This window comes from Gobio gobio (assembly GCF_949357685.1).
Source record: "Gobio gobio genome assembly, chromosome: 14".
In the NCBI taxonomy this organism is placed as follows: domain Eukaryota; kingdom Metazoa; phylum Chordata; class Actinopteri; order Cypriniformes; family Gobionidae; genus Gobio; species Gobio gobio.
The window spans coordinates 46863994-46928734 of record NC_137107.1 but is presented as its reverse complement, the minus strand read 5'-3'; the positions used below and the strand labels follow the sequence as shown (position 1 = coordinate 46928734).

The 64741-nt window shown below is 40.7% G+C and overlaps 1 protein-coding gene across 1 annotated transcript; it reads left to right on the top strand.

The window, feature by feature from the left end:
* The first annotated feature begins 6558 nt into the window (after positions 1 to 6558).
* On the top strand, positions 6559 to 22421 carry LOC307136818 (uncharacterized protein). The gene is made up of 3 exons (XM_079834117.1): positions 6559 to 6830; positions 16558 to 16677; positions 19769 to 22421. The coding sequence occupies exons 2-3, from the start codon at positions 16620 to 16622 to the stop codon at positions 21091 to 21093; spliced, it is 1383 nt and encodes a 460-aa protein (XP_079690243.1). The 5' UTR covers positions 6559 to 6830; positions 16558 to 16619; the 3' UTR covers positions 21094 to 22421.
* The last annotated feature ends 42320 nt before the right edge of the window (positions 22422 to 64741 follow it).

The window sequence follows — 64741 nt, the reverse complement described above, 5'->3', positions numbered from 1 at the left end:
TGTCTCAGACTGCCAAACGTGGACAGACAAAAAAAAAAAAAAATCATCATACAGTATGAACTTGGCTCAGGTTATCAAACGATGACTCTCACATTGATTAATGTTTTTCATTGGTTCGGTTGCTTTGCAGGGTTCTATAGCCAGCTATGGTTTATTAGCTAGTAAAGCGTCTTCTAAAACATTCTTATCCTTCCGTAAGGGCATTTGTTTGGTTTTCAATTGTCAGTTATGTATTTGTCATGCTGTTCTGGTTTATTTTCTTCTGCGGGTTCTCTCAACAGGTTCTGATGGTTAGATGGTGTTCTATCTAGCTGTGAGCTGGAGTCACGCCCAATGGCTTTCGAATCCTCCAACTGCAGATGCTAAGAACTGCAGTTCCCCAACTCCTCTATGCCTAGGTCATTGTTTGGATTGGGGCTGCTACGAACGCAGCTCAATGCGTGGAGTCCGCATACTCTATCAAGGTGCCGTGTACATGGTCATCCTCCGCATTATAGTACAAGCAAGATCTGACTCAAACACTCAGCAACTTCAAGTAATAATTTTCATGCAAATACTGGCGGTGGCATGTTTTCTCCTTCATTACTACTCATCAATCCTGTTTTCGTCAGTCTCTATGCCTTTCATGAATTTCTCTGTGGCCTAACGTGGTCTCTGTCCAGGTGGCCTATTGTAGCCTTCATCTCTGTGGCCTACTGCGGCTTCATCAGCGTGGCCTTCGTCTCGGTAAAAGAGGATATTTCTAAGCACATCCCTGCACCCCTAATCATTCTGCAATTTTTATATTCCCCAACGCTCTCCCATATCAAGGTGGTTAACTCACCTAGAGACAGACCTACAGACCATCTCCTCAGTATACCGGACATTCATTCAGGGTTATGTGCTGCTACAACAGCAACTGAACGCAGGATTGTCTGGTGGTCAAGATGGTCGTCAGCATTCTAATATTATAGAATGAGCAAACCTTCAGGTAATCTAAGATTGCCTACGTGTCTTGACAAGCATCAGGTAAGTTACAGTTTATCATTTAACTCCTAATACTTTTTCATGGGGTCTATCGAGACCAACTCATGCACCCACGCTGTCTTCTCCTCACTATGGGCTATCGCAGCCTTCTCTGCGCACCGGCTTATCATTCTCAGTCGCCGCGTCTTTCTTGTACCCTCTCCTATCAAGGCTGTACACGGCCTAACTTGGCAGTCATACAGCCTATGTGGGTTTTTTTTTTTCGCACCCCGGCCTATCGAGGCAGTATATACGACCTAACGTGGCAGTCATACAGCCTACGTGGCTTTTCGTACCCCGGCCTATTGAGGCAGTATACACGGCTAACGTGGCAGTCATACAGCCTACGCAGCTCTCTGTACCATGGCCTATTGAGGCAGTGAATATATGGCCAACGCGGCAGAACATACAGCCTACGCGGCTTTTCATACCCCGGCCTATTGAGGCAGTGAATACATGGCCAACGTGGCAGAACATGCAGCCTACGCAGCTTTTCGTACCCCGGCCTATTGAGGCAGTGAATATATGGCCAACGTGGCAGTTCATACAGCCTACGCAGCTCTCTGTACCATGGCCTATGGAGGCATTGAATATTTGGCCAACGTGGCAGTCCATACAGCCTACGCGGCTTTTGCAGTAGCATAACAATTCCCTCTGTTTATTGGTTAACACCTATGTCAATATCCATATCTATTGCATGTTCAATGTCCATATTCTAAGTAATTCTTATGCAAATACTGGTGGTGGTGTCACAGCGTCACATTCTCAGATTATTACTCATGCCGTTTGTCAGTCTCTATAGCTCTTATTCTTCGTCAATTGCCTAACGTGGCCTTTGTCTCCAGGTGGCCTTCGTCTCCAGGTGGCCTAACGTGGCCTTCGTCTCCAGGTGGCCTAACGTGGACTTCGTCTCCAGGTGGCCTAACGTGGCCTTCGTCTCCAGGTGGCCTAACGTGGCCTTCGTTTACATGCGGCCTAACGTGGCCTTCGTCTCCAGGTGGCCTAATGTGGCCTTCGTCTCCAGGTGGCCTTCGTCTCCAGATGGCCTTCGTCTCCAGGTTGCCTTCGTCTACATGCAGCCTAACGTGGCCTTCGTCTCCAGGTGGCCTAACGTTGCCTTCATTTCCATGCGGCCGATCAAGGCTCTGTCTTGTGGCTGTTCAAGGCTTTCGTCTCTACCTGGCTGATCAAGACCCGTCTGTAGCCGTTCAAGGCTTTCGTCTCTACCTGGCTGATCAAGGCCCGCCTGCGGCCGTTCAAGGCTTTTGTCTCTACCTGGCTGATCAAGACCCGTCTGCGGCCGCTCAAGGCTTTCGTCTCTACCTGGCTGATCAAGGCCCATCTGTGGCCGTTCAAGGAATCGCAGCATTTACGACGGGCGAGTATACAATTCTTTTACAATTTTTGGGGGTGAGTAGGTCCCGTCCTGGAGGAACTAATTTCCTCCACCAATTTTTGGGGGTCGGCTGCTCCCCTGCCTTCATCTTCAGGCAGGAAATGCAGAGTCCGTTACCCTCGTGACGAGCGCTACGGACGGGGCCTACGCCAAAGAACCTCTAATTTAATACTTGCTGGTCTGCTAATAAACTTGTGGTGTTATCATACTTTATCTGGTCTCCCGAGTCTTCATGGTAGAAATGAAGCTTATGCGCAAGTTCTGGCAGGAAGATTCAATGTTACGTCACTTATCACATTCAGACCTATCCAATCAAGTCATAATTCTCAGAGTATAAAAGATCGGTAATTAACACATGTCTGAGTTCACAGATGCTGACGCCAGCATTGCCTCCATCCTCCCCACCACCACCAGGTCGGTCCCTGTCTATACCTCCCGGGGGTCGGCTGCTCCCCTGCCTTCATCTTCAGGCAGGAAATGCAGAGTCCGTTACCCTCGTGACGAGCGCTACGGACGGGGCCTACGCCAAAGAACCTCTAATTTAATACTTGCTGGTCTGCTAATAAACTTGTGGTGTTATCATACTTTATCTGGTCTCCCGAGTCTTCATGGTAGAAATGTGTTCTTCTGTTTCAGCTGTTAATTAAAATTTCTGTTGTTTCTGATGTTTATTGTAGGCCTATGAATAGTTGTAAAAAATACTTTAAGTAATGTATAGACCAATTTATTTTCATTTACACATTTTAATTTACATGACAAGAAAATATATGCATGCACATATGAATTTGTTTAATGTAGGGGAGCGCGGGGCTCAACCTAACGCGGGTTTAGTTGTAACACGCATGTTTTAAACCTTTCCACATATGCCAGAATGACGAAACTTAGTGTATTTACTAGTTGCCATATCAACATTATTTAGAAAGAAAATAACGCCAAAATTCTAAAATCTCTGGAAGATGTTACTGAACATTTATTTAACCATAGCAAAAGTAAATTTCTTACTTGAGTTTAGTTTTCTTCTCTGAGAAGTGCCAACTACACAAAAAATTTATACATTAAATAAATAAATAAATAAACCCATTTCGCCATTGGCCTACACGCTGATGAAGGGCGCACAGACCGAAACTTTCATAGAATATTAACACAAATCTGAGCACTGTCCTTGACCTCTGAGCACTGTCCTTGACCACTTATTATACACAAGTAGCTTACTATCACCAAGTATGAAAGACACATATACATAATACTATTTAGCAATATTTATTGACTACATGTCTTATTACGTGAAATAAAATGCATCACACTTTACATCTTCATTTACCTCTTATTTTGTGTTAAGATATAGAAACAACAAACAATATAATGTAGCTTTACATGGCTATATAATAAATAATCCATCAGTTTTATATAGCGCTTTTCTAGACTGCCAAAAAGACTTTACATTGCTGATGCACTATTCATATTTATTTGTGTGTGTTTGTATATATATATATATATATATATATATATATATATATATATCAGATCTGAGCTCCCTCCAAGGCTCAAATGCGAAGCCAATGTTCACTCTAGTCCTTGCTCGGCACCGGTCGCTCTCAATCTTCGATCTTTTTTGGCCACTTGTCAGGGGTTTAACTTTTTTAGTCTTCTGTGGAGTTACTGTTGGTGTCCGAGTTGTCCTGGGTCTCTTCTGTGTATTCGCTAAATCCATTGCACTGCTTGCGAGTGTAAGCTACTTGCTGACTAGCGGTGGTGGCAGAGTGATCTGAAACGTTTAACATGAACGCGCTTGACGTCACATCCGCAGACAGCGCGGGAAATATCCGTTTGAGTCATAAATGGTAAAATAAAAAGGCTATTGTTACGTTTATTTTGGGGAAAAAGTTGCATATAGCCCCTTTAAGATTCCCACCCCTAACAGGTGCATTACAACAAGGACTAACAGATTTAAGAACAGTTTTTTTTTTCTCCAAAAGCCATAATCACTTTGAACACTGACTTCACAGTCTAACTCCCCAACCCTCGGACTTACTGTGCAATATTTAAATATTTAATATTTTTGATAATAGTGATAATAATTACCTCTCCTTTTGCACTACTATTTAATTCTATGTTGTTTATTCTATATTTATTGCTGGTACTGGAAAGGAGTTGCTTTTAAACTCATTGCACATGTGTATAGTGACAATAAATGGCATTTCATAATGTACACAAACATTTTTACAGTTAAAAACAAAACATAAAAACTCCTTATGGAAAATTGGGTGTTTGAACACATAGAAAAGTGTCTGTTTATATGAATTGGACTAAAAGGGCAATACATAAAGAAATGGAAAGGGAATTTACCATGTGATATGCATTTTAGACACTACAATGATTCATATTTTAAATGAATATACGGTCACACCGAGGTTTTCTGGGTGGTAAAATAAGAAATCTTAATCAAGTTTAATAATGAATGAATGTTGCCTTAAAAGCTGTAAAACCAATGTGAATCAACACCATACATTTGTTTTGGACAAAAATGTTTTGCTTAAAATTATAATTTTTTTTAATATGGAAAACTTTATTTTTTCTTTTACCCTTGTCACTCTTCATTGACTCATCAGCATCTTCACATGTGACTAACTTTAGCCCACGTGCAAATGTTATATCATAATGTTATGCCTGATCGGTGTATAGTTTTTTAAATTGACTGATTATTTTTACTTGAGAATATTCTACATACATTTCAGCAGATAACACTTTGTTTTCCAACAACTTTTTTTTGTACTCATTTTAACTTGATTGAGGGCTTTAACACTGTATTCAATATTGCTAATAAACTTTATAGTAATACAGCATTTTTTCCAGCACTCCAGTCCAGTCAGTGGCGGTAATGCACCAATAAGTTAGGTTACCTACTGCCAAAAAAGTAAATAGCAACAATAAACTACAGAAAATAACTAAACTGAGGGATTACTATACACCCAACTAAGTCTGTGTTTAATGAGAGTTGGGAACATACCCAAGGGAACATTAATAGCATAGGATAGACAGGAAATAGAATGGCCCAAAAATGGGTATAGATCAGCTGAAATACACTCAAAGTGTGCCATTACCTGAAATGCCTTCATGGTTGTTTTCTATGCCTTGTATAGATACACGAGTACAAGAACTAACTAAAGGAAATAACGACACGGCAGTTGAACATTTAGTGAATCAATATATAAAACAAAAATACAGTAACATTTTAGATATTTTTATGGATGGATCAGACCCAGAATCTGGAAAAGTAGGAACAGCAGTTGATGGTCCAGAATACCAGTTCTTTCAGATCATTTAATGGTGTTTATATCTGAGCTTGTGCCAATATATTTGGCTTTACAGGGGGTGGAAGAAACGAGGCTAGACAAGGTAATCACATGCTCATATATGGTCATTCTTACTGTAGACAGGATTTAATATATGATATACAGCAACTAGTGTATGTAATGCATAGTCAAGGAATTAAGGTTAACTTTCTTTGGACTCCATGTAGGAAAAAAAGGAAATGAGATAGTGGATAAACTAAAAAAAAAGCTCATTAAAATGCAATATGTAGAAATCACAATTCTCACGAGAAAATCTGAAGCCAGGGCAATTATTAGAAACGCTATAATAGTATATGGCAGGAAATGTGGGATAGGAGAAAAAAGGGAACACATTTATACAGTATTCAAGAAAATGGGAAGAGGATTCACAACAATATTAACAAGATTACGTGTAGGTCATACTGGACCTAATGGGAACCTATATAAAATACAAAAACATCATAATGGGTTATGCAGTCATTGTAATGTAGAAGACAGTTGAACATGTCATATTATATTGTACACTATATGAAAATGAAAGACGAATTGCAGGAAAAGGGTATCAAAGACATATCATTAAAAAAAATCTGTTGGCAAGAATCCAAAGTGAAAGATTAGGTGCTGCAATACACAAAAGCAACAATATTACATTTGAGAATATAATTATTAAGTATTTACTTTTCTACTTTAGTAAGAGTAGTCCTTCGCTGTTCCACACCCTAGTTCAGTAGGTGGCGCTAATGCACCTAAAGCTGGTTTGCCAATAAACACGAAGAAGAACTGGGGGAACCACTGGATATATATAGGGCCGTAATACGATCATGTATTGACTCTGGGTGTATAGTATATGGAGCAGCAGCTAAGAGTGTCCTGGAAAAACTAGATAGAATACAGTTTAGAGCTCTTAGACTTAGTATTGGTGCTATTAAAAACAACTCCTACTAATGCATTACTTGTAGAAACTGAAGAACTACCATTATATTTGAGACGATTAAAGCCGTCGCTGACATATTGGGTTAAGCTAAAAGGATCTGGGAAAGAACAACCTGCTTTAGAGGTCTTCGGTGATTGCTGGGAGTATTTGAAACAACATAAAGGTAAAGGATTCGGTTGGAATATTACTACAGTAGCGGAAGAATACGGTTTAAATAGACTCGAGTATGCTCCAAATATAGTATGGGGTAATGTTCCTCCATGGGTATTCCCAGTTCCCAATGTAGACTTGAAACTTTTAGAGCTAAAGAAAGAATGGACTGAAAGGAATGCTGATAATATTGGATATTTGGTTCATGAATATGTTAAGCTACCATTATATACCAATATTTACTGATGGATCTAAAGATTTAAGGAATGATCATGTAGGAGTAGGAGTGTACATACCAGAGTTTGATGTAACCATATGTAAAAGAATTAATTATAAATTATCTGTATTTACAGCTGAAGTAGTAGCCATAATTTTAGGGTTGCAATGGGTAGAAGAAGTAAGACCTCAAAGAATAATCATCTGTTCTGACTCTGTTGCAGCACTTTATAGTTTGAATTCAACTGAAACAATAAGAGATGATTTATTTAAAGAAATATCCATGATAATGCTAAGAATCGAGAGAATGGGAATTGATATACAATTTTGTTGGGTTCCAGCTCATATTGGGGTGGTGGGTAATGAGAAGGCAGATTTGACTGCAAAGAATGCACTAAAATTAAAGGATGAAGAAATAATGAAAGTTCCCTTTGGGAAAGGTGACGCTAAATCATTGATTAAAACAGCAGTGAGAGAATCATGGCAATAACGTAGATAATAAAGGCAGACACTATTATAATATTCAGAAATCGATTCATGTAAAGGCTTTTCAAGGGAAACATAGAAGAGAAGAAGTGATTACATCAAGATTAAGACTTGGTCTTACTGGTTTAAAATCAACCCTGTTTTAAATGGGGAAAAGCAGTTCAGATAAATGTGATGCATGTAATGTTCCAGAAAATATGGAGCATGTCATAATGAGGTGTAAAAATATAATTTAGAAAGGAGTATCTTGCAAGATACTATATATGAGTTGGAACAAGAATGGAGTTTGAAGGGGATCCTTACTTTTCTTAAAGATACAGGGTTAGAACGTTAGAACACAGAATATACTGCTGTTAATCAAAAGTACATGTATTATGAATCATAACTTGAATTTTTACCTTATTAATCCGATTGCAGAGTTTGAAAACTAAATAGTTATTTCTTCATGTCCGATTTGAAATGAACCGTTGTAGATTACGCACGTAAAACTCAAACTCGGACTGACTGGTTGTTCACGTGACGATTTGTGAAGTTTATGAATTATTTTTGAGCAATTTTTTTTTGTAATGAATGAATGAAACCTGATTCACACGAGGTGTAACACAATATGAGCAACTGAAGAACACATTATTTCAGACGTACCATATAACAAAGACATTTTTGGTAACTTTATTTTAGGGTTCAACTCTGTTAGGATATTGGCTGTTTAAAGCACAATGCCTTATTCTGCATGACCATGTCCCTTAATCCTACCCAATACCTAAACATAAACTCTACAAAAACTACCTTACTAACTATTAATAAGCAGTAAATTAGGTTGAGGCAAAAGTCGTAGTTAATAGTGTTTAACATAATAAAGTGTTACCGACATGCTCAAGAGTGTTTTTTTTATTTAGCATAAAACTCCCAAATTATTTATCATGACCACTTTAATCATGTCTATACTATGTTATGATTGTACTGTACAATTAAATACAATCGTTGCTTAAGTCAGCAGCCTGAACATTTACCTCAGTCGTAACTTACATTAGCTGAGAATCTCACCTGAAAATCTGAAAACATCAGCAATCTTCATCCACGCCGCTGATTTCTGTATTTTGTCCCTCAGAATCAGTGGTTTGTCGCATATAATTGAAGGTATTTCCCAATTTCATTGAGTTTTCCGTCGTCTTTATGTTACTATAATTGCAAAGATATTTTGCAGCACACGGTGAAGTCAGTACATTACGACTTGAGACAGTTATAATTTAAATTTAATATAAAACTAGTGATGGGAATAAAATATTTGTTTGTGCATTATTGCTAACAATGCTTGTAGAGATGAATCACTAACATAGATCATTGAAGATAATGGGAATTGAAAGCTTATGAATCTTTATTGTGCAAGTGAGATAAATAAATGCTCACATTTAGTCTAGAACTACAATAACCATCATTGTTAGATAGGTTTAAGGACTGTATTGACTGGTTCTGGCTTAATTGGGATCATCACAGGGCATCGGTAAGAATGCACAAAGTCCAAAAGTCCAATCACTGTTGTTTAATAAGGTTCAAGCCAGCTGACATTCTCAATACGATGCATTGACAGTTGTATGTGACTTTGAATGTGTGTATGTGTGTGGTTTCTACAATAGAACAGAAATATAAATAATCAGTTTACAGTAATAAATGATAAACATTTAAATCAAATTAATAAACCTGACATGTGACTATATGAAATGTAATCAATAGACTATTAATATACACGTGACGATCATCTTATCACTACTCAAAACAATATAATCTTCACAATCCACATAAATATGGCTTACTGGCATTTGTACAGTGTAAACACTAAAGTAAACATGGGAAATGAGTTATTGTCATTTTAATTATACCACGTGTGTCGGACCACACGTGCAAAGATAGTGAACACTGTCATATCGCTAGCATTAGCTTCACAGAAATATGTATATTGAACATCAGAACGTTTCCACACATAATACACCAATATCAAGATAAACTCAACACAAATATCAATAAATACCAAGGTTAACGACTGTATTAGGTGAAAATTAACTTACTTTTAAAGTTACGCACACTCATCTATGGCTTGAATACACGCGAGCCCTCCACAGCTTTCAAGCGGAACATAATGTGCGTCAAACTCTGGGGGGCGGGACTAAGCTACGACTGTCAATAATTCCCAACTCACCAATCACGATCAACTTACTGAGCCTTTTCGACAGCTGCCCCAATTTACGTAGTAAATTCTACTTTAGAAAAGGCTTATCAGTCCTTGTCATCATCAGGTAGAGGTGAGGTATATAAGACCCCCTCTCGCAAGGTTAGTCAGGTTAATCGACTGAAGCGACTCCTGAGCAAGTAAGCAAGCACGGCAAGCAAAACGCAATACTCGTTCCCTCATCTTAGGGAACCGAGGTTACGTTAGTAACCGAAGCGTTCCCTTATGAGAGTACTCTCGTATTGCGTTTTGCTAAAAACGCTTATGGGGGACCAATGCAAAACGCCGTGCTTGCTTAACGGCTCTAAAGCCGACGACACCAAACCCAGGCCAACCTAGGTGGGCCCGTAATATGATATCAATAAGTTCCAAATGAGCCAGACCTGAGTCGGGCCCTAAATGAGAATGAACACGAAATACGTGTAATAATATAAAGTATAGACCAGACATAGTCGGGCCAGGAATAATGAGTGGCCAGATAATTTGAGCCGTATATAAGGAATGTGCTTATGACTTATACAATATTTAACCCAGACCGGACTTTTCGAGCCTTAAGGGGTTAAATCTGTTTACACAGCAAGAAGCCCAGCTTGTAAGGCCAGAACATCTAAATTATAGAATCTGATAAAAGTGGACGGGGAGGCCCAGCTTGCCGCCGCACAGATATCATTCAGAGAAATGCCAGTAGACCAGTGGTTCCCAACCACGTTCCTGGAGGACCCCCAACAGTGCACATTTTGGATGTGTCCTTTGTCTGACACACCCACATCAGGTCTTGGAGTAGCTACTAATGAGCTGATAACCTGAATCAGGTGTGTTTGATTGAGGAGACATGCAAAATGTGCACTGGGAACCACTGCAGTAGACCAAGCCCACGAAGAGGCCATGCCTCTAGTAGAATGGGCTTTAATGCCTAAAGGGCAGCTGAGATCCTTAGACTCATAGGCCAGTGAGATAGCATCCACTATCCAACGTGACAAGGTCTGCTTTGTAACCGCGCACCCTCGGGTGCGGCCACCAAAGCATACAAAGAGCTGTTCAGTTGCCTAAGCAGCGGAACGCTCTATGTATATCCTCAGCGCTCTGACAGGACAGAGCAAATTAGCATCTTCTTCATCTAACGGTGATGAAAGTGCTGAGAGTGAAATGACCTGTGCTCTGAACGGAGTTGAAAGCACTTTAGGTACATATCCATGTCTTGGTTTGAGGACGACTCTGGAGTCGTTTGGCCCAAATTCCAGACACGAGGCGCTCACAGAGAGCGCGTGCAGATCACCCACTCGCTTAACTGACGCGATCGCCAACAGAAAAGCTGTCTTTAGTGACAGGAGCTTTAAGCTCACCGAATGCAGAGGCTCGAATGCAGAGCTCTTCATGGCATCCAGGACCGTGGACAGGTCCCATATAGGGACTGAAGGGGGGCGAGGTGGGTGAAGCCTTCTAGCCCCTTTAAGGAAGCGAACAATGAGATTGTTCTTTCCCAGTGACAGTCCGTTCACTTGAATGTGATGCGCTGCTATAGCGGCCACATAAACTTTGAGCGTGGAGGGGGAACGACCCGCGTCCAGAAGCTCTTGTAAAAATGTAAGCACTTCTGACACTTCACAATCATGTGGGGTCAGACTTCGCGCTTTACACCAGTCCGAAAAGACTGACCATTTGCCTGAATAGAGCCGCCTGGTCGCGGGGGCTCTAGCTTCAGTAATAGTATTCAATACATTTTCAGAGAGGTTCTCATGTACCCGTTGATGGGCCAGACATGAAGCGCCCATAGATCGGGACGGGGATGCCAGATCTGCCGTTCCGCCTGCATGAGGAGGTCTCTCCTCAGCGGGATCGGCCACGGAGCTGCATCTGACATCCGACTCAGCAGTGAGAACCATGGTTGATTTCTCCAAAGCGGGGCTATTAAAAGCACAGCGCATTCGCTCTCCCTGATCCTCTCTATGACCTGAGGTAACATTGAGATTGGGGGAAAAGCATAAAGAGGAAGGTTGGGCCATTCATGGGCCAACGCATCCTTGTGCTTGGAGAAATATATTCGGCATTGAGCATTGTCTTGTGAGGCGAAAAGATCCACTTTTGCCTCTCCAAACCTGCCCCAAATTGTCTGAATTGTATGTGGGTGAAGAGACCACTCTGCAGGGGACACTTTGCCCCTGGACAGCATGTCCGGACCCAAATTCAGAATGCCTGGCACGTGAGTCGCTCTCAGCGAGCTCAGATTGTGCTCTGCCCATATTAGGACTTCTTCCGCCATTGTGTGCAGATCGATAGATTTCGGACCGCCTTGGCGATTTATATAGGCTACCACCGACCTGCTGTCCGTTCGGACCAGGACATGGTGGTGCTTTATGTACGGAAGGAAAGCTCTTAGCGCTAGCGTGACCGCTTTCATCTCTAGACAGTTTATGTGAAGGCTCTTCTCCGAGTCTGAACAGAGACCGGAGATTGGCCTGCCCTCGTGAAGGGCTCCCCAACCTAGGTTGGATGCATCTGTCGAGATAACTTTCCGCTTCGTAACAGTGCCCAAACTTACGCCCGTCTTGTACCAGACAGGATTTTTCCAAGGAGCCAGAGCCAACACACAGCTGTGGTCTACCTTGATTTGCAAACTGTAGCGAGTAACCTTGTTCTATTATGTTCAACACCCATCTCGAAATGCCGGGAATGGCCTGCCAGGCCTCGGCCTTCAAAGCCAGGGGCTGAATTAATCTGTGGGGCGAGTCCCTGAGTAACAGGGACTTGGTGGCCCGATAATTTTGTGCCAAGTTGGCGCTTATGAGGGAAAAGTTTCCCGACGCCTGAGTGCAGGGGGCCGGGGGGCATAGAATATTGGTGCTTGTGTACAGGCGAGCGCATTTGAGTACGGGCTCGTTGACTGTGAGAATAATGTTTCCAGCCACTTGAGTGTAGGGGTACATGCTTTAATGCTGGCACACTGCCTACCGAGAAAAAGCTCTTTTTGTGACTCATATGGAAAATCAAGAAAAAGAGCCTCAAAGAAAGCTGACTCAGTTGCAGATCGAACAGTTAATAAACAGTCATAAGAAAAAGACTCAAGCTACACTAAAAAGAGAAGAGTCAGAACAGATGGCAGTGACAGCTCCCCCCACCTACAGCAATTCCTCCAAATGCACACCGGGTACCTGCACCCACGGTCAATGTATATGCTCAGCAACAAGGGCCAGCAGGATGGAAAAGAAATCCACCGCAAGGAGGACAGAGAGGAAAAGACAAGCCCAATAATCATCCTCTGTGCTGGGGTTGTGGACAACCTGGACATAACAAAACAAGCTGCCCAAACAATCCATGGCAACAGTCACTCAGGGGTGGAAGCTACGGGGGAGTTGGCAACGGCTCTATCGAGGTCCATGTCAGGGCCCTGTAAACCCTTGGGGAGGTCCCAATCAGGGATATTAGGGGTGCCCAGAGAATCCTATTGTGGAAAATCAGCTTCCAATTTTAAAAACTAATGCTGATCAAGATCCAAAGTTAAAAGTAAAATAGAAGGTAAAAACAAATTCAAATTATGCCTCACCTCCCCTTGTCTGGAAAATTTGCAAAGACAATAGGATTCTCTGGACAAATGCAGTTAATTCCTATGACCGCTCCAGTTTGCTTACAGACTAAAAATAAAAGTGTGACCTTACCAGTTCTTGTATCAAATCAAACTCCTGTAAACTTGTTAGGAAGAGATGCATTATGTAAATTAGGACTTCAAATTTGGTGTTCTCCAGAAGGAGTGTAGATAGACTTACAAGGAATAGGAACTCAAATGAAGATTTCTGAGCCAAAAGCAAATGTATACTGGATAGGACAAATAATAAATGATGCAAGACAAATCATTAATAAATGGGGAAAGTTTATTGAAGCGCAGATTTCTGGAGCTCAGTTACCAAAGTCAGGATTTCACAGTGCTATGATACATGAAGATGAGAGAGATGAGAAAATAGAAAAGAAATGGCAAAAAGAAACAGACAGTCAAAAAATGGAAATTATCTCAAAATACATCATAATAGGTAAACAGGAAGCAGCAATGAAAATAACTGAAAATTTATTTACAAAAAGTTGGTTCAATGTACCAAATTCTGTTCCACATGTATCTTTATATACAGGAAAGAATTGGGAAGCCAAAGATTTAGGGCCAATGATGAAAAAAGCTGAACAATGCCAGTGGAATTCAACAATAAATCCATTAATTTTTCACTCTGTTGACAAGAATTTTCTAAAAGTCTTGTGTGCAACAAAATGAATGGGGATTCCTCAAGAAATAGTTATAAATCAAAAAGTACAAAAACAAATGATGACTTTTCTAAGAATGACTGGTTTCAATGCTGATTGGATAGAAGACTATGCAATAAAAACAGCTCCATTAAGAGAAATTATGAAAGAGGCAGGATTGCAAAACTTAGGAAATTCATTCAAATGGAATACAGATGCTTTAGTAGCTTTTGAATCTATTAACAAGGAATTACAGAAAGAACCTGTGATTGGAAATCCTGACTGCACTAAAACATTTGATTTATATGTGGCAGCTGTGCTGATGCAAGAGACTTGAAGTGGCAGGAAAAAACAGCCGATAGCTTATTATAGCACCAGGCTAAACAAAGTAACACAAGGCTACCCACCATGCTACCAGCATCCAAATTCCTTTGGATTACGAAGGAGAACCACATGATTGTGTGGCCAATTCACTGGCATTCACAAGATTACGACCAGATCTTGAATCAACACCTAACTCTGAAGCAGTAGTCATTTACTTTGTAGATGGATCTAGTTTTAAAGAGCACTTGGGAAATCATACAGGATATTCAGTAGTTAGAAAAGACATGGAAGAATTTGTGCCTGTAGTATCCCAACATTGTGCACAACCATGCTCTGCTCAATTAGCAGAATTAAAAGCGCTCACAGCTGCATGTCAACTTGCAAAGGGACAAGTTGCAAACATTTTTACAGATTCAGCATATGCTTATGGTGTGTGTCATTTATTTGGAGCGGTATGGGAACAGAGAGGCTTCAAAAAGTCTGATGGATCTCCCATCCAGCATTCTGAGCAAATATGTCAATTAATAACAGCTATGATGCTACCAAAAAGGCTAGCAGTCATCAAATGTCAAGCTCACAAAAAAGGAAATGACTTTGTAATTAAAGGTAACTAAAGTATCTGGGTTGAAGAAGATGACTATGATATAAAAATAACTTTTTATAGTATAATGCATGGTTTGATGTTTGACTATTCTACATAACAGTGACAACCACAGGCAAGGCTGAACAAATTGCACGCTCACGCTTATAACAATGTATTGATGATAAGACATAGGAATTAGGGAAATTAGAATCTTTTACTCCATTCCAGAAAAAGAGAACAAAGCAAAATCTGGAAGGAGATGTGTGGTTCTAATATTCCTCCGGAGTGTGGTTGCATAATCTAGTCATTGGTAGTGAAACTGAGTGACTTGTTTTAAGTCATTAAGTAGCATCACTGAAAAAACTGGATTCTGAAACTACACATCTGGGAAAAGGTTAGTGAGGGTGGGGCTTAGACAAGCCCCAGAGGGGGGAATGTAGAAGATTTTATTATTTAATAAAAAATTAGCAGTTTAAGGCTAATGCAAAGACACTATTATGTTCAAATGTGTGCTGACGTTTCAAGTGTGTGTGTGCTGATTCTGTGAACGTGCTTCAAAATTACAAACAGAAGATTTTTGTCCTACAGAAAAAGAACTTGGAATGTGGTAATATGTGAGCCAGGAGTTTGAAGGTTAGAGCTACCATAATAGGAAGACAACTATGGTATATATAGGTCAGAAAATCCAAGGGACGGGAGTGACAGTTGCAACCGCCACTCAGGCTTTGTTGCGTTGGTTGGTGTGAATAAAGCCTCTTCTGAAAACAATGATCCTAAGAGAAGTAAGTTTTATAGGAAGAGAATTCTTCAACACCTTCAAATGTTTATATGAATTATTTAATTATAATGATCACCACCAGAAATAATAAACTCATTGAATTTAATATTTTTTATCAAATAGTAAAATAAAATGGTAAAATAGACAACACATTTTGCTGTGGTACTGAAATTGGTACAGAGAACCGTAAAATTGTAATGGTATTGCTACCAACTAGTGGTGTCAACAATAATTGATTCGGCAATGCATCGCAATGTGGGGCATGCACGATTCAGCATCGATGCGGCTAAGTGCCATTTTGTCATCGTTTATTTTCTGGCCTTGAGTTGGACAATAAAGTTGTGAAGTTTCAATTACTTCCGGGGTCATAACAACAACAACAATCAAGATGGCTGAGGCGGAGGGAGATTACTGATTAATTAAAACACTTATGTACACTTCTGGAAAAAGTTGGCTGTTATTATTGCTCTATTTAATTTCAAATGGTTCTAAAGCAGAGAAGAGAAACATTTCTCATTCAAAGCACTGAAAGCAGTGATTTATGTTTACTTTTTCAGGTTTGAAAATGCCATATCCAATACCCTGTACCATTCAATTACATTTTATTTAATGACATTTATGTCAAAGATACAGGAGAGTGATAATACACAAATAGCAGCCAATAAAATCTGTATATCTGACTGCTTGTATTGCCTCATGACTGTTCAAAAATTTGCCTTGTTGTGTGCAGTAGAATTTTGATGCATCGTAGAATCGAATTGAATTGAATCGTTACCTGGTGAATCATAATCGAATCGAATTGTGAGGGCAGTCCCAATGCACACCCCTACTACCAACTACTGGAATTTTGACATCCCTAGTTTCATGACACATTAAATGCTGGGAATATTCCTGTCTTCCCACAGGAGAAGAAGCAGCAAGCAGGAGGAATTACTCCAGGAGAAACTACTGACGTACTATTGTAAAGATGGAGTTTGAGGAAGAACCCTGCAGAATAAAAGATGAAGAGACAGAGGAACACACAGGTCAGTGTATAATACATCTAAAACTTAATACTAAACTCAGCAAAAAAGAAACATCCTCTCGTTTTCAACTGCTTTTTACCAGCAAAAAAACCTTAGAAATCATTTACATTTATTCCAAGTCTTATTGCAAAATATTTCATTTAGAGTACTGCTGGGCGGTATGATCAAAAATGTATATCATGGTATTTTTCTAAATTATATCGGTTTCGTGGTATATGATGGTATTTTTTTCCCCCACGCATGACCGGGTTGTTAACCACATTTTCTACTGATTGAGAGAAGAAATACTGCATGATGAGTGAATATTGTAGAAAAATTCCACTCTAGAGTTAATACAGGTTTGCAAAGCTCCACAAAAGACCACGGAGAGAAATAAAAACAGAGTTGAGGGCACCTTAAGCATTTTACAAATCTAACCCTATATAACAACAAACTGCCAAAGCGAGGGAGAAATGCAGAAAGAATACTTTTTTGCCCATTCTTCTTTGAATTGTCAGTCTATTTATTAACTTACATCATTGTCTTCGGTGTAGCAGAATAATCTATCGTATCATCGCAGTCGTGATCAGGCATATGCTTATATATCTGTGTCCTTTGCTTACATTTCATTTGAAGAAGTTCATGTTTAGAGCACTAGAGAATAGGGTACCAAAATTCCAGTAGTCGGTACCAATACCATAAAAATTGTACGGTTCTTGGTACCAAAGCAAAATATATATATTTTTTAATTAAATTGAATGAGTTTATTATTTATGATGATCATTATAAGTAAATAATACAACTTTTAAAGGCTGTATGCTGTTTAAACATTAACATTGTTTATAAAAAAGATCAAGTGAAAAATAAGCAACCATCTAGGCATGATTACTATTAGTAGTAGCCTATTATTATTACAGAGACGTAACTAAATCTACCGTACAACACTGGCCTAATATATTTCTAACAATTTCTTCAAGTTTAACCAAACTTTTATTTTGACGGGTTGCAGTGAAGATCTGTGAGTGTCTGTGTTCATGATATGACAGTGTTACGATCCTCCTTCCTAGTCTAGGGGCAGGAAAGGAGGGTAACAAAAAGTTGTGGGGAGAGATTGAGAGAACTGCCGTGTCTGGGTCCCAGGGCAGCTATGTTTCCATCCACCTATTTTTATGCACATTTTGGGATATCGCATCAAAAAATGCTGAATGGAAACGGCAAGATGCGTATAAATTCTAAAAATGTGCATAAAAAAAAACCGTATGCGCTCGTTTGAGTTGGATACATTTTCTATCCGATATGAATGAATTCCTTGATACGCATTAAAAAAAAATCATGTAACTTTTGCGATGTAACAGCATAACTGTACTAGCCAGTGGGAAAATCTTGTTTGCAAATCATCTGAAATGCCGTTTTGGTCATTCAGACGTCTGTTCTCTGTATATATATTAGGGATGCACCAATGTATCGGCCGCCGATATTTATCAGCTGATTCTTGATCAATTTACAACCATCATATCAGCTATATCATGAGAAAGGCCGCTGTAACAAACCGATGGTTTATTAATGAACTGCGTGAAGGCACTGAGCTGTGTGTCTGCATAATCCAAGAATATATGTAATATGCCTGCTGCGCTGCTGTCTGTGTTTTAATGTTTATCTAACAACAAAAGACCAACAAACAAAAAAATTAAAAAATATATTATTATATGTATATGTATTATTATTTATGTACACACAACGGCTGTCCGAGTTCACTCACTCATTTTCATGTTTCTAGTACGCCTAATAAGACCTTGATTAGCTGGTACAGCTGTGTTTAATTGGGGTTGGAGCTAAACTTTGCAGGACAGTGGCCCTCCAGGATCAGGATTGGACACCCCTGGCCTACAGGTATCATAATCATATCATAATATTTTTTTTTGTTTGTTCATAAGAGGTTTTGCAAGCCTGTATAACCCAGCACTGAATAAAAACTGGTGGTTTGAGCAGCGAGTGGAGTCTGACTAACTTTAAACACATTGGCCATTGCGTACAAGAGATCAACAACTATGTCACGGCTGCAGAAACACGTAAATGGACACATTTGACGTTCTACAGACACCAATATGCACTGGAGCATTTGCCAATATATTATTACAGTATCAACTGAGGGTGCTCTTGCTTGCATTTGAGGGTGCTTAGACAATTCAGCAGAACAGTGTCTGCAAACGGCCATTTCTGCGTCTTTCTCGGACACTTTAAAGCCTTCTTTAAGCCTTGTTTATACTCGTGCCATCGATACGGTCCAATTCGATATCGCGATGCACTGCATCCTCATACAATTTTGTCAGTTAGTTATATGAACTGAACCTTTAATTTTACCTGCTCAAAGAAAATATGCTTCTTGAACAAAACTCAAGTCCGGGCACAGAACACAACATGAGCATTTAGAACAAATACACAAAACACTAAAAGCCACTTCAGGAGGTGGTCTGCGCTCAATACAGTCAAAACTAAAGTCTAAATGCATCTGGTTGTTGAAACCACATATGTAAATTTTACTCCTCGCAACAATGCAAAAAAAAAATTAGCGTGTGAGCGTGTTATGGGCTATATGACATAGTCAGATATAACAGTGCTACTCAAGCACGCATTGACGGCAAGTGTGCTAAAAAAGCATGATTTATATGAAATGGTAACACTTTACAATAATATTCCATTTGTAACATTAACTAAGGTTAATAAATGCTGGAGAAGTTTTGCTCATTGTTAGTTTGTTAATTTAAACATTTACTAATACATTTTAAATTGAGTTTGAGAGGTACGCATTATTAAAGACAAATAAACCATCAGTAATTTAAAAATAAAACATTTGCAATCACGTTCAATAATTGTTGATGGTTCATTGAACAATCATGAAAAATATTGTTTAAAAACTGTCCAATAAAGATCTGTAAAGCTTATTTGGATTTTACAAAAAGATCTTTATAATACACTATCCTGAAAAGGGGATGTTTCTTTTTTGCTGAGTCTCAGTAGTAAACTGGATTTGTGCTAAATTGAAATTTAACCATATTTTATACTTTTTGTTTCTCATTTGTCCTGAATTACGGGAATTTAATGTTGATTTTAGACCCGATGGAAGTGAATGAAGACAAACAGCAAAAACCTCATCATTTCACAAATGAAGATGCAGTCGTTTCAAAGACTGAAAAGAGTTTCACACAAAAACAAGCTGGAAAAACTGCAGTCAAAGGATCTTTGACCTGCTGTCAGTGTGGAAAGAGTTTCACGACGAAAGGAAACCTTACTGTGCACGTGAGGATTCACACTGGAGAGAAACCGTTCACATGCTCTCAGTGTGGAAAGAGTTTCACATTTAAATCACACCTAAACAGACACATGCGGATTCACACTGGAGAGAAACCGTTCACATGCTCTCAGTGTGGAAAGAGTTTCACATCCAAAGTACAACTTAAAAGTCACATGAGGATTCACACTGGAGAAAAACCGTTCACATGCTCTCAGTGTGGAAAGAGTTTCAGTCACAAAAGCTCTCTCGATGAGCATCTGCGCTGTCACTCTGGAGTGAAATCATTCAGCTGTGATCAGTGTGAGAAAACATTTGTTGCGGCATCAAACTTAAGAAGACACCTCAAAGTTCATACTGGTGTGAAGCCTCACTTTTGTTCTTTTTGTGGAAAGAGTTTTTTAACCCAGCAGACTTTAAAAGAGCATGAGAGTATTCATACTGGTGTGAAACCTTATATGTGCTTTGACTGTGAGAAGACCTTCAGTAGATCCAGTGCCTTAAAAACACACCAGATAATTCACACTGGAGAGAAACCGTACAAGTGCTCTCAGTGTGGAAATAGTTTCCAACAAAAAGGAAACCTAAATACACACATGAGGATTCACACTGGAGAAAAACCGTTCACATGCTCTCAGTGTGGAAAGAGTTTCAGTCACAAAAGCCATCTCGATAATCATCTGCGCCGTCACTCTGGAGTGAAATCATTCAGCTGTGATCAGTGTGAGAAAAGATTTTTTGCGGAACCAGACTTAAGGTCCCACCTTCAAGTTCATACTGATGTGAAGCCTCACGTTTGTTCTTTTTGTGGAAAGAGTTTTTCACGACTGAAATCTTTAAAAGTGCATGAGAGTATTCATACTGGTGTGAAACCTTATATGTGCTTTGACTGTGAGAAGACCTTCATTAAATTCAGCGACTTAAAACAACACCAGAGAATTCACACTGGAGAGAAACCGTACAAGTGCTCACACTGTGGAAAGAGTTTCACTCAGGCAGGACACCTGAAAATACATGAGAGAAATCACACTGGAGAGAAACCGTACAAGTGCTCACACTGTGGAAAGAGTTTCTCTCAGGCAGGACACCTGAAAGATCATGAGAGAGTTCACACTGGAGAAAAAAACGTTCACATGCTCTCAGTGTGAAAGAGTTTCAATCTCAAAAGCTCTCTTGATGAGCATCTGCGCCGTCACTGTGGAGTGAGATCATTCAACTGTGATCAGTGTGAGAAAACATTTGTTGTGGAATCAGACTTAAGACAACATCTTACAATTCATACTGGTGTGAAGCCTCACATTTGTTCTTCTTGTGGAAAGAGTTTTTCACGACTGAGCTCTTTAAAAGCGCATGAGCGTATTCATACTGGTGTGAAACCTTATATGTGCTTTGACTGTGAGAAGACCTTCAGTACATCAAGAGAATTAAAACAACACCACAGAATTCACACTGGAGAGAAACTGTACAAGTGCTCACACTGTGGAAAGAGTTTCACCCAATCATTTAATCTACAGAGACATAAGAAAAGGAATTGCCGAAAGTTTTCTAAATAAGCAAAGTTGATGTTTGGATTGAAAGTGTTCTATGAATATGTACTTCAAAAAAGACGTACAGTAGTTCAATCTGAACTTTGTTGCTGTTGTTATTTTTGTTGTTGTCAGATTATCGTACAGTATGTATTAATCAATGACACATTTTGCCTGTGGTGTGTGAATTAACGTGTGAAATGCCATATTGGGCACTTTTTGGAATTAAATTGGCTTATTCTTACTGTTGACATTTGATGCATGTTTTTCGGAGAGTTAGTTTCTTGATTGCCGTTTCCACCGTTTCCACCTGGGCATTGTAGTCATATTTGCTAATTCTCTTTAATGTATTTACAGTGTTTTGATCTGTTTTCCTGGGTGTAGTGGAACAATTTAATCATGACCATAAGATTAAACATTGTGCATGAAATGTTTATTGATTTGCATATATTATTCATACAGAATCATTGTACGAGGTAAAAGGTCATACACAGCAGATGGGACATTTTCCGCACGTAGCGCATGAAAAACATGTTTGTGAGGAGACATGAAGACTTGGGTTTGACCTCAGAGGTCATAGAAGGAACAATCTTAGGGATCAGAGATAAAAGGAACAGCACACTTGGGGATTTGGGTAAGTGCTTCTGATTCTAGCAATGTGTGGAAATTTACAGGAGGGCTGAGGTGACCTTGTTTGAAACCAACTGTAAGAGCTGCACTTTTGTTATGCCTTGCAGGCAATGCTCTGCAGACATTTAGGATGGCTGTACGACTGTTGACTCTTCTTTTGCAAAAGAATAAACCATTTTTATGAAATGATTCAGAGTTGATAGGAAAATTGCCGCAACACTGGGATTTTTTTGTTGTTTTGTTTTTGTCATCATTTTTGTTTTAAGGAGATAAAATGGGGCTTATCAACCTTGATGGGTATGGCAATAAAATTCTATCACATTATTTTGACAGTTACTAGCCTGACAAACCAGACCCACATCAAGATGTTGGGTCTGGGAACTCACCATTGGCAGGGCTCAATCCGAGGGGCGGGATAAACGGTTGTCTTTCAAATTCTTTCTGCATGCAGTAGGATAGCGTTACAAATAAGGCTGTGCAATATGGACAGAATAATCATATTGCAATGTTTTTAATTTTTTATGAATATTGCGTTTTTATTTGCGATTTTATCAATTGTTTTTGCTTTTTCAAACATGCCAGTACACAAGAAGTGCATAACATAACATTACACAATGAGAGAACATTATTAACAACAGTATTAATAGCTTGATAAACACTACTGTAATAAACTGTCTTTAAAACAGGCAACATAACATAAATTAAGGTTAACTAACTTAAATTCCAGTCATAACAATCAATAAACTTCAAAACCGTTAAACTCATATATGGCTTTAATAATTGTTTAATCAATACGGCATCCTCAATAAACCCGTCTCCGGCGTGATGAATCTGATATTTCAATTATTCCTATTTAATAATTATTTAATCGACACATCATCCTCAATAAACCCGTCTCCGGCGCACTGCCGCCGATCTTTCGAATATTCCGATCTATTATGACCTCTGACCTGTAAAGTTGCCAGAATAATAATCATACGCTGTTTGTTAATTGGCCAGAGGAGAACTGGCACCCAGACTGAGCCTGGTTTCTCCCAAGGTTTATTTTTCTCCATTAGGTCACCTGATGGGGTTTTGGTTTCCTTGCACTGTTGCCTCTGGCTTGGCGTTCTCAGTTGGGGACACTACATTTTTCAACTAAATATCCAAATAAATCTAATTATTAAACTAAATTAACCATATAAACTAAATTACTGATCTAATTACTGATCTAAAGCCCACACTGTCACTGTATGATAATTGAAATGAACTGATGACATCACCGTTTTCTCCGGAACGGCTATACGGCTGAATAAAATTCTGTTGCATTATTTTCCTGTTTAACACTGTGAAGCTGCTTTGAAACAATCGGCATTGTTAAAAGCGCTATATAAATAAAGTTGACTTGACTATTTCACACCATCATAATGAATTGTTCTACATCTGTGAGAGTGTGGGCGGGCTTTTGATAATCGCGCCTCTATTTCCTGCTCTCTACTGCGCAACTCGGCCCCAAGATGTCAGCGCCGTGTTCGGGCCTACGAAAGCTTCAACTCTGGTCAGCGGAAGTCAATGAAGTCGCGTCGTCCATATTTTTTACGGTTTTGAGAGAACTGCCGCTGAGTGAGCTCTGATTGGGTAACATCTTAAACATGCGCACAAGAACGTAGTATTCTGAATTAAAATATAAATAAATAAAATCGCAATTAGAAATTGCATGTGCTCAAATCGCGATTATTTTGCGATTGCAATTAATTGCACAGCCCTAGCTACAACCAACCAGAGCAACCAAGAAGGTGAAGCGGAGCTAGTTAAACTTTCGCCGTATCCGGTCAGCAAAACTCTGAACACATCTTCCTTTCTTAAGAATGACTTCAGTGCCGTTCTTTGTTCTTTCCTCAAAAAAAAGCTTAACTCCAAGTCTTCCAGAGTCGCGGCCAAAGCCGATTCTAAAGACCGCTGTTCGCCAGCTTCTTTGTTTACAAGTAGCACGCGGAACGGCCACAACTCTGCCGTCATTATGTTCAGCCCGCCTACCGACTTTATACACGATGTGATTGGCCTGACCAGAGTTTGTTTTTTTCCACGGAGAGTTGCTAGACTACCCTGGTTGGGTGCGTCTAGATTTCTAGGCTATAGGCAGTTAAAGTTTTGGGCAGGTTTTCTTGGAGTGGACAGGTTTTGGTGAGCTTTTGGGCTGGAAATCATCGACCCAATCTCACAACACTGTGGGGGATTTTGAGGGGGTTAACCCTCTGGGGGTCTTCGGTAATTTCTGACCCGTTTTTTTTTTTTTTTAATGTTAAAAATCGTAGCTTTATCGGAATGGTACGAAACTTGGTGACTTTATTAGTACTTGGTATATGAACACACACAACAATTGGGGACAGGATTTGAAAAGTCTAAGTGATCGTAAAAAAATAGTCACACTCTGGGTCTTCGGGTCAAAAATGACCCCCACAGGAAATGAATGGGAAACTGGCAAAAATATGAAAATACAGAGTTTTTGTTTGTGCGTACAATCTACAAATCAGCCACGATGCAGAAAAAAAGCACACAACAGGGAAGGGGTGAATCTCTAAAACATCAAGAGTGCAAAACAGACAAATACACTCACACACACACTTATACACATAAAAACACACGCACACTCAAAGGAACGTGTCATTGCAAAAGCTAATTTTGTGAAAAGTGTGAAATAAAAGCAATTACTCATCAATGTAAGAAATAAAGCGCACTGATGAAACTGTAACAGAGAAATGTGAAATAAAATCAATGAATCATATAAAGGGGAGACATTGGATCCAAAATGCAAAAGTCACATACCATGTCTCTCTCTTGAACACACACACACACATACAGACACATACACACACACACATACACAGACACACAGACAGACAGACAGACAGACAGACAGACAGACAGACAGACAGACAGAGTAAGATTTCCATTTACTGTCTGATAATTATTATACTTTTGCTGTTATTTTAGTTTTTGTTTATAATTGCTGTTGCCAAATTTAAAAAAGAGTTGCTGTTCATTGAATTGTACAAAAATTATTTTAATGAAAAATGTTTATTATAAAAGGTTAATAAAAAAAATGTTATGACTGAAAGAATTGCTTTTTTATTAAGTTACAATTAAAACAATGGGTAACAAAATGCTTTCCATTTGTTCTCTTTCTAATTCAATGTTCAGGTTTGATTGTATTATAAAGTAAAACTGGCACTTCAAATTACCATTTAAACCAAACAAACAAACAAAAAACTTGACAAAAATAGACTTTGAGAATCTCTTATTATATATTAAAATCCACAACCTGAAAAAAATAGGCAAATATGTGCAAAAACAACTAGAATTCACAAGCCTTTCTACAGAGAGCTGTAAATCGATCTAGTGGCTAAAATATGATATTGCATGATAATAATGCTCACTGCTTCCACCAGATGGCACCAATCTGATTTCAAAAATTGTTTTCTATAGGCCTAGTCTCTACATTACGGAGCCCCTAAAGGGACGTGGTGGTGGAAAAAAATTAGGATGGGAGGATATTTTTTTCCAAATCGTTTACGTTCCCTCGCAAAACTTTTGCGTTCCCCCGAGAAACTTTGCGTTCCCTCGCAAAGATATTTGCATTCCCCCGAGAAACTTTGCGTTCCCACGCAAAAGTTTTGCGTTCCCTGGCAAAGATATTTGCGTTCCCTTTCGTTCAGTCACTACGACGTAACGTTAGTGACTAACGAATGGGGGTTTCGCTTAGAAGCCTATCATCTTCGAGCTTAGAGAAAACGCCCAATGGCGTTCCAATGCCATGGGGCATGCGGAATTTGCATACGTAATTCCGCCTCACCGTGTGAGTATAAAAGGAAGTACGTGGCAATATCGCATTATGTTTCTGCTTTCGGAGCCAAGAGAACCTACCTCTTCACTCCTACAGCCTTCTGAGACTCTGTCAGCTTCTTCGAGACGAGCAGCTTTCCAGTCGGTGTTGGTGTAACAGCGCGTTCCAGTGATCGCATACTTCCTGCCTGCTGATCTGCGCAGTGGTCCGTTTGACAGCTGGTGTGTGTTTCCCTGGGCGCTTCGGCATCGACTGCAAGGCTTTCCTCTCACAAAAAGAGCTTGCGTGTGGCACGTCTTTTTCAAGACGGCTCGCCCGTGCACTTCCGGGTGCGATCGATTTCCGCTGCTGTCTATGGGCGCATTCACTGCTCAACGTGTTTGGGCTTCAGCGCGTTCGGGCAGTGTTTGCGGATGTGTGACGTTTCCATTGCGGGAACGTGACCATCGCGATGTCGCGGTCGAGACTCAATGATCTCCGTGAGGAGAGAGAGTCCCCTCTGCCACACCCCAATCTACCGTCCCCGAGTGAGATGGTACTTTGGCTGGTGGCCAGGGTGACCTGAGGGCGGTGCTGTGGTATTAAGAACCCCGACGATCATTCCTCGGGCCACGCCCCCCTCTCGCACATCGCTTCCCGCGAGTGTTGGACTGAAACAGCGGCCCGTCTCTGACGCCTCGTTCGTTTCGTTCACGCTCCGGATAGCAGTGAGATTTCGATCGCCGCCCCCCTAGGTGGGCTGGAGTCCTTTGGGGATGACGATTAGGTTGTGCTCCGCCTCCGGGTGTGTCAGCACTGCCTGATCCGACCTAAAGTTGACAGCCATGTTATCTCGGGCAGCCGCGAGTCTCGCGCTGGTGTGGAACTCCGCCCAGTCGCGAGTGCTCGTGGTTGCGCGATTGGTTTTTGGGGGCGGCACCCGACAGCTGTTGGGCCCCGCCCCCAATGCCTTTCGCTCCCGAGGTGCATGAGGAGATCACGCGGTCCCGGAAGTTCCCGTGCTTCCCGCGACCGTTTGGTGGCCTCCTCCGCCTTCTCTGCCCTTGATGGGGCCGCGGTCTAAGGGTACACTGGGGCCCCCTCCCCCTACTGTTGAACTCTCTGTTGCGCACTTCGGTGTCCACGGAGGGCTTTGGCGTGGTGTGGCTGTCCTAAGCACCCTCCCAAAGCCTGTGGGCTCGTCTACTTCGGTGGCGTGGTCCTGCAGAGCTACGGGCAATTCGCCGCCACTTTGCTTATGCACAAGGGTGGAGCCGACCCAGGGCTCTTCAATGAGCTGCGTGCCGCTACTGATCCCACCCCCCGGGCGGTGAAGGTGGCCACACGCTCCCTGGGTCGGGCGATGTCCACAGCTGTGGTCCGGGAGAACACCTGGCCTTACCTGGTGATGTGGAGGACGTTGAGCGGGCCCGCCTCCTCAACTCTCCCATATCCCAGGCTGGCCTCTTCGGCGGCGCGGCTGAGAACTGCGCCCAACGGTTCTCGGCCGCCCCAGAGCAGACTGAGGCTGTAACACGTACTGCCCCGGCGGCCAGCTGCTGCACCCAGCCGCCGGCTCAGTCGCCTCAGTCCGCTCGCCGATGAGGGCGCCCTCCCTCCTCCCGCCCAGCCCCAGCAGCAGCCTTCACCTGGGCCGCACCGTGGAGGTGGTTGAGGATGACGCCCAGTCCGCTCCCCAGTCTGGTTAAACGCCAGGCTGGAGGTGGACAACTCAGAGATGGGTTCCAGTTCTTCCCAGGGGATGGTAGCAGGGCCTCTCCTTTCCCCGGTGGAGGGCCAGGGGGAAATCCTTCCGCTGCTGGCCCCCGGGCTAGCAGCACTGCATGAAAAGTCGGATTTTCGTCAGTATGTGGCACTGTAGATTGCCGTGGAACTTCAGGTTTACGACTGTGCACGGCAATTTGCAGGCAACACCGAAAACTGCCGTAAATTGTTGGAAATTGACGTGGGCCTTGCTTGGCAGTTGTCCCCCCATGACCCCCCCCCCCCTCCCCTTAATTCTAGGGGAGGCTTTATCATGTAAATGAACATGCTGTGAGCTACACAAATGCAAATCAGAGTAGCAGCAGGGGGAGTTTTATCTAGGTTCTGAATTTTTTTAACTAAAACAAGTTTAAAGTTTAAGTTAAAATGTTAACTTAAATTTAAGTTAAATGTACTCGTTTTAGTTCACATTACAAAATTTTTAGGGCAACCAGTTTGCTCCAATTTTTTAAGTAGATTCAACTTGTCCGGGCTCACAGTGTAGATTAATTACTCTGTATGTCATTAGCAATAACCAATGTTATGTAAAAAAAAAAAATACAGGACAGCAATTCATGTCTTCAACCTTTAGAGAGGTTATGTGATGCAACAAGACAATGAACCAAAGCACACAAATAAATCAAGTAAAGCATACAGTTTACATACCAAAATTAATTTTTCCACCCTGCACTGTGAATGATTTTTTAAATGGCTATTAATCATAAATGTGAAAAGTACAAGTTTGTGTGTTTATAGTTAAGTCAGATTGTGTTTTTCTGTAATTGTCATTTAAATTGAGCTCACACCACATTTTATGAATTATCAATGCAGATTTTCAAGAGGTGGTTTCCTGGACAGGGTTTAAATTATGCCAAGAGTAGGCCTTAATCTAGTTAATCGTGAGTTAAAAAATTGTTGCCTGGAACAAAGATTAAGCACAGATTACTAACACCTGGACTATGAGTCCTGAACTAAAATAAACTGGATTCATTTACAGTTTTATCTAATTGCTTACACACAATTTCTGAAAATATGGCTCCATTTCTTGTAACTCTACACACAAAACACACAACATGCAAAACATCAGACATCGCTTGCAAAAGTAACACTTTGTGCAAAACTATTTTAACTCTTCCAAAAATGTTGTTTTTGCATATATCTAACTACACACAAATATGCAACTGAGGAATTTACAGTTGAACTGAATCAACACTGAAGTCACTTGAGCTGAATATTGACACTATATTGGCTTGTTAGAGCCGGTTTACAGCAGAACTTGTTTTGAACTTGTTACTGAAGCTGCTATGAAACAATATATTTTGTTGTATGCATATTCTTTCTTTCTCAAACCTTAGTTTTGATTTCTAAGTGATCAATTTATGTATAAGTGTTTTCACACATGATCATTGGCTGTATGGGTCCTCAGTAAATTAATGTGGCATTTAAATGGCAAAAGTTATTCTTGTCTCTATAACTTATGGCTTCCTAAAGACACTTTTATGGGTAAATAAAATATTAATAATATAAATAAAATGTATATCAAAACATATTTTAAATATAATGAAGTCATTTTATTATAGCACTCATCAGATGTTCCTGGAAACAAAACAGAGACAGAACAGTATAAACAAACTATACAAAAAACTAAACACCAAATTACAAAAACATTATTATGTGAAAGTGAATAAAGTTGTGTGTGTGTGTGTGTGTGTGTGTGTGTGTGTGTGTGTGTGTGTGTGTGTTTTCAGTTATAAATATGTGCTGTGTAAATTAGCCTATATATACTTTTAGAAATTAAATATAGCCTAACTTTAAAAAACAAACAATAACCCATATAGATAAATTATAATAATTGTATAATATTAAGCATTTATTTAATATACATTGTAACATTAGGCTACTTTACTCTAGCACAGTAGTCAGTTAAGCAATTAATTAATATCTTATATTAATATGTATGTAGCCTAGGCTACATCTAAAGGTAAGTCTGCTTTTAAAAAAATATATAAATATTACACTTCGACATGTACAGAATGTGCGCGTTAAGAAACACGTTCAAATGTGTCTTCTTAACATGTTAAAACTGTGCGTCGACTGTGTGTGTATGCCTGTTACACGACCAGAATGTGCGTGTCTACACATACAAAAGAAACACGTAAAAAATTGCTGCGTTGGCGCAGAAAACAGTGCGTGTTGAAACAGTCATAAGTCACGCGTTTCGTATAAAGAGATTTGGCCCCGGGCGCGTTCCATAGTAGAGCCCTAGTCCAATGACGTGCGAGGTCGAGGTCATGGCCATGACGCATAGAAGACGAGCTTTAAACTTTTTTTTACATTTCCTATCTTTTTCGCTGCTTTCCTTTTTCGTGATCAACTATGACAGGACGCCGTCTTCAACTCAATCTCTGCATGGACGCGACCAACTTTTTCGACTCATTTTCAGGAGGCTGTCTTCGTCTTCACAACTCTGAGGCAAACTGCAGGCGCAATGAACCAGAGCATGGGTAATGTAACATTACGATTGAAAGAATATGCTTTTATTCAGCTGTATAAGGAAATGGATGCGTTAATAGATCCGAGCTTAAAACTGCACATTTTGTTTTCACAGACTATCCTCGCCTCATAACGAAGCCGTGACCTCTTATCTGCTTGGAGCGATTTCAGCGAGTCCAGATTTAACCGCTGATCACGACGAAATTGTGTGTAAGTAACTTCTAATGTGTTTCTCATTCCTTGTTTAATTTTACCGTGACTGTTTTTATTAATACCAGTCTCATGTAATTGTTTTCCAGCTGCCTGTAAGACGTATTATGAATCGACACCCCGCAGCTTCAGATACAAACAACCTGAACTTACATCGCAGGCGGAGTTTAGCTCGGAGTCGATCAAGAAGAAAAAGGGTAAGATTTATTATATTAGATCCGTTTTTTGTCAATGTGAGTATTTTTCAGGTTGCTTATTGTCTTTATGGATTGTATTACAGTTGCTGGAAGTGAGAGTGTGCTGGATGAGGTGGACATTTGGAAGTCCGCGACCATTGAACTCATGTTTGACGAGGAAGACGCATTGTTGACGGGGTGTCTGGATGGATTGTGCGGCCACCGCGCTCTCGGAGCCTGGAGCACGCCGAACTTTACATTACATTACGAGACATTACTGCTGCACTGTACATAGTTGTGTGTTTAACAATAAAGCTCTTTCTTTGAATAAACAGCTGTGTTTTATAAATGAAGCCCTTTCTTTGAATGAACAGCTGTATGCTTATAAATTAAGCTCTTTCTTTGAATGAACGGCACGGTCCGTATAATTTTCCCATATATTCCTTGATGGTATGAATACTTCATAGCACAATAACATTAATATAAAACAAATTATTACAACATAAATTATATATTTATTATTATTATTGGGGTTTACATTTATAATGAGCCAGGGGGACCAATAATGATTGGTTTGCAGTGATCTGCCAACCAATCACGAGGGATTTTTCTTTTTTAAATGTAGTGGCTTCAGCCAATAGTGAGTGAGTAAATTTCAAGTTTGGCCGTTGACTCTCTGGTTTCGCTGCTATTCATATGCTAATTAGAGGCGTCGCACCTCTGCGCTGTCTCTCAGCGGGGGGCTCTCCACCTACGTCATGGTTCGTTTACGACAATTTGTGGCACAGACGAACGCGACGTTCGCTGCCTCTAAATTGTCGAAAACTGCCGAAAATTAGGGAGATTTCCGGGAGTATACAGGCGTTTACGGGGTCGAAAATCCCACTTTTCATGCAGTGCAGCGCTTGGGAAGAACTCATGTTCCTGTCTCTGAGGACCCAGAGGCCGGTGATGATGGTGTGCGCCACCCACGGGTCCCACCACTCGCATCCCTCTCTGTCGCCAGCCTCCTCTCAGAGCAGACCCCAGTGGAACGTGCGTCCTTCCCTGGTCTCCTCTGTCAGGACGCAGCCGTTAACCATGCCCCGACCCCGGGACGCCCAACAGCCTCCCCTGTCCGGGCCGGTAACGCTGCCTCGCTGCCCCACCCTGGGTACGTCGGCCGTCCGTATGACCCCGTTGGTGCAGTCTCTGGAAGCATGGCTTCAGCTTCCGGGGCTGTCCCGCTGGGTCACGCGGACCATCTGGCTCGGCTACGCGATTCAGTTCGCGCAGGCTCCTCTCCGCTACAGGGGAGTCCGCTATACCGTGACCGGGGCCCATGCCCCCGTCATGCGTGCGGAGATTGCCACCCTGCTGGCGAAGGGTGCGATCGAGCCTGTCCCTCCAGCCGAAATGAGGTCGGGGTTCTACAGCCCCTACTTCATTGTACCCAAGAAAACCGGTGGGTTACGACCAATCCTGGACCTTCGCATCTTGAACCGATCCCTCCACCGGCTTTCGTTCAAGATGTTGACTGCGTAACGCCTTTTCGAATGCGTTCGTCCTCACGATTGGTTTGCAGCGATCGACCTGAAGGACGCCTACTTTCATGTCTCCATCCTTCCTCGACACAGACCGTTCCTACGGTTTGCTTTCGAGGGGCGGGCATATCAGTACGCGGTCCTCCTATTCGGGCTATCTCTGTCCCCTCGCGTCTTTACGAAGATTGCCGAGGCAGCCCTTGCGCCCCTTCGGCAGCACGGGGTTCGCATCCTGAACTATCTCGACGACTGGCTCATACTGGGCCACTCTCGGGAGCAGGTTTGCGGACACAGAGATCGGGTGCTCCAACACCTAGCCCGCCTGGGCCTTCGGGTCAACTGGGAGAAGAGCAATCTCTGCCCAGCGCAGAGGATCTCTTTTCTTGGTATGGACATCGACTCGGTCGCCATGTGCGCGCAGCTTTCGAGCAAGCGTGCGCAGTCTCTGCTGACTTGCCTCCGTCAAATCGAGAGCAAGAGTGCGGTCCCACTGAAACTATTTCAGAGGCTCCTGGGGCATATGGCATCTGCAGCCGCGGTGACGCCGCTCGGATTGCTACATATGAGACCGCTTCAGCACTGGCTTCGCGATCGAGTCCCGAGATGGGCATGGCAGTCTGGCACGCTCCGGGTTCAAGTGACCCGGCCCTGTTTACAGACGAACCTCAGTTTTCTAAGGGCAGGTGTTCCCTTAGAACGAGTTTCCAGGCATGTTGTCGTTTCGACGGATGCCTCTGCCACGGGCTGGGGTGCCATGTGCAATGGACAAGCAGCCGCGGGCTCCTGGACAGGACCCCAGCGCCTCCTGCATGTCAATTGCCTCGAGTTGCTGGCAGTACGGTTCGCCCTGCACCGCTTCCGAGCGTTGCTGAAGGGTCAACATGTGCTTGTCCGGACAGACAACACGGCCGTTGTAGCGTACATCAACCACCAGGGTGGTCTACGCTCCCGCCGTATGTCTCAACTCGCCCGCCATCTCGTACTATGGAGTCAGAAGCGCCTGAGGTCCCTTCGTGCTGTCCATATTCCGGGAGTCCTGAACCACGCAGCCGACGAGCTCTCGCGGTTTCAGCCTCTCCCGGGAGAATGGAGACTCCATCCCCAGACAGTCCAGCTGATTTGGGAACAGTTCGGCGACGCACAGGTAGATCTGTTTGCCTCCCACGACTCTTCCCACTGCAGCCTGTACTATTCCCTGATCGAGGGCAAGCTCGGCACGGATGCACTGGCGCACAGCTGGCCGCGGGGTCTACGCAAATATGCGTTCCCCCCAGTGAGCCTTCTCGCACAGCTCTTGTGCAAGATCAGGGAGGACAAGGAGCAGGTCCTTTTGGTCGCCCCGTACTGGCACGGCCGGACCTGGTTCCCCGAACTCATACTCCTTGCGACAGCCCCTCCCTGGCCTATTCCTCTGAGACTCCTTACTCAGAGACGGGGCACCCTATGGCACCCGCGTCCCGACCTGTGGAACCTCCACGTGTGGCTCCTGGACGGGACGCGGCAGGTTTGAGTGGCCTATCACCTACGGTGGTCGCCACCATCACTTCCGCTAGGGCAGAGTCCACTCGGCTTGCCTATGCGTTGAAGTGGAACCTCTTCGTCACCTGGTGCTCTTCCCGCCAAGAAGACCCCTGGAAATGCCTGATCGGGTCCGTGCTTGAGTTTCTCCAAGAGGGGTTGGAGCGAAGGCTGTCTCCCTCCACCCTCAAAGTTTATGTGGCCGCAATATCTGCCACCACGATCTCTTGGAGAACAAAAAGGTAAGTCAGCACGACCTGGTCATCAGGTTCCTGAGGGGGGCGAGGAGACTGAATCCTCCTCGCTCTCCTCTCGTACCCTCTTGGGACCTCGCAGTAGTTTTAAGTGCTCTGCAGAGGCCTCCCTTTGAGCCTTTGCGGTCGGTTGATATTAAGTTCCTGTCTATGAAGACGACTCTGCTGACCGCATTGGCCTCAGTTAAGAGGGTCGGGGACCTGCAGGCATTTTCGGTTGACGAAGCGTGCCTGGAGTTCGGGCCGGCTAACTCTCACGTGATCCTGAGACCCCGGCCTGGATATGTGCCCAAGGTTCCCACCACTCCGTTTAAGGACCAGGTGGTGAACCTGCAAGCGTTGCCTTGGAGGAGGCAGACCCAGCCTTGGCATTGCTCTGTCCAGTACGCGCTCTCCGCGCCTACGTAGACATGACGCAGTGTTAAGGACCTCAGACCAGCTCTTTGTCTGTTATGGTGGAGAGCGGAAGGGGAGTGCTCTCTCAAAGCAAAGGCTGTCTCACTGGATAGTGGACACCATTGTTTTGGCTTACCAGCAGCAAGGTCGACCATGTCCCCTTGGTGTGAGGGCACACTCCACTCGGAGTGTGGCCTCCTCTTGGGCTCTAGCGCATGGCGCCTCGCTAACAGACATCTGCAGAGCTGCAGGCTGGGCGACACCTAACACATTCGCCAGATTCTACAATCTCCGAGTGGAGCCAGTGTCCGACTATGTACTCGCCCCCCCGAGGGGCCGGTAATGGACCAGGCTCCACCTCTTCGCTTGCTCGCCATTCCACTCCACGGACTGGATACGTGCAATATTTTCCTCAGGTGAGCTCCCCGAGAGCCCTGAGCTCCTCCAGCACTGTCAACGGCGACGTCAGTTCAGTCTGCCCTTTCGAGCCCAGACCCTCATGTCCGGCCAGGTGCCCCGTGTGCATGGTTCCCCTCCGGCGACCCCCACACGAGTATTTCACCATAAGTCTCCGCAGCGAGCGGGTTTCTTCCCTTGACGTGTCCCCCGCCAACCCTAGGGTTAAAAATCCACTTTCGGCTGGTACCCTAGAGATCTCCATATGCAGCCCCTAATCGGGTCATATGTGTCTCTTAAGTCCTCCCCACGGGTAGGCATCTTTTGCATTCCCTCACTGGGATATGCTTCCCAGTGTACCTTGGTAATCCTGTGTTAAGTGGGAGTCCTTCGTCCGTACTAGCCTTACGACAGGGTACTCGCACTTACGCAGGGCACTGGAAGACAGCTGAGTGGCGTGATTATATTGGGACCCCCATTCGTTAGTCACTAAAGTTACGTCGTAGTGACTGAACGAAAGGGAACGTCTCGGTTACGAATGTAACCCTCGTTCCCTGAGGAGGGAACGGAGACGTAACGTCCCGTTGCCACATCAGCTGTGCTACCTGGAACGCAGGAGTTCAGTCTTGACTCCTCAAGCAGGTAACATAATGCGATATTGCCACGTACTTCCTTTTATACTCACACGGTGAGGCGGAATTACGTATGCAAATTCCGCATGCCCCATGGCATTGGCACGCCATTGGGCGTTTTCTCTAAGCTCGAAGATGATAGGCTTCTAAGCGAAACCCCCATTCGTTAGTCACTAACGTTACGTCTCCGTTTCCTCCTCAGGGAACGAGGGTTACATCCGTAACCGAGACGTTCCCTCGCAAAAGTTTTGCGTTCCCTCGCAAAGATATTTGCGTTCCCTCGCAAAGATATTTGCGTTCCCTCGCAAAGATATTTGCGTTCCCTCGCAAAGATAGATGTCCCACGGGCCGTTTCAAACAGCTCAGTAGGCTACGTTAACAATATTGTATCCATTAATGGAGCAGTTAGAGTTATTTTGAACTTGGACTTAGGCTATAGACTAGGCTAGTGCTCAATGAGTTCGGTGAGCTAAACGTTGTTAAAACACAATGTCTCTTTAACGTAGACAACAAACTGCAACCTATTTTTCCTCAAAACGAGCCTTATAATATAAATTTATTTGGTCTATATGAGCAGGCGGCTGAGAGACAAGTCCGAAGGGACTGTCTGCAAAGTGCAAAACCCGAAAAGCGTATAGCCTACTACAGCTGTGTCCCAAAGTGAAGGGTGCGCACCTTGAAGGCCGTGCACTTCGAAGGCCAGACCAGGCCACGCCTTCGAAGTGCACAAAGTGCATGAAGGGCGAACCGAGGGACAGGGTTGCCAGGTCTGCACAACAATATACCCCTCCAATTGCTAATCAAAAGTAGCGGAATCACGGCCAAAATGGGCCAGAATATGCCAAAATGCGGGGGGCACCAAGTACAAATATTGCTAAAGTAAAGACAACTTACACCTGTGGACTATATGCTACAAACAACCCACATCAACAGTAAATGCTTCCCAATTCCAGACTTGGCAACACTGAACCGCGTCGTTGAATGGGCTGTAGCAGGTGTGTGACAACTGACAGCGGACGTTCGTGAGGAGATTTTAAAAAGAGAAATGGAGCAGAATTTATTTATTTATTTTTTGCTTTTTATGAGTTTTATTGGATTTTGACATGCTTCAAAGCCTGCGATGATGGTGACCGGACCATAAGCACGTAAATCCGCATATGGTTAAATATTTAATCGTTAAGTTGCAACTATTGTTTATTTATTATGTTAAATGTAACTGTTGCAATATATTTTAAACATTTATATATTTACGTCCAAGTCTTTATTTAAGTACTTATTTTTATTCAACTCACATCATCTCAGATGCAATTGTAGCTACTTTTTATGACATGCCAGCCGTCGACCGATTCAGCCCCGCAAACCTGCGGAAAATATGCGCTCATCCCAGAAGATGATGTCCCGCTGGCACAGGCCTTACCAGGGTTTCTATTGTGCATTACCATCCCGGTCCAGCTCCACCAGCGTCTCCCGCTCAGCTCAATGAAAGTGTAGAAATGAAGCTTATGCGCAAGTTCTGGCAGGAAGATTCAATGTTACGTCACTTATCACATTCAGACCTATCCAATCAAGTCATAATTCTCAGAGTATAAAAGATCGGTAATTAACACATGTCTGAGTTCACAGATGCTGACGCCAGCATTGCAGTTGACGATCCGGACGTTCCGTGGCGGTCGATCGCTGGTCTTAATGTGCAATACAGTGGCGTTCAAAGTCCATGTCAGCCTATCATTCTGTTCATTGGGCTGTCGCGGCAACAGACACGCGTTTAGATGCGGAACAATCACTTTCAATGGAGGACTATCTGGGCATGTTATCAAAGACACGGCTGTGATCTTCATCACCATTCTGGCGTCATCACTTCATCACCATTCATCACAGTGATATGTATATGATTATGCATTTCCGATATCGATCGGGTGTAGTATTTTTCTCTTTCTCAAATTGTCGCAAGCACACCGGTTACCGTTAACGATTGTATTTTGTTTAGAAAAGCTGAAACCGAACAGCTGGCACAGCATATTAGCCTCTATCGTTCTCCCCACGAATGCAAGGAATCCAACACGGGTTTTAAAGCGATATGCACCCATTAATCGGGGCTTCATGATTAACAGAAGTTAAGCTGAAATCGCGAATGGGTTCAGTGTTATCAGATCGCTAAAGTTGAATTAACTATGCTAATTTGCTCAGCATATATTTTTAAGTACAGCACCGACATCAGTGCTTGATCCGTTCTCATTCAATGGTGCTATTCATCTTGCAAGCGCTGTGAGTTCGTCACATACAAAATGCAATTGAAACTGACACCATAATTTCAAGCTTAGAAGTGTTATGGGCCTGTCATCCAGCAGAGTACATATTTTGCTCAAACATACAGGGCACCCAGTGTTGAAATGGCTTCCTTGTGTGATTCAACATGGCTTCCTTGACCATGAGGAAGAACCGCAGCGTTCTGTGCTCTTATAAAGGTGCCGTTGCTTATTGCTTTATAAATATGCGCTTCATATTAATAAATTAGTTCATTAAAGCAAACATGTATAGTAATTGTGCTTTTGTCTTTGCGTTACTCCAGTTAATATGCAGTTGACGATCCGGACGTTCCGTGGCGGTCGATCGCTGGTCTTAATGTGCAATACAGTGGCGTTCAAAGTCCATGTCAGCCTATCATTCTGTTCATTGGGCTGTCGCGGCAACAGACACGCGTTTAGATGCGGAACAATCACTTTCAATGGAGGACTATCTGGGCATGTTATCAAAGACACGGCTGTGATCTTCATCACCATTCTGGCGTCATCACTTCATCACCATTCATCACAGTGATATGTATATGATTATGCATTTCCGATATCGATCGGGTGTAGTATTTTTCTCTTTCTCAAATTGTCGCAAGCATGCGTGCACAGGACGCGCACCTGCTTGTGCGTTGCTCGTTATCGCTTGCTCGTGTTGTAAACTATCCACAGTGCCTCGTAAATGATTCGCATGACACCGGTTACCGTTAACGATTGTATTTTGTTTAGAAAAGCTGAAACCGAACAGCTGGCACAGCATATTAGCCTCTATCGTTCTCCCCACGAATGCAAGGAATCCAACACGGGTTTTAAAGCGATATGCACCCATTAATCGGGGCTTCATGATTAACAGAAGTTAAGCTGAAATCGCGAATGGGTTCAGTGTTATCAGATCGCTAAAGTTGAATTAACTATGCTAATTTGCTCAGCATATATTTTTAAGTACAGCACCGACATCAGTGCTTGATCCGTTCTCATTCAATGGTGCTATTCATCTTGCAAGCGCTGTGAGTTCGTCACATACAAAATGCAATTGAAACTGACACCATAATTTCAAGCTTAGAAGTGTTATGGGCCTGTCATCCAGCAGAGTACATATTTTGCTCAAACATACAGGGCACCCAGTGTTGAAATGGCTTCCTTGTGTGATTCAACATGGCTTCCTTGACCATGAGGAAGAACCGCAGCGTTCTGTGCTCTTATAAAGGTGCCGTTGCTTATTGCTTTATAAATATGCGCTTCATATTAATAAATTAGTTCATTAAAGCAAACATGTATAGTAATTGTGCTTTTGTCTTTGCGTTACTCCAGTTAATATGACTCTATTCGTGTTTTATTCCGCTACTGATATCTGGATTCCTTTGTCTATTTTTAGGAACTTTAGAATTTAGTGCTATGTCTCATTCGGTCCTTCTGTACTACGACGCCATGGTTACAATTATGAATTAAACAAAGCGTATCTCGCTAGTACTCAAAGCACCATATGTCAAGTAAGGTTTGCTTAATAAACAAGGTTTGACTGGATATTCAATAGCAGTAATTTAATTCCGTACTCAATCCGACCCATTTCTCATAAAGATTGCATCCTGTACAGCAACTAAATCGCAGCACGGGAATACAATTATTCAAATCTTTTATGAATATAGTAAGTGAGCAGAGTGCGTTTCCTTTATAAATGCATGAAACCGTCAAATGCTTCAGTTCAACTAAACTCGGACACTAGTGGAAACCGTTTCGGTCAATCTGACTAAACCAAATCATGAATCTATAGCATGTTCTACTCTTCGTTGGTCAAACGTATGCACTAGAAGGCAGAATTGGTCAGTGAACAAGCGCTGAGCCATTCAATCCTGATTGTGTATGTTCCGTGTTGTGTTGGCTCCTCCAATTGGCCATTGCATTCAAGCGCTCCACAGACAATTACATTTACGCATTTGGCAGACGCTTTTGTTCAGGGCGACTTGCATCGTATTTAGGGTGCACATTTGGTATTTTGTCGGATCTTGCTTTCCCTGGGAGTCGAACCCATGGCTTGGAGTTGCTGGTGCTACGCTCTACTGTTTGAGCTTCAGGAAAGACGTGTCTGTGATTGGCTACGCTCGCATTGTAAACACCAACATTTGTCAGTCTATCGAGACTAACACAATATACGGGGAGTAAATATAGTGTGACTGTTTGACAAAGTCTGCACATGCGTACTGATTTCTGCAAATGACGAGCTCTCTCGCAGTGAGCTTTTTGTTTTTCTCGTCACCAAAGCTGGCACACACGGTGCGGCTTATAATCATTGTGAATCGTTGCTTTTCAGACTGTGATCCTGATGTCACACTGTGGGAACTCCGCTGCATTAATGTCAGACTGCATGATAATCAAACGCACAAGAATTTGTCTGGAGGTTACATCAACCCACTCACATTTGTTTAATTTACTTCAGGTTACAATTTTATCATGGCTGTTGGTGAGTATGTCAAACATGTTATCAAAGACACAAGATTTTAACCTATGGTCAAAAGAATTTAGGATTGCGATATTTGTCTCAGACTGCCAAACGTGGACAGACAAAAAAAAAAAAAAAAAAATCATCATACAGTATGAACTTGGCTCAGGTTATCAAACGATGACTCTCACATTGATTAATGTTTTTCATTGGTTCGGTTGCTTTGCAGGGTTCTATAGCCAGCTATGGTTTATTAGCTAGTAAAGCGTCTTCTAAAACATTCTTATCCTTCCGTAAGGGCATTTGTTTGGTTTTCAATTGTCAGTTATGTATTTGTCATGCTGTTCTGGTTTATTTTCTTCTGCGGGTTCTCTCAACAGGTTCTGATGGTTAGATGGTGTTCTATCTAGCTGTGAGCTGGAGTCACGCCCAATGGTTTCGAATCCTCCAACTGCAGATGCTAAGAACTGCAGTTCCCCAACTCCTCTATGCCTAGGTCATTCTTTGGATTGGGGCTGCTACGAACGCAGCTCAATGCGTGGAGTCCGCATACTCTATCAAGGTGCTGTGTACATGGTCATCCTCCACATTATAGTACAAGCAAGATCTGACTCAAACACTCAGCAACTTCAAGTAATAATTTTCATGCAAATACTGGCGGTGGCATGTTTTCTCCTTCATTACTACTCATCAATCCTGTTTTCGTCAGTCTCTATGCCTTTCATGAATTTCTCTGTGGCCTAACGTGGTCTCTGTCCAGGTGGCCTATTGTAGCCTTCATCTCTGTGGCCTACTGCGGCTTCATCAGCGTGGCCTTCGTCTCGGTAAAAGAGGATATTTCTAAGCACATCCCTGCACCCCTAATCATTCTGCAATTTTTATATTCCCCAACGCTCTCCCATATCAAGGTGGTTAACTCACCTAGAGACAGACCTACAGACCATCTCCTCAGTATACCGGACATTCATTCAGGGTTATGTGCTGCTACAACAGCAACTGAACGCAGGATTGTCTGGTGGTCAAGATGGTCGTCAGCATTCTAATATTATAGAATGAGCAAACCTTCAGGTAATCTAAGATTGCCTACGTGTCTTGACAAGCATCAGGTAAGTTACAGTTTATCATTTAACTCTTAATACTTTTTCATGGGGTCTATCGAGACCAACTCATGCACCCACGCTGTCTTCTCCTCACTATGGGCTATCGCAGCCTTCTCTGCGCACCGGCTTATCATTCTCAGTCGCCGCGTCTTTCTTGTACCCTCTCCTATCAAGGCTGTACACGGCCTAACTTGGCAGTCATACAGCCTATGTGGGGTTTTTTTTTTCGGACCCCGGCCTATCGAGGCAGTATATACGACCTAACGTGGCAGTCATACAGCCTACGTGGCTTTTCGTACCCCGGCCTATTGAGGCAGTATACACGGCTAACGTGGCAGTCATACAGCCTACGCAGCTCTCTGTACCATGGCCTATTGAGGCAGTGAATATATGGCCAACGCGGCAGAACATACAGCCTACGCGGCTTTTCGTACCCCGGCCTATTGAGGCAGTGAATACATGGCCAACGTGGCAGAACATGCAGCCTACGCAGCTTTTCGTACCCCGGCCTATTGAGGCAGTGAATATATGGCCAACGTGGCAGTTCATACAGCCTACGCAGCTCTCTGTACCATGGCCTATGGAGGCATTGAATATTTGGCCAACGTGGCAGTCCATACAGCCTATGCGGCTTTTGCAGTAGCATAACAATTCCCTCTGTTTATTGGTTAACACCTATGTCAATATCCATATCTATTGCATGTTCAATGTCCATATTCTAAGTAATTCTTATGCAAATACTGGTGGTGGTGTCACAGCGTCACATTCTCAGATTATTACTCATGCCGTTTGTCAGTCTCTATAGCTCTTATTCTTCGTCAATTGCCTAACGTGGCCTTTGTCTCCAGGTGGCCTTCGTCTCCAGGTGGCCTAACGTGGCCTTCGTCTCCAGGTGGCCTAACGTGGCCTTCGTCTCCAGGTGGCCTAACGTGGCCTTCGTCTCCATGTGGCCTAACGTGGCCTTCGTTTACATGCAGCCTAACGTGGCCTTCGTCTCCAGGTGGCCTAATGTGGCCTTCGTCTCCAGGTGGCCTTCGTCTCCAGGTGGCCTTCGTCTCCAGATGGCCTTCGTCTCCAGGTTGCCTTCGTCTACATGCAGCCTAACGTGGCCTTCGTCTCCAGGTGGCCTAACGTTGCCTTCATTTCCATGCGGCCGATCAAGGCTCTGTCTTGTGGCCGTTCAAGGCTTTCGTCTCTACCTGGCTGATCAAGACCCGTCTGTAGCCGTTCAAGGCTTTCGTCTCTAACTGGCTGATCAAGGCCCGCCTGCGGCCGTTCAAGGCTTTTGTCTCTACCTGGCTGATCAAGACCCGTCTGCGGCCGTTCAAGGCTTTTGTCTCTACCTGGCTGATCAAGACCCGTCTGCGGCCGTTCAAGGAATCGCAGCATTTACGACGGGCGAGTATACAATTCTTTTACAATTTTTGGGGGTGAGTAGGTCCCGTCTTGGAGGAACTAATTTCCTCCACCAATTTTTGGGGGTCGGCTGCTCCCCTGCCTTCATCTTCAGGCAGGAAATGCAGAGTCCGTTACCCTCGTGACGAGCGCTACGGACGGGGCCTACGCCAAAGAACCTCTAATTTAATACTTGCTGGTCTGCTAATAAACTTGTGGTGTTATCATACTTTATCTGGTCTCCCGAGTCTTCATGGTAGAAATGTGTTCTTCTGTTTCAGCTGTTAATTTAAATTTCTGTTGTTTCTGATGTTTATTGTAGGCCTATGAATAGTTGTAAAAAATACTTTAAGTAATGTTTAGACCAATTTATTTTCATTTACACATTTTAATTTACATGACAAGAAAATATATGCATGCACATATGAATTTGTTTAATGTAGGGGAGCGCGGGGCTCAACCTAACGCGGGTTTAGTTGTAACACGCATGTTTTAAACCTTTCCACATATGCCAGAATGACGAAACTTAGTGTATTTACTAGTTGCCATATCAACATTATTTAGAGAGAAAATAACGCCAAAATTCTAAAATCTCTGGAAGATGTTACTGAACATTTATTTAACCATTACTTGAGTTTAGTTTTCTTCTCTGAGAAGTGCCAACTACACAAAAAATTAATACATTAAATAAATAAATAAATAAACCCATTTCGCCATTGGCCTACACGCTGATGAAGGGCGCACAGACCGAAACTTTCATAGAATATTAACACAAATCTGAGCACTGTCCTTGACCTCTGAGCACTGTCCTTGACCACTTATTATACACAAGTAGCTTACTATCACCAAGTATGAAAGACACATATACATAATACTATTTAGCAATATTTATTGACTACATGTCTTATTACGTGAAATAAAATGCATCACACTTTACATCTTCATTTACCTCTTATTTTGTGTTAAGATATAGAAACAACAAACAATATAATGTAGCTTTACATGGCTATATAATAAATAATCCATCAGTTTTATATAGCGCTTTTCTAGACTGCCAAAAAGACTTTACATTGCTGATGCACTATTCATATTTATTTGTGTGTGTTTGTATATGTATATATATATATATATATATATATATATATATATATATATATATATATATATATATATATATATATATATATATATATATATATATATATATATATATATATATATATATATGTATATATATATATATATATATATATATCAGATCTGAGCTCCCTCCAAGGCTCAAATGCGAAGCCAATGTTCACTCTAGTCCTTGCTCGGCACCGGTCGCTCTCAATCTTCGATCTTTTTTGGCCACTTGTCAGGGGTTTAACTTTTTTAGTCTTCTGTGGAGTTACTGTTGGTGTCCGAGTTGTCCTGGGTCTCTTCTGTGTATTCGCTAAATCCATTGCACTGCTTGCGAGTGTAAGCTACTTGCTGACTAGCGGTGGTGGCAGAGTGATCTGAAACGTTTAACATGAACGCGCTTGACGTCACATCCGCAGACAGCGCGGGAAATATCCGTTTGAGTCATAAATGATAAAATAAAAAGGCTATTGTTACGTTTATTTTGGGGAAAAAGTTGCATATAGCCCCTTTAAGATTCCCACCCCTAACAGGTGCATTACAACAAGGACCAACAGATTTAAGAACAGTTTTTTTTTTCTCCAAAAGCCATAATCACTTTGAACACTGACTTCACAGTCTAACTCCCCAACCCTCGGACTTACTGTGCAATATTTAAATATTTAATATTTTTGATAATAGTGATAATAATTACCTCTCCTTTTGCACTACTATTTAATTCTATGTTGTTTATTCTATATTTCTTGCTGGTACTGGAAAGGAGTTGCTTTTAAACTCATTGCACATGTGTATAGTGACAATAAATGGCATTTCATAATGTACACAAACATTTTTACAGTTAAAAACAAAACATAAAAACTCCTTATGGAAAATTGGGTGTTTGAACACATAGAAAAGTGTCTGTTTATATGAATTAGACTAAAAGGGCAATACATAAAGAAATGGAAAGGGAATTTACCATGTGATATTCATTTTAGACACTACAATGATTCATATTTTAAATGAATATACGGTCACACCGAGGTTTTCTGGGTGGTAAAATAAGAAATCTTGTTTAATAATGAATGAACGTTGCCTTAAAAGCTGTAAAAAAAAAATGTGAATCAACACCATACATTTGTTTTGGACATAAAAATGTTTTGCTTAAAATTATAATTTTTTTTTATCTTGAAAACTTTATTTTTTTTTTACCCTTGTCACTCTTCATTGACTCATCAGCATCTTCACATATGACTAACTTTAGCCCACGTGCAAATGTTATATCATAATGTTGTGCCTGATCGGTGTATAGTTTTTTAAATTGACTGATTACTTATATTTGAGAATATTCTACATACATTTCAGCAGATAACACTTTGTTTTCCAACAACTTGTTTTTGTACTCATTTTAACTTGATTGAGGGCTTTAACACTGTATTCAATATTGCTAATAAACTTTATAGTAATACAGCATTTTTTCCAGCACTCCAGTCCAGTCAGTGGCGGTAATGCACCAATAAGTTAGGTTACCTACTGCCAATAAACACCAAAGAAGAAAATAACAACAATAAACTACAGAAAACAACTAAACTGAGGGATTACTATACACCCAACTAAGTCTGTGTTTAATGAGAGTTGGGAACATACCCAAGGGAACATTAATAGCATAGGATAGACAGGAAATAGAATGGCCCAAAAATGGGTATAGATCAGCTGAAATACACTCAAAATGTGCCATTACCTGAAGTACCTTCATGGTTGTTTTCTATGCCTTGTATAGATACACGAGTGCAAGAACTAACTAAAGGAAATAAAGACACGACAGTTGAACATTTAGTGAATCAATATATATATAACAAAAATACAGTAACATTTTAGATATTTTTATGGATGGATCAGACCCAGAATCTGGAAAAGCAGGAACAGCAGTTGATGGTCCAGAATACCAGTTCTTTCAGATCATTTAATGGTGTTTATATCTGAGCTTGTGCCAATATATTTGGCTTTACAGGGGGTGGAAGAAACGAGGCTAGACAAGGTAATCATATGCTCATATATGGTCATTCTTACTGTAGACAGGATTTAATATATTATATACAGCAACTAGTGTACGTAATGCATAGTCAAAGAATTAAGGTTAACTTTCTTTGGACTCCATGTAGGAATAAAAGGAAATGAGATAGTGGATAAACAAAAAAAACTCATTAAAATGCAATATGTAGAAATCACAATTCTCACGAGAAAATCTGAAGCCAGGGCAATTATTAGAAACGCTATAATAGTATATGGCAGGAATTGTGGGATAGGAGAAAAAAGGGAACACATTTATACAGTATTCAAGAAAATGGGAAGAGGATTCACAACAATATTAACAAGATTACGTGTAGGTCATACTGGACCTAATGGGAACCTATATAAAATACAAAAACATCATAATGGGTTATGCAGTCATTGTAATGTAGAAGACAGTTGAACATGTCATATTATATTGTACACTATATGAAAATGAAAGACGAATTGCAGGAAAAGGGTATCAAAGACATATCATTAAAAAAAATCTGTTGGCAAGAATCCAAAGTGAAAGATTAGGTGCTGCAATACACAAAAGCAACAATATTACATTTGAGAATATAATTATTAAGTATTTACTTTTCTACTTTAGTAAGAGTAGTCCTTCGCTGTTCCACACCCCAGTTCAGTAGGTGGCGCTAATGCACCTAAAGCTGGTTTGCCAATAAACACGAAGAAGAACTGGGGGAACCACTGGATATATATAGGGCCGTAATACGATCATGTATTGACTCTGGGTGTATGGTATATGGAGCAGCAGCTAAGAGTGTCCTGGAAAAACTAGATAGAATACAGTTTAGAGCTCTTAGACTTAGTATTGGTGCTATTAAAAACAACTCCTACTAATGCATTACTTGTAGAAACTGAAGAACTACCATTATATTTGAGACGATTAAAGCCGTCGCTGACATATTGGGTTAAGCTAAAAGGATCTGGGAAAGAACAACCTGCTTTAGAGGTCTTCGGTGATTGCTGGGAGTATTTGAAACAACATAAAGGTAAAGGATTCGGTTGGAATATTACTACAGTAGCGGAAGAATACGGTTTAAATTGACTCGAGTATGCTCCAAATATAGTATGGGGTAATGTTCCTCCATGGGTATTCCCAGTTCCCAATGTAGACTTGAAACTTTTAGAGCTAAAGAAAGAATGGACTGAAAGGAATGCTGATAATATTGGATATTTGGTTCATGAATATGTTAAGCGGAACTACTACCATTATATACCAATATTTACTGATGGATCTAAAGATTTAAGGAATGATCATGTAGGAGTAGGAGTGTACATACCAGATTTTGATGCAACCATATGTAAAAGAATTAATGATAAATTATCTGTATTTACAGCTGAAGTAGTAGCCATAATTTTAGGGTTGCAATGGGTAGAAGAAGTAAGACCTCAAAGAATAATCATCTGCTCTGACTCTGTTGCAGCACTTTATAGTTTGAATTCAACTGAAACAATAAGAGATGATTTATTTAAAGAAATATCCATGATAATGCTAAGAATCGAGAGAATGGGAATTGATATACAATTTTGTTGGATTCCAGCTCATATTGGGGTGGTGGGTAATGAGAAGGCAGATTTGACTGCAAAGAATGTATTAAAATTAAAGGATGAAGAAATAATGAAAGTTCCCTTTGGGAAAGGTGAAGCTAAATCATTGATTAAAACAGCAGTGAGAGAATCATGGCAAAATAAAGTGGGACGTAGATAATAAAGGCAGACACTATTATAATATTCAGAAATCGATTCATGTAAAGGCTTTTCAAGGGAAACATAGAAGAGAAGAAGTGATTATATCAAGATTAAGACTTGGGCATACTGGTTTAAAATCAACCCTGTTTTAAATGGGGAAAAGCAGTTCAGATAAATTTGATACATGTAATGTTCCAGAAAATATGGAGCATGTCATAATGAGGTGTAAAAATATAATTTAGAAAGGAATATCTTGCAAGATACTATATATGAGTTGGAACAAGAATAAAGTTTGAAGGGGATCCTTACTTTTCTTAAAGATACAGGGTTAGAACCAACCTGGTCTCACAGAATTCCGTGAAATGAACACGGGTCCCTTCACTCAAAATCCGTGTCAGTTTCACGAAATCGCCGAAAATTCCGTGATGGGTCCACGGAAGTGATTCCTATGCAAGTCAATGACATTAAAAAAAGTAGACATGATTTTATGAATATTTATACTACTTTTATATTTTGGAGCAACTAACTCCACTCCTACCCTAAACCTACCCACTCTCAACAATATAAAACACATAACAGGCAAATACAAGTACAGCCACAGGTATTTTTTGCAAAAACTGACCAAAACAGTATAAAAGTATTAACTCATGTTGCATTCCAAGTCTTCTGAAGTCACACGATGTCTTCGTGTAAAGAACAGAGTTGATCTTAATGTTTTAATCGCTAAAATGATGATCCCGCCGCTCTGTGAACGCACTCATTAATTTCTCACGAGAGCCAATGGCATTTTACAATCAAAACCGACGTAATGACGCAATTGGTCACGAGACATACGACAGCCAATGCTGTCAAAGCTGACGTAACGTTTCTTCCGGCGGTAAAATTTGAAATGTATTTTTGATCTTTGGCGGATGGACTCGATGCTGCTGATCTCTTTTGGGGATTTTCTTCACACAAATTAATCGTTTGGCCTCGGAACACTTGGAATATTTGTACTTTTTGAATAAATTGTGCCTGCATTCGTATCTGCCTGTTATATCCTGTTTTTTATAATACACAAATGGGTAGGTTTAGGGAAGGGATTGGGTTACGTGTTCAAAACGTTTGTAAATACTGAAAAAAAAAAAAATGAAAATAATTGTAAATAAAATTATGCTGGCTGATTAAATCGAGAATCACACTCCATGTCATAATGGCAAAAATCATAGTTTCATGATGATAACCAACATGCCTAACGCGTCTACTGTCATTGACTTACATAGGCATCACTTCCGTGGACCCATCACAGAATTTTCGGCAATTCCGTGACACTGCCACGGATTTTGAGTTAAGGAGCCCGTGTTCATTTCAAGGAATTCTGTGAGATCAGGTTGGTTAGATCACAGAATATACTGCTGTTAATCAAACTAAGAAGTACATGTATTATGAATTATAACTTGAATTTTTACCTAATTAATCCGATTGCAGAGTTTGAAAACTAAATAGTTATTTCTTCATGTCCGATTTGAAATGAACCGTTGTAGATTACGCACGTAAAACTCAAACTCGGACTGACTGGTTGTTCACGTGACGATTTGTGAAGTTTATGAATTATTTTTGAGCAATTTTTTTTGTAATGAATGAATGAAACCTGATTCACACGAGGTGTAACACAATATGAGCAACTGAAGAACACATTATTTCAGACGTACCATATAACAAAGACATTTTTGGTAACTTTATTTCAGGGTTCAATTCTGTTAGGATATTGGCTGTTTAAAGCACAATGCCTTATTCTGCATGACCATGTCCCTTAATCCTACCCAATACCTAAACATAAACGCTACAAAAACTACCTTACTAACTATTAATAAGCAGTAAATTAGGTTAAGGCAAAAGTCGTAGTTAATAGTGTTTAACATAATAAAGTGTTACCGACATGCTCAAGAGTGTTTTTTTATTTAGCATAAAACTCCCAAATTATTTATCATGACCACTTTAATCATGTCTATACTATGTTATGATTGCACTGTACAATTAAATACAATCGTTGCTCAAGTCAGCAGCCTGAACATTTACTTCAGTCGTAACTTACATTAGCTGAGAATAAACCTGAAAATCTGAAAACATGAGCAATCTTCATCCACGCCGCTGATTTCTGTATTTTGTCCCTCAGAATCAGTGGTTTGTTGCATATAATTGAAGGTATTTCCCAATTTCATTGAGTTTTCCGTCGTCTTTATGTTACTATAATTGTAAAGATATTTTGCAGCACACGGTGAAGTCAGTACATTAAGACTTGAGACAGTTAGAATGTAAATTTAATATAAAACTAGTGATGGGAATACAATATTTGTTTGTGCATTATTGCTAACAATGCTTGTAGAGATGAATCACTAACATATATCATTGAAGATAATGGGAATTGAAAGCTTATGAATCTTAATTTTGTGCAAGTGAGATAAATAAATGCTCACATTTAGTCTAGAACTACAATAACCATCATGTTTACACAACGCCTCTGCACTTATTTTTCTCAACATGGGGGCAGGAGAGCTGTCAGTCAAATTTATGTGAATATTTTGTTAAAATTTGAAAAGTAATGCGTTACTTTACTAGTTACTTGGAAAAAGTAATATTATTACGTAACTCAAGTTACTTGTAATGCGTTACCCCCAACACTGTTCGTCTGTATGCAATACACACGCCACGGTTCAGCTGTGCGAGACAAACACTGGCAGTGTGAAAGCACAACGGGCGTGCGCTGCTCCAGTTCTCCACGCGCACAGCTTCTGCTCTGCCACCGCGTGCAGTGTGAAAACGGCGTTACAGAGCGAACAAAGCACAGTTTTATTCGGCTTCTGTTTAAAGTACTCTGTAACGCGGTTCGTTGTATTCTTGGGCAGGAAGGAAGAAGACAGGGTCGGCGAGACTGGGACTTGCAATTTTTATTTGTAATACTCAAAACAAAGGACGCACGTGGGCGTTTCAATTTCTCAATAAACACTCAGGAACAATTCTCTGTCAGACGGCTTGTCTCTTCACTCATAACTTTCCAGGATCACTTTCTCCTTCTGGTAGGTCTCTCCCAGCCTCACAGACTGTAGCAAGTCCCAGTCCAACTCTCTCTGTCATCTCTCTCCCGGCAGCCGCTTATATGCGGTCTCTCCACGCCAATTACTGCAATCAGAGACAGGTGTTCGTCATTTGCACTTGACTTACTTACCGACCGCTCGGCTCCGCCCTCTCTCTCCCGCTACAGACCTCGCGGGACCACGCCCACCCCGCCACATACTCCCACACTTTTGAATGTCGCGGTCTGGCTTTATATGATAAATGATCATTTTCACTAAATGCCCGGGAGCAGAAGCAGCCATTATTCTAGATCTCTTCTATTCTAGAACGTAAATAATGTGACGCGTCGTTGCAGCCCAAGTCCTGAGTCGTAGCTGGAAATCAAATGGCGCTGCCTTTGTAGAAGATTTTATTATTTAAAAATTAGCAGTTTAAGGCTAATGCAAAGACACTTATGTTCAAATGTGTGCTGACGTTTCAAGTGTGTGTGTGTGCTGATTCTGTGAGCGTGCTTCAAAATGACAAACAGAAGATTTGTGTCCTACAGAAAAAGAACTTGGAATGTGGTGATATGTGAGCCAGGTTTTTGAAGGTTGCTACCATAATAGGAAGACAACTATGGTATATATAGGTCAGAAAATCCAAGTGACGAGAGGGCCGGTTGCAAACGGCTCTAAGGCTTTGTTGCGTTGGTTGGTGTGAATAAAGCCTCTTCTGAAAACAATGATTATTTGAGAAGTAATTTTTATAGGAAGAGAATTCTTCCACATTTTGACCCACCCCAGATGGGACTGGCTCAAGAGCTGATTGGTGTTCCTGGACGAATCAACACAAACAAGTGGCCACTAATCTAAGGTAAGCAGTTTTTGCTTAAGTTTGTGTTGTTCGCCAGAAATGTACCCGTTATGGTGAGACAGCTTCTCCAAATTTAAAGAACTAAAAAGGATTTTTGATTTCAGAATAAATGCATGCAGTATAATTTCTAACAAAAAGGCCTTGAGGATATCAAAAAATATGTAAAAGCGTAAATCAGGTCTGTGGTTACTTGTCAAGAGGGCCTAGATGGATGGCAAGTAAAGCATGTACACAGAAGTTTAAGAAAGTCCTATGCTGCTCTGTTGTGTTGAGGAAGTGTATCAACAGGGATTTATACAGATAGGAAAAAGAGTTTTAATTGTAATCTATTGTGTTGGGGAAGTGTATCGATTTGATTAAATAAAAAAAATAAAAATAAGAATAAAACAATAATTATTCTCTCAAAAGTATAGAATAGAGTGTGTTTGCTGGACTGCCTGTGGTTAAGAATAATAGTGTGTGTGTGTGTGTGTGTGTGTGTGTGTGTGTGTGTGTGTGTGTGTGTGTGTGTGTGTGTGTGTGTGTGTGTGTGTGTGTGTGTGTGTGTGTAAGTGACTGTGTGAGCTCTGGATGCCTGTGGTTAAAAATAGGAGAAATGCAAATGGAAGGACAGGTGGAGTTAGAAAAAGAAAAACAAACAAGACAAGATGTGAGACAAAAGGAGAAAAGTAAAACATTTGAGAAAAATGTACCATCAGATTATTATGAACAAGCACGAGCAGCATTAGAGAAACTAAAAACTAAGTATGAGGATAAGCAGGCAGAAAGAAAAGAAGTTGAAACAGAAACACAAATAGAAGACTTAAATAAAAGCATCAAAGAAACAGAAGAATTGATACAACGCACAGAGAGAAAGTCCAATCATATATGTGCAAAGACAATTAAAAAAATGGAAGCAAGAGACTGAGGGGAATCCAAAAGGAGACCCATTGATGGCTACAATGTTTAGAAATGCTGTGGTCGATGCCATGCCACAAGCAGTAAAAAGAAAGCTGAAAGATGTGGTCGGTTTAAACTCCAAAACACACAAGTAGTTCTGTGATCATGTGACTCATGCTGTAGAACAATACAGACAAAATGAACAAAAACTGCAAAATCGAGAAAAAGAGCTTCAAAGAAAGCTGACTCAGTTGCAGATCGAACAGTTAATAAACAGTCATAAGAAAAAGACTCAAGCTACACTAAAAAGAGAAGAGTCAGAACAGATGGCAGTGACAGCTCCCCCCACCTACAGCAATTCCTCCAAATGCACACCGGGTCCCTGCACCCACGGTCAATGTATATGCTCAGCAACAAGGGCCAGCAGGATGGAAAAGAAATCCACCGCAAGGAGGACAGAGAGGAAAATACAAGTCTAATAATCTTCCTCTGTGCTGGGGTTGTGGACAACCTGGACATAACAAAACAAGCTGCCCAATCAATCCATGGCAACAGTCACTCAGGGGTGGAAGCTACGGGGGAGTTGGCAACGGCTCTATCGAGGTCCATGTCAGGGCCCAGTAAACCCTTGGGGAGGTCCCAATCAGGGATATTAGGGGTGCCCAGAGAATCCTATAGGGGAAAATCAGCTTCCAATTTTAAAAACTAATGCTGATCAAGATTCAAAGTTAAAAGTAAAATAGAAGGTAAAAACAAATTCAAATTATGCCTCACCTCCCCTTGTCTGGAAAATTTGCAAAGACAATAGGATTCTCTGGACAAATGCAGTTAATTCCTATGACCGCTCCAGTTTGCTTACAGACTAAAAATAAAAGTGTGACCTTACCAGTTCTTGTATCAAATCAAACTCCTGTAAACTTGTTAGGAAGAGATGCATTATGTAAATTAGGACTTCAAATTTGGTGTTCTCCAGAAGGAATGTATATAGACTTACAAGGAATAGGAACTCAAATGAAGATTTCTGAGCCAACAGCAAATGTATACTGGATAGGACAAATAGAAAATGATGCAAGACAAATCATTAATAAATGGGGAAAGTTTATTGAAGCGCAGATTTCTGGAGCTCAGTTACCAAAGTCAGGATTTCACGGTGCTATGATATATGAAGATGAGAGAGATGAGAAAATAGAAAAGAAATGGCGAAAAGAAACAGACAGTCAAAAAAATTGAGATTACCTCAAAATACATCATAATATTAATATAGAATTGGGAAGCCAAAGATTTAGGGCCAATGATGAAAAAAGCTGAACAATGCCAGTGGAATTCAACAATAAATCCATTAATTTTTCACTCTGTTGACCAGAATTTCATAAAAGTCTTGTGTGCAACAAAATTAATGGGGATTCCTCAAGAAATAGTTATAAATCAAAAAGTAAAAAAAAAAAAAGATGACTTTTCTAAGAATGACTGGTTTCAATGCTGATTGGATAGAAGACTATGCAATAAAAACAGCTCCATTAAGAGAAATCATGAAAGAGGCAGGATTGCAAAACTTAGGAAATGCATTCAAATGGAATACAGATGCTTTAGTAGCTTTTGAATCTATTAACAAGGAATTACAGAAAGAACCTGTGATTGGAAATCCTGACTACACTAAAACTTTTGATTTATATGTGGCAGCTGTGCTGATGCAAGAGACTTGAAGTGGCAGGAAAAAACAGCCGATAGCTTATTATAGCACCAGGCTAAACAAAGTAACACAAGGCTACCCACCATGCTACCAGCATCCAAATTCCTTTGGATTACGAAGGAGAGCCACATGATTGTGTGGCCAATTCACTGGCATTCACAAGATTACGACCAGATCTTGAATCAACACCTAACTCTGAAGCAGTAGTCATTTACTTTGTAGATGGATCTAGTTTTAAAGATCACTTGGGAAATCATACAGGATATTCAGTAGTTAGAAAAGACATGGAAGAATTTGTGCCTGTAGTATCCCAACATTGTGCACAACCTTGCTCTGCTCAATTAGCAGAATTAAAAGCGCTCACAGCTGCATGTCAACTTGCAAAGGGACAAGTTGCAAACATTTTTACAGATTCAGCATATGCTCATGGTGTGTGTCATTTATTTGGAGCGGTATGGGAACAGAGAGGCTTCAAAAAGTCTGATGGATCTCCCATTCAGCATTCTGAGCAAATATGTCAATTAATAACTGCTATGATGCTACCAAAAAGGCTAGCAGTCATCAAATGTCAAGCTCACAAAAAAGGAAATGACTTTGTAATTAAAGGTAACTAAAGTATCTGGGTTGAAGAAGATGACTATGATATAAAAATAACTTTTTATAGTATAATGCATGGTTTGATGTTTGACTATTCTACATAACAGTGACAACCACAGGCAAGGCTGAACAAATTGCACGCTCACGCTTATAACAATGTATTGATGATAAGACATAGGAATTAGGGAAATTAGAATCTTTTACTCCATTCCAGAAAAAGAGAACAAAGCAAAATCTGGAAGGAGATGTGTGGTTCTAATATTCTTCCGGAGTGTGGTTGCATAATCTAGTCATTGGTAGTGAAACTGAGTGATTTATTTTAAGTCATTAGGTAGCACAACTGAAAAAACTGGATTCTGAAACTACACATCTGTGCTAGTATCTACACATTCAAGTGTGTGTGTGCTGATTCTGTGAACGTGCTTCAAAATGACAAACAGAAGATTTGTGTCCTACAGAAAAAGAACTTGGAATGTGGTGATATGTGAGCCAGGATTTTGAAGGTTAGAGCTACCATAATAGGAAGACAACTATGGTATATATAGGTCAGAAAATCCAAGGGACGGGAGTGACAGTTGCAACCGCCACTCAGGCTTTGTTGCGTTGGTTGGTGTGAATAAAGCCTCTTCTGAAAACAATGATCCTAAGAGAAGTAATTTTTATAGGAAGAGAATTATTCAACACCTTCAAATGTTTATATGAATTATTTAATTATAATGATCACCACCAGAAATAATAAACTCATTGAATTTAATATTTTTTATCAAATAGTAAAATAAAATGGTAAAATAGACAACACATTTTGCTGTGGTACTGAAATTGGTACAGAGAACCGTAAAATTGTAATGGTATTGCTACCAACTACTGGAATTTTGGTACAGTGACATCCCTAGTTTCATGACACATTAAATGCTGGGAATATTCCTGTCTTCCCACAGGAGAAGAAGCAGCAAGCAGGAGGAATTACTCCAGGAGAAACTACAGACGTACTATTGTAAAGATGGAGTTTGAGGAAGAACCCTGCAGAATAAAAGATGAAGAGACAGAGGAACACACAGGTCAGTGTATAATACATCTAAAATTTAATACTAAACTCAGCAAAAAAAGAAACATCCTCTTGTTTTCAACTGCTTTTTACCAGCAAAAAAACCTTAGAAATCATTTACATTTATTCCAAGTCTTATTGCAAAATATTTCATTTAGAGTACTGCTGGGCGGTATGATCAAAAATGTATATCATGGTATTTTTCTAAATTATATCGGTTTCGTGGTATATGATGGTATTTTTTTCCCCCACGCATGACCGGGTTGTTAACCACATTTTCTACTGATTGAGAGAGGAAATACTTCATGATGAGTGAATATTGTAGAAAAATTCCACTCTAGAGTTAATACAGGTTTGCAAAGCTCAACAAAAGACCACGGAGAGAAATAAAAACAGAGTTAAGGGCACCTTAAAGGTTTAGTTCACCGAAAAATGAAAATTCTGTCATTAATTATGAAGATATTTTAGTTGAAATCTGATGGCTCTGAAAGACCTCCATTGTCACAATGGCACTTTACACTCTCAAGACCCTTAAAAGGTACTAAAGACGTCGTTACAAAGTCCATCTCACTACAGTGGTTCTAAAATAACTTTATGAATTGGCGAGAATAGATTTTGTGCGCAAAAAAACCCTAAATAACGACTTATATAGTGATGACGATCTCAAAACACGGCCTCATGAAGCTTCGAAGCGTTATGAATCAGTGAGTTGATTCAGCAGTTTTGGATCGCCAAATTTCAGCAGTTTGGCGGTTTGACACGCGATCCGAATCATGATTCGGCTCACTGATTCATAACGCTTCGAAGCTTCATGAGGCCGTGTTTTGAAATCGTCATCACTATATAAGTCGTTATTTAGGGGTTTTTTTGCGCACAAAAACTATTCTCGCCAATTCATAAAGTTATTTTAGAACCACTGTAGTGAGAGACTTTGTAACGACGTCTTTAGTATCTTTTAAGGGTCTTGAGAGTGAACCGTGCATTGTGCCAATGGAGGCCTTTCAGAGCCATCAGATTTCAACTAAAATATCTTAATTTGTGTTCCGAAGATGAACGGAGGTCTTACAGGTGTCGAACGACATGAGGGTAAGTAATTAATGACAGAATTTTCATTTTTGGGTGAACTAACCCTTTAAGCATTTTACAAATCTAACCCTATATAACAACAAACTGCCAAAGCGAGGGAGAAACGCAGAAAGAATACTGTTTTGCCCATTCTTCTTTGAAGAATGATTGTCAGTCTATTTATTAACTTACATCTTTGTCTTCGGTGTAGCAGAATAATCTTTCGTATCACCGCGGTCGTGATCAGGCATATGCTTATATATCTGTGTCCTTTGCATACATTTCATTTGAAGAAGTTCATGTTTAGAGCACTTGTTACGGGTGTGCTCAGGCAGGAAGGCAAAGACAGGTAAGTAGAATACTCAAACAACGTTTAATACTCGGGATACTCAGGAGACTCAAATATAACAAAGTAACACACCTTACATAAACGGTGACCAGGCCAAGAATGAATGAACAAAGAGGAACTTAAATACAAACACAGATGACTAAACACAGCTGAACAGAACTAAACTAACGAGGGTGACCATGGAGACAGATGAGTGGCGGGAAAATGAACAAAGGAACATGTGACAAACGAAAACAGGAAGTCCATACACAAAACCTAAAGTCAGACAGATACACAGATATGTAACAGCACTAGAGAATAGGGTACCAAAATTCCAGTAGTCGGTACCAATACCATAAAAATTGTACGGTTCTTGGTACCAAAGCAAAATATATATATTTTTTAATTAAATTGAATGAGTTTATTATTTATGATGATCATTATAAGTAAATAATACAACTTTTAAAGGCTGTATGCTGTTTAAACGTTAACATTGTTTATAAAAAAGATCAAGTGAAAAATAAGCAACCATCTAGGCATAATTACTATAAGTAGTAGCCTATTATTATTACAGAGACGTAGCTAAATCTACCGAACAACACTGGCCTAATATATTTCTAACAATTTCTTCAAGTTTAACCAAACTTTTATTTTGACGGGTTGCAGTGAAGATCTGTGAGTGTCTGTGTTCATGATATGACAGTGTTACGATCCTCCTTCCTAGTCTAGGGGCAGGAAAGGAGGGTAACAAAAAGTTGTGGGGAGAGATTGAGAGAACTGCCGTGTCTGGGTCCCAGGGCAGCTATGTTTCCATCCACCTATTTTTATGCACATTTTGGGATATCGCATCAAAAAATGCTGAATGGAAACGGCAAGATGCGCATAAATTCTAAAAATGTGCATAAAAAAAAACGTATGCGCTCGTTTGAGTCGGATACATTTTCTATCCGATACGAATGAATTCCTTGATATGCATTAAAAAAAAAATCATGTAACTTTTGCGATGTAACAGCATAACTGTACTAACCAGTGGGAAAATCTTGTTTGCAAAGCAACTGAAATGCCGTTTTGGTCATTCAGACGTCTGTTGTCTGTATATTTCCCTCCTAGAACTGTCTTACACGACTGCGTTCCCAAACAGCTGCATCTTCCTCTGAAAGCATGACAACAAGTTTATTGAGACGCAAATAATTTATCATATTCGAAAATGTATATATATATATATATATATATATATATATATATATATATATATATATATATATATATATATATATATATATATATATATATATATATATATATATTAGGGATGCACCAATGTATCGGGCGCCGATATTTATCAGCTGATTCTTGATCAATTTACAACCATCATATCAGCTATATCATGAGAAAGGCCGCTATAACAAACCGATGGTTTATTAATGAACTGCGTGAAGGCACTGAGCTGTGTGTCTGCATAATCCAAGAATATATGTAATATGCCTGCTGCGCTGCTGTCTGTGTTTTAATGTTTATCTAACAACAAAAGACCAACAAACAAAAAAATTAAATAAATTATTATATGTATATGTATTATTATTTATGTACACACAACGGCTGTCCGACTTCACTCACTCATTTTCATGTTTCTAGTACGCCTAATAAGACCTTGATTAGCTGGTACAGCTGTGTTTAATTGGGGTTGGAGCTAAACTTTGCAGGACAGTGGCCCTCCAGGATCAGGATTGGACACCCCTGGCCTACAGGTATCATAATCATATCATAATAATTTTTTTTGTTGGTTCATAAGAGGTTTTGCAAGCCTGTATAACCCAGCACTGAATAAAAACTGGTGGTTTGAGCAGTGAGTGGAGTCTGACTAACTTTAAACACATTGGCCATTGCGTACAAGAGATCAACAACTATGTCACGGCTGCAGAAACACGTAAATGGACACATTTGACGTTCTACAGACACAAATATGCACTGGAGCATATGCCAATATATTATTACAGTATCAACTGAGGGTGCTCTTGCTTGCATTTGAGGGTGCTTAGACAATTCAGCAGAACAGTGTCTGCAAACGGCCATTTCTGCGTCTTTCTCGGACACTTTAAAGCCTTCTTTAAGCCTTGTTTATACTCGTGCCATCGATACGGTCCAATTCGATATCGCGATGCACTGCATCCTCATACAATTTTGTCAGTTAGTTATATGAACTGAACCTTTAATTTTACCTGCTCAAAGAAAATATGCTTCTTGAACAAAACTCAAGTCTGGGCACAGAAGACAACATGAGCATTTAGAACAAATACACAAAACACTAAAAGCCACTTCAGGAGGTGGTCTGCGCTCAATACAGTCAAAACTAAAGTCTAAATGCATCTGGTTGTTGAAACCACATATGTAAATTTTACTCCTCGCAACAATGCTAAAAAAAATTAGCGTGTGAGCGTGTTATGGGCTATATGACATAGTCAGATATGACAGTGCTACTCAAGCACGCATTGACGGCAAGTGTGCTAAAAAACCATGATTTATATGAAATGGTAACACTTTACAATAATATTCCATTTGTAACATTAACTAAGGTTAATAAATGCTGGAGAAGTTTTGCTCATTGTTAGTTTGTTAATTTAAACATTTACTAATACATTTTAAATTGAGTTTGAGAGGTACGCATTATTAAAGACAAATAAACCATCAGTAATTTAAAAATAAAACATTTGCAATCACGTTCAATAATTGTTGATGGTTCTTTGAACAATCATGAAAAATATTGTTTAAAAACTGTCCAATAAAGATCTGTAAAGCTTATTTGGATTTTACAAAAAGATCTTTATAATACAGTATCCTGAAAAGGGAATGTTTATTTTTTGCTGAGTCTCAGTAGTAAACTGGATTTGTGCTAAATTGAAATTTAACCATATTTTATACTTTTTGTTTCTCATTTGTCCTGAATTACGGGAATTTAATGTTGATTTTAGACCCGATGGAAGTGAATGAAGACAAACAGCAAAAACCTCATCATTTCACAAATGAAGATGCAGTCGTTTCAAAGACTGAAAAGAGTTTCACACAAAAACAAGCTGGGAAAACTGCAGTCAAAGGATCTTTGACCTGCTCTCAGTTTGGAAAGAGTTTCACGAAGAAAAGAAACCTTACTGTGCACGTGAGGATTCACACTGGAGAGAAACCGTTCACATGCTCTCGGTGTGGAAAGAGTTTCACATTTAAATCACACCTAAACAGACACATGCGGATTCACACTGGAGAAAAACCGTTCACATGCTCTCAGTGTGGAAAGAGTTTCACTTACAAAGTACAACTTAAAAGTCACATGAGGATTCACACTGGAGAAAAACCGTTCACATGCTCTCAGTGTGGAAAGAGTTTCGCATTCAAAGTACAACTTAAAAGTCACATGAGGATTCACACTGGAGAAAAAACGTTCACATGCTCTCAGTGTGGAAAGAGTTTCACATCCAAAGTACAACTTAAAAGTCACATGAGGATTCACACTGGAGAAAAACCGTTCACATGCTCTCAGTGTGGAAAGAGTTTCAGTCACAAAAACTCTCTCGATGAGCATCTGCGCTGTCACTCTGGAGTGAGATCATTCAGCTGTGATCAGTGTGAGAAAACATTTGTTGCGGCATCAAACTTAAGTAGACACCTCAAAGTTCATACCGGTGTGAAGCCTCACTTTTGTTCTTTTTGTGGAAAGAGTTTTTTAACAAAGCAGACTTTAAAAGAGCATGAGCGTATTCATACTGGTGTGAAACCTTATATGTGCTTTGACTGTGAGAAGACCTTCAGTAGATCCAGCGACTTAAAGATACACCAGAGAATTCACACTGGAGAGAAACCGTACAAGTGCTCTCAGTGTGGAAAAAGTTTCCAACAAAAAGGACACCTTAATATACACCTGAGGATTCACACTGGAGAGAAACCGTACAAGTGCTCACACTGTGGAAAGAGTTTCTCTCAGGCAGGAAACATGAAAGCTCATGAGAAAGTTCACACTGGAGAAAAAAACGTTCACATGCTCTCAGTGTGGAAAGAGTTTCAATCTCAAAAGCTCTCTTGATGATCATCTGCTCTGTCACTCTGGAGTGAGATCATTCAACTGTGATCAGTGTGAGAAAACATTTGTTGTGGACAGACTTAAGACAACTTACAATTCATACTGGTGTGAAGCCTCACATTTGTTCTTCTTGTGGAAAGAGTTTTTCACGACTGAGCTCTTTAAAAGCGCATGAGCGTATTCATACTGGTGTGAAACCTTATATGTGCTTTGACTGTGAGAAGACCTTCAGTAGATCAGGAGAATTAAAACAACACCAGAGAATTCACACTGGAGAGAAACTGTACAAGTGCTCACTCTGTGGAAAGAGTTTCACCCAATCATTTAATCTACAGAGACATAAGAAAAAGCATTGCCCAAAGTTTTCTAAATAAGCAAAGTTGATGTTTGGATTGAAAGTGTTCTATGAATATGTACTTCAAAAAAGACGTACAGTAGTTCAATCTGAACATTGTTGCTGTTGTTATTTTTGTTGTTGTCAGATTATCGTACAGTATGTATTAATCAATGACACATTTTGCCTGTGGTGTGTGAATTAACGTGTGAAATGCCATATTGGGCACTTTTTGGAATTAAATTGGCTTATTCTTACTGTTTACATTTGATGCATGTTTTTCGGAGAGTTAGTTTCTGGATTGCCGTTTCCACCGTTTCCACCTGGACATTGTAGTCATATTTGCTAATTTTCTTTAATGTATTTGCAGTGTTTTGATCTGTTTTCCTGGGTGTAGTGGAACAATTTAATCATGACCATAAGATTAAACATTGTGCATGAAATGTTTATTGATTTGCATATATTATTCATACAGAATCATTGTACGAGGTAAAAGGTCATACACAGCAGATGGGACATTTTCCACACGTAGCGCATGAAAAACATGTTTGTGAGGAGACATGAAGACTGGGGTTTGACCTCAGAGGTCATAGAAGGCCCAATCTTAGGGATCAGAGATAAAAGGAACAGCACACTTGGGGATTTGGGTAAGTGCTTCTGATTCTAGCAATGTGTGGAAATTTACAGGAGGGCTGAGGTGACCTTGTTTGAAACCAACTGTAAGAGCTGCACTTTTGTTATGCCTTGCAGGCAATGCTCTGCAGACATTTAGGATGGCTGTACGACTGTTGACTCTTCTTTTGCAAAAGAATAAACCATTTTTATGAAATGATTCAGAGTTGATTGGAAAATTGCCGCAACACTGGGATTTTTTTCTTGTTTTGTTTTTGTCATCATTTTTGTTTTAACGAGATAAAATGGGGCTTATCAACCTTGATGGGTATGGCAATAAAATTCTATCACATTATTTTGGCAGTTACTAGCCTGACAAGCCAGACCCACATCAAGATGTTGGGTCTGGGAACTCACCATTGGCAGGGCTCAATCCGAGGGGTGGGATAAACGGTTGTCTTTCAAATTCCCTCTGCATGCAATAGGATAGCGCTACAAATAAGGCTGTGCAATATGGACAGAATAATCATATTGCAATGTTTTGAATTTTTTATGAATATTGCGTTTGCGATTTTATTTGCGATTTTATCAATTGTTTTTGCTTTTTCAAACATGCCAGTACACAAGGAGTGCATAACATAACATTACACAATGAGAGAACATTATTAACAACAGTATTAATAGCTTGATAAACACTACTGTAATAAACTGTCTTTAAAACAGGCAACATAACATAAATTAAGGTTAACTAACTTAAATTCCAGTCATAACAATCAATAAACTTCAAAACCGTTAAACTCATATATGGCTTTAATAATTGTTTAATCAATACGGCATCCTCAATAAACCCGTCTCCGGCGTGATGACTCTGATATTTCAATTATTCCTATTTAATAATTATTTAATCGACACATCATCCTCAATAAACCCGTCTCCGGCGCACTGCCGCCGATCTTTCGAATATTCCGATCTATTATGACCTCTGACCTGTAAAGTTGCCAGAATAATAATCATACGCTGTTTGTTAATTGGCCAGAGGAGAACTGGCACCCCGACTGAGCCTGGTTTCTCCCAAGGTTTATTTTTCTCCATTAGGTCACCTGATGGGGTTTTGGTTTCCTTGCACTGTTGCCTCTGGCTTGGCGTTCTCAGTTGGGGACACTACATTTTTCAACTAAATATCCAAATAAATCTAATTATTAAACTAAATTAACCATATAAACTAAATTACTGATCTAATTACTGATCTAAAGCCCACACTGTCACTGTATGATAATTGAAATGAACTGATGACATCACCGTTTTCTCCGGAACGGCTATATGGCTGAATAAAATTCTGTTGCATTATTTTCCTGTTTAACACTGTGAAGCTGCTTTGAAACAATCGGCATTGTTAAAAGCCCTATATAAATAAAGTTGACTTGACTATTTCACACCATCATAATGAATTGTTCTACATCTGTGAGAGTGTGGGCGGGCTTTTGATAATCGCGCCTCTATTTCCTGCTCTCTACTGCGCAACTCGGCCCCAAGATGTCAGCGCCGTGTTCGGGCCTACGAAAGCTTCAACTCTGGTCAGCGGAAGTCAATGAAGTCGCGTCGTCCATATTTTTTACGGTTTTGAGAGAACTGCCGCTGAGTGAGCTTTGATTGGGTAACATCTTAAACATGCGCACAAGAACGTAGTATTCTGAATTAAAATATAAATAAATAAAATCGCAATTAGAAATTGCATGTGCTCAAATCGCGATTATTTTGCGATTGCAATTAATTGCACAGCCCTAGCTACAACCAACCAGAGCAACCAAGAAGGTGAAGCGGAGCTAGTTAAACTTTCGCCGTATCCGGTCAGCAAAACTCTGAACACATCTTCCTTTCTTAAGAATGACTTCAGTGCCGTTCTTTGTTCTTTCCTCAAAAAAAAGCTTAACTCCAAGTCTTCCAGAGTCGCGGCCAAAGCCGATTCTAAAGACCGCTGTTCGCCAGCTTCTTTGTTTACAAGTAGCACGCGGAACGGCCACAACTCTGCCGTCATTATGTTCAGCCCGCCTACCGACTTTATACACAATGTGATTGGCCTGACCAGAGTTTGTTTTTTTCCAACTCGCAAGCCAACGGAGAGTTGCTAGACTACCCTGGTTGGGTGCGTCTAGATTTCTAGGCTATAGGCAGTTAAAGTTTTGGGCAGGTTTTCTTGGAGTGGACAGGTTTTGGTGAGCTTTTGGGCTGGAAATCATCGACCCAATCTCACAACACTGTGGGGGATTTTGAGGGGGTTAACCCTCTGGGGGTCTTCGGTATTTTCTGACCCGTTTTTTTTTTTTTTTATGTTAAAAATCGTAGCTTTATCGGAATGGTACGAAACTTGGTGACTTTATTAGTACTTGGTATATGAACACACACAACAATTGGGGACAGGATTTGAAAAGTCTAAGTGATCGTAAAAAAATAGTCACACTCTGGGTCTTCGGGTCAAAAATGACCCCCATAGGAAATGAATGGGAAACTGGCAAAAATATGAAAATACAGAGTTTTTGTTTGTGCGTACAATCTACAAATCAGCCACGATGCAGAAAAAAAGCACACAACAGGGAAGGGGTGAATCTCTAAAACATCAAGAGTGCAAAACAGACAAATACACTCACACACACACTTATACACATAAAAACACACGCACACTCAAAGGAACGTGTCATTGCAAAAGCTAATTTTGTGAAAAGTGTGAAATAAAAGCAATTACTCATCAATGTAAGAAATAAAGCGCACTGATGAAACTGTAACAGAGAAATGTGAAATAAAATCAATGAATCATATAAAGGGGAGACATTGGATCCAAAATGCAAAAGTCACATACCATGT

Coding starts and splice junctions, on each gene's coding strand:
- LOC307136818 (XM_079834117.1), top strand. CDS start 16,620: ATGGAGTTTGAGGAAGAACCCTGCAGAATAAAAGATGAAGAGACAGAG. Junction 16,678..19,768: donor AGAGACAGAGGAACACACAG/GTCAGTGTATAA, acceptor TGTTGATTTTAG/ACCCGATGGAAGTGAATGAA.